Source organism: Anopheles merus, chromosome 3R (genome assembly GCF_017562075.2).
Source record: "Anopheles merus strain MAF chromosome 3R, AmerM5.1, whole genome shotgun sequence".
NCBI classification, from domain to species: Eukaryota; Metazoa; Arthropoda; class Insecta; order Diptera; family Culicidae; genus Anopheles; species Anopheles merus.
Genome location: NC_054084.1, coordinates 33,167,633 through 33,220,132, shown reverse-complemented (window position 1 = coordinate 33,220,132; position 52,500 = coordinate 33,167,633). Strand labels below are relative to the sequence as shown.

Below are 52,500 nucleotides of genomic sequence, written 5' to 3'. Positions count from 1 at the left end.
TCCATGTGGGTGCCTGATTTCTTCATAAGGCGTCATCCATCAACGTAACGCTTGTAGGATGGGGGAGTGAAAGAAAGAATGCACACTCCGTTCGTCACCTTTTCTCTCGTGAAATAAGAGCAAATATTCGTACACTAGTGAGAGCGAGACAAAAGGATAAACAGGATCGATTAGGAGGATCGATGGAACTACCTCCTGGTTTGGATGGTCTCCTGTACGATACATTGAAATTGGTCTACGCTGGTAGCGTTTCGATTGGTCGCAGCATCCCTCTAAGGTAGCGGAAGGAGCGAGAGAGAGAAAGGATACACACTCCGCCCGTCGCCTTTTTCTCTCGTGTGATAAGAGCATGTGATAAGCGCCTAATAAGAGAGAGAGAGAGAGTAATCTGTAAATCCTCTCACACTAGTGAAAGCGTGGATCGATAGAACGTTTCGATTGGTCGCAGCATCCCTCTAAGGTAGCGGAAGGAGCGAGAGAAAGGATACACACTCCGCCCGTCGCCTTTTCTCTCGTGTGATAAGAGCATGTGATAAGCGCCTAATACCAGAGAGAAAGCTACAAATATTCTCACACCAGTGAGAGCGAGACAAACGGATAAACAGGATCGATTAAGAGGATCGATTGAACTACCTCCTGGTTTGGATGATCTCCTGGTACGATGCCTGGTATTTTGGTCTACGCTGGTAGCGTTTCGATTGGTCGCAGCATCCCTCTAAGGTAGCGGAAGGAGTGAGAGAAAGGATGCACACTCCGCCCGTCGCCTTTTCTCTCGTGTGATAAGAGCATGTGATAAGCGCCTAATAAGAGAGAGAGAGAGAGTAATCTGTAAATCCTCTCACACTAGTGAAAGCGTGGATCGATAGAACGTTTCGATTGGTCGCAGCATCCCTCTAAGGTAGCGGAAGGAGCGAGAGAAAGGATACACACTCCGCCCGTCGCCTTTTCTCTCGTGTGATAAGAGCATGTGATAAGCGCCTAATACCAGAGAGAAAGCTACAATATTCTCACACTAGTGAGAGCGAGACAAACGGATAAACAGGATCGATTAGGAGGATCGATAGAACTACCTCCTGGTTTGGATGGTCTCCTGGTACGATACATTGAAATTTGGTCTACGCTGGTAGCGTTTCGATTGGTCGCAGCATCCCTCAAAGGTAGCGGAAGGAGTGAGAGAAAGGATGCACACTCCGCCCGTCGCATTTTCTCTCGTGTGATAAGAGCATGTGATAAGCGCCTAATAAGAGAGAGAGAGAGAGAGTAATCTGTAAATCCTCTCACACTAGTGAAAGCGTGGATCGATAGAACGTTTCGATTGGTCGCAGCATCCCTCAAAGGTAGCGGAAGGAGTGAGAGAAAGGATACTCATTCCGCCCGTCACCTTTTCTCTCATGTAATAAAAGCATGTGATAAGCGCCTAGTAAGAAAGAGAGAGAGTAATCTGTAAATCCTCTCACACTAGTGAAAGCGTGGATCGATAGAACGTTTCGATTGGTCGCAGCATCCCTCAAAGGTAGCGGAAGGAGTGAGAGAAAGGATACTCATTCCGCCCGTCACCTTTTCTCTCATGTAATAAAAGCATGTGATAAGCGCCTAATAAGAGAGAGAGAGAGAGAGTAATCTGTAAATCCTCTCACACTAGTGAAAGCGTGGATCGATAGAACGTTTCGATTGGTCGCAGCATCCCTCAAAGGTAGCGGAAGGAGTGAGAGAAAGGATGCACACTCCGTTCGTCACCTTTTCTCTCGTGTGATAAGAGCATGTCATAAGCGCCTAATACCAGAGAGAAAGCTACAAATATTCTCACACTAGTGAGAGCGAGACAAACGGATAAACAGGATCGATTAGGAGGATCGATAGAACTACCTCCTGGTTTGGATGATCTCCTGGTACGATACATTGAATTTTGGTCTACGCTGGTAGCGTTTCGATTGGTCGCAGCATCCCTCAAAGGTAGCGGAAGGAGTGAGAGAAAGGATGCACACTCCGCCCGTCGCCTTTTCTCTCGTGTGATAAGAGCATGTGATAAGCGCCTAATAAGAGAGAGAGAGAGAGAGTAATCTGTAAATCCTCTCACACTAGTGAAAGCGTGGATCGATAGAACGTTTTGATTGGTCGCAGCATCCCTCTAAGGTAGCGGAAGGAGCGAGAGAAAGGATACACACTCCGCCCGTCACCTTTTCTCTCGTGAAATAAGAGCAAATATTCTCACACTAGTGAGAGCGAGACAAACGGATAAACAGGATCGATTAGGAGGATCGATAGAACTACCTCCTGGTTTGGATGATCTCCTGGTACGATACATTGAATTTTGGTCTACGCTGGTAGCGTTTCGATTGGTCGCAGCATCCCTCAAAGGTAGCGGAAGGAGTGAGAGAAAGGATGCACACTCCGCCCGTCGCCTTTTCTCTCGTGTGATAAGAGCATGTGATAAGCGCCTAATAAGAGAGAGAGAGAGAGTAATCTGTAAATCCTCTCACACTAGTGAAAGCGTGGATCGATAGAACGTTTTGATTGGTCGCAGCATCCCTCAAAGGTAGCGGAAGGAGCGAGAGAAAGGATACACATTCCGCCCGTCACCTTTTCTCTCGTGTGATAAGAGCATGTGATAAGCGCCTAATACCAGAGAGAAAGCTATTAATATTCTCACACTAGTGAGAGCGAGACAAACGGATAAACAGGATCGATTAGGAGGATCGATAGAACTACCTCCTGGTTTGGATGATCTCCTGGTACGATGCCTGGTATTTTGGTCTACGCTGGTAGCGTTTCGATTGGTCGCAGCATCCCTCTAAGGTAGCGGAAGGAGCGAGAGAAAGGATACACACTCCGCCTGTCACTTTTCCTCTAGTGTGATAAGAGCATGTGATAAGCGCCTATTACCAGAGAGAAAGCTACAAATATTCTCACACTAGTGAGAGCGAGACAAACGGATAAACAGGATTGATAAGGAGGATCGATAGAACTACCTCCTGGTTTGGATGGTCTCCTGGTACGATACATTGAAATTTGGTCTACGCTGGTAGCGTTTCGATTGGTCGCAGCATCCCTCTAAGGTAGCGGAAGGAGCGAGAGAAAGGATACACACTCCGCCCGTCACCTTTTCTCTCGTGTGATAAGAGCATGTGATAAGCGCCTAATACCAGAGAGAAAGCTACTAATATTCTCACACTAGTGAGAGCGAGACAAACGGATAAACAGGATCGATTAGGAGGATCGATAGAACTACCTCCTGGTTTGGATGATCTCCTGGTACGATGCCTGGTATTTTGGTCTACGCTGGTAGCGTTTCGATTGGTCGCAGCATCCCTCTAAGGTAGCGGAAGGAGCGAGAGAAAGGATACACACTCCGCCTGTCACTTTTCCTCTAGTGTGATAAGAGCATGTGATAAGCGCCTATTACCAGAGAGAAAGCTACAAATATTCTCACACTAGTGAGAGCGAGACAAACGGATAAACAGGATCGATTAGGAGGATCGATAGAACTACCTCCTGGTTTGGATGGTCTCCTGGTACGATACATTGAAATTTGGTCTACGCTGGTAGCGTTTCGATTGGTCGCAGCATGCCTCAAAGGTAGCGGAAGGAGTGAGAGAAAGGATGCACACTCCGCCCGTCGCATTTTCTCTCGTGTGATAAGAGCATGTGATAAGCGCCTAATAAGAGAGAGAGAGAGAGAGTAATCTGTAAATCCTCTCACACTAGTGAAAGCGTGGATCGATAGAACGTTTTGATTGGTCGCAGCATCCCTCAAAGGTAGCGGAAGGAGTGAGAGAAAGGATACTCATTCCGCCCGTCACCTTTTCTCTCGTGTGATAAGAGCATGTGATAAGCGCCTAATAAAAGAGAGAGAGAGAGTAATCTGTAAATCCTCTCACACTAGTGAAAGCGTGGATCGATAGAACGTTTTGATTGGTCGCAGCATCCCTCTAAGGTAGCGGAAGGAGCGAGAGAAAGGATACACACTCCGCCCGTCACCTTTTCTCTCGTGTGATAAGAGCATGTGATAAGCGCCTAATAACAGAGAGAAAGCTACTAATATTCTCACACTAGTGAGAGCGAGACAAACGGATAAACAGGATCGATTAGGAGGATCGATAGAACTACCTCCTGGTTTGGATGGTCTCCTGGTACGATACATTGAATTTTGGTCTACCCTGGTAGCGTTTTGATTGGTCGCAGCATCCCTCAAAGGTAGCGGAAGGAGCGAGAGAAAGGATACACATTCCGCCCGTCACCTTTTCTCTCGTGTGATAAGAGCATGTGATAAGCGCCTATTACCAGAGAGAAAGCTACAAATATTCTCACACTAGTGAGAGCGAGACAAACGGATAAACAGGATTGATAAGGAGGATCGATAGAACTACCTCCTGGTTTGGATGGTCTCCTGGTACGATACATTGAAATTTGGTCTACGCTGGTAGCGTTTCGATTGGTCGCAGCATCCCTCTAAGGTAGCGGAAGGAGCGAGAGAAAGGATACACACTCCGCCCGTCACCTTTTCTCTCGTGTGATAAGAGCATGTGATAAGCGCCTAATACCAGAGAGAAAGCTACTAATATTCTCACACTAGTGAGAGCGAGACAAACGGATAAACAGGATCGATTAGGAGGATCGATAGAACTACCTCCTGGTTTGGATGGTCTCCTGGTACGATACATTGAATTTTGGTCTACCCTGGTAGCGTTTTGATTGGTCGCAGCATCCCTCAAAGGTAGCGGAAGGAGCGAGAGAAAGGATACACATTCCGCCCGTCACCTTTTCTCTCGTGTGATAAGAGCATGTGATAAGCGCCTAATACCAGAGAGAAAGCTATTAATATTCTCACACTAGTGAGAGCGAGACAAACGGATAAACAGGATCGATTAGGAGGATCGATAGAACTACCTCCTGGTTTGGATGATCTCCTGGTACGATGCCTGGTATTTTGGTCTACGCTGGTAGCGTTTCGATTGGTCGCAGCATCCCTCTAAGGTAGCGGAAGGAGCGAGAGAAAGGATACACACTCCGCCTGTCACTTTTCCTCTAGTGTGATAAGAGCATGTGATAAGCGCCTATTACCAGAGAGAAAGCTACAAATATTCTCACACTAGTGAGAGCGAGACAAACGGATAAACAGGATCGATTAGGAGGATCGATAGAACTACCTCCTGGTTTGGATGATCTCCTGGTACGATACATTGAATTTTGGTCTACCCTGGTAGCGTTTTGATTGGTCGCAGCATCCCTCAAAGGTAGCGGAATGAGTGAGAGAAAGGATACACACTCCACCCGTCGCCTTTTCTCTCGTGTGATAAGAGCATGTGATAAGCGCCTAATAAGAGAGAGAGAGAGTAATCTGTAAATCCTCTCACACTAGTGAAAGCGTGGATCGATAGAACGTTTTGATTGGTCGCAGCATCCCTCAAAGGTAGCGGAAGGAGTGAGAGAAAGGATACTCATTCCGCCCGTCACCTTTTCTCTCGTGTGATAAGAGCATGTGATAAGCGCCTAATAAAAGAGAGAGAGAGAGTAATCTGTAAATCCTCTCACACTAGTGAAAGCGTGGATCGATAGAACGTTTTGATTGGTCGCAGCATCCCTCTAAGGTAGCGGAAGGAGCGAGAGAAAGGATACACACTCCGCCCGTCACCTTTTCTCTCGTGTGATAAGAGCATGTGATAAGCGCCTAATAACAGAGAGAAAGCTACTAATATTCTCACACTAGTGAGAGCGAGACAAACGGATAAACAGGATCGATTAGGAGGATCGATAGAACTACCTCCTGGTTTGGATGATCTCCTGGTACGATACATTGAATTTTGGTCTACCCTGGTAGCGTTTTGATTGGTCGCAGCATCCCTCAAAGGTAGCGGAAGGAGCGAGAGAAAGGATACACATTCCGCCCGTCACCTTTTCTCTCGTGTGATAAGAGCATGTGATAAGCGCCTAATACCAGAGAGAAAGCTATTAATATTCTCACACTAGTGAGAGCGAGACAAACGGATAAACAGGATCGATTAGGAGGATCGATAGAACTACCTCCTGGTTTGGATGATCTCCTGGTACGATACATTGAATTTTGGTCTACCCTGGTAGCGTTTCGATTGGTCGCAGCATCCCTCTAAGGTAGCGGAAGGAGCGAGAGAAAGGATACACACTCCGCCTGTCACTTTTCCTCTAGTGTGATAAGAGCATGTGATAAGCGCCTATTACCAGAGAGAAAGCTACAAATATTCTCACACTAGTGAGAGCGAGACAAACGGATAAACAGGATTGATAAGGAGGATCGATAGAACTACCTCCTGGTTTGGATGGTCTCCTGGTACGATACATTGAAATTTGGTCTACGCTGGTAGCGTTTCGATTGGTCGTAGCATCCCTCTAAGGTAGCGGAAGGAGCGAGAGAAAGGATACACACTCCGCCCGTCGCCTTTTCTCTCGTGTGATAAGAGCATGTGATAAGCGCCTAATAAAAGAGAGAGAGAGAGAGTAATCTGTAAATCCTCTCACACTAGTGAAAGCGTGGATCGATAGAACGTTTCGATTGGTCGCAGCATCCCTCTAAGGTAGCGGAAGGAGCGAGAGAAAGGATACACACTCCGCCTGTCACTTTTCCTCTAGTGTGATAAGAGCATGTGATAAGCGCCTATTACCAGAGAGAAAGCTACAAATATTCTCACACTAGTGAGAGCGAGACAAACGGATAAACAGGATTGATAAGGAGGATCGATAGAACTACCTCCTGGTTTGGATGGTCTCCTGGTACGATACATTGAAATTTGGTCTACGCTGGTAGCGTTTCGATTGGTCGTAGCATCCCTCTAAGGTAGCGGAAGGAGCGAGAGAAAGGATACACACTCCGCCCGTCGCCTTTTCTCTCGTGTGATAAGAGCATGTGATAAGCGCCTAATAAGAGAGAGAGAGTAATCTGTAAATCCTCTCACACTAGTGAAAGCGTGGATCGATAGAACGTTTCGATTGATCGCAGCATCCCTCAAAGGTAGCGGTAGGAGTGAGAGAAAGGATACTCATTCCGCCCGTCACCTTTTCTCTCGTGTGATAAGAGCATGTGATAAGCGCCTAATAAGAAAGAGAGAGAGAGTAATCTGTAAATCCTCTCACACTAGTGAAAGCGTGGATCGATAGAACGTTTCGATTGGTCGCAGCATCCCTCTAAGGTAGCGGAAGGAGCGAGAGAAAGGATACACACTCCGCCTGTCACTTTTCCTCTAGTGTGATAAGAGCATGTGATAAGCGCCTATTACCAGAGAGAAAGCTACAAATATTCTCACACTAGTGAGAGCGAGACAAACGGATAAACAGGATCGATTAGGAGGATCGATAGAACTACCTCCTGGTTTGGATGATCTCCTGGTACGATACATTGAATTTTGGTCTACCCTGGTAGCGTTTTGATTGGTCGCAGCATCCCTCAAAGGTAGCGGAATGAGTGAGAGAAAGGATACACACTCCACCCGTCGCCTTTTCTCTCGTGTGATAAGAGCATGTGATAAGCGCCTAATAAGAGAGAGAGAGAGTAATCTGTAAATCCTCTCACACTAGTGAAAGCGTGGATCGATAGAACGTTTCGATTGGTCGCAGCATCCCTCTAAGGTAGCGGAAGGAGCGAGAGAAAGGATACACATTCCGCCCGTCACCTTTTCTCTCGTGTGATAAGAGCATGTGATAAGCATCTAATAACAGAGAGAAAGCTACAAATATTCTCACACTAGTGAGAGCGAGACAAACGGATAAACAGGATCGATTAGGAGGATCGATAGAACTACCTCCTGGTTTGGATGGTCTCCTGGTACGATACATTGAAATTTGGTCTACGCTGGTAGCGTTTCGATTGGTCGCAGCATCCCTCTAAGGTAGCGGAAGGAGTGAGAGAAAGGATACTCATTCCGCCCGTCGCCTTTTCTCTCGTGTGATAAGAGCATGTGATAAGCGCCTAATAAGAGAGAGAGAGAGAGAGAGAGATAGTAATCTGTAAATCCTCTCACACTAGTGAAAGCGTGGATCGATAGAACGTTTTGATTGGTCGCAGCATCCCTCAAAGGTAGCGGAAGGAGCGAGAGAAAGGATACACACTCCGCCCATCAACTTTTCTCTCGTGTGATAAGAGCATGTGATAAGCGCCTAATACCAGAGAGAAAGCTACAAATATTCTCACACCAGTGAGAGCGAGACAAACGGATAAACAGGATCGATTAAGAGGATCGATTGAACTACCTCCTGGTTTGGATGATCTCCTGGTACGATGCCTGGTATTTTGGTCTACGCTGGTAGCGTTTCGATTGGTCGCAGCATCCCTCTAAGGTAGCGGAAGGAGTGAGAGAAAGGATACACACTCCGCCCATCAACTTTTCTCTCGTGTGATAAGAGCATGTGATAAGCGCCTAATAAGAGAGAGAGAGAGAGTAATCTGTAAATCCTCTCACACTAGTGAAAGCGTGGATCGATAGAACGTTTCGATTGGTCGCAGCATCCCTCAAAGGTAGCGGAAGGAGTGAGAGAAAAGATACACACTCCGTTCGTTATCATTTATGGCGAACCATCATTATGTGATTGATGGATGACGCCTAAGAAGATGACACTGACATACTTTACCTTTGATCTTCACAAAAGCCGAAAATATGCAACGCCCTAGTGAGTGCTAGCAACGGTCACTAAGGCAGTATACAGCGGCAACTCTACTGCTATAAAACGCGAGAGCACCGAACGTAGACGTTTTCTCTCATTAAAAAATGGCGCCTTCCCATCGAATTTGTCCTTTGTAGCACGTGTCACTAACACGTGTTTACAGCCGATCATCAAACACAGGAATTATCTCTTATCCGATTGCTATTTGCTCACCGTACCGCCGTACAGCAGTAATCTCTAATTGCCCTTGTTGCTCCTCCCTCTTTCTATTAGACTGATACATCATGCACGCCAATTATCAGCAGGAAATTGATAGCGTGTGTATGTGTAAGGTAATCTCTTACAATCACACGATAGTAACCTGTCCTTTCCCCATCCCTTTCTCTGTGCTACTCTTTCCTTTCAATGAACGCGCGTTTCGTCACACGCAGGAAAAAGCCGGCGTGCTCGCGCGGCGCATGAATCATCAACGAGCGCGTGCTCACCCTGACCATGGCAATCACAAGACCGGCACCGCACCGACACATATCTTCTCTGACGTCACTGCCGTAAACAACGGCCGCCGCCGCTCCAGTGTTGCGCAATTGACCGCGAGAACGCGCCAACATGCGCCACAGAGAGCAATACGTGCAGCTCTCTGCGAGAGATACCTTTCTCGCGCATTGCCAGCTGATCGAGAATTGCGCGGCGACACGAAGCAGGCGCTTCTTTGAGCGCCAAAACCTCGCCAATCTTGGTAACACAATATTCGTGAGAAAATTTGCATTTGATTTGAAGCGAGCGAGCTGCTATCTTCGATCTTCGATGTGAACGATGAGAGGAACAGCGTCGCTGACTCATCATCGTGATCGCGTTCCCTATGTTGGTGTGTCGGCTGGCTAGGCCGGTTGCCAGTGTCTGTGTGATAAAAAAAACCTGCTTTTTCTGGATCATAGAGGCGCGCCACACGGAGCTTTTCACTTCACCACCGTGACATTTTGAAGCAACGGGACGAATCTTTGTCGATCAAGCGCTGGTGGTGGCGTCTCGGCAGCTTCTTCATCTGCCATCTGCCAGCCGTCGATGAGTCACGTCAGTTTATGCGCTGCTGCCCCCAAAAAATGTACCATATATCAAGGAACCAACAAGCTCTCGTCTGTGCTGGAATAGCGGCTTTGGGACTTTCCATTAAGATCGGGCCGAGTCTACAAAAATGATAAAGCGAAGCGGTTAGTGGGGGGGGGGGGGGTTTGTCGCGTGCTAGCTGCTGCTTGGTTTGGCCTTCCTTATCAATGGTCGGACCGTACGTAGTGTTCAGGGCTCCAGCTGGACATGTTTGCAGATTTATGATTCAATCATGCTATGAAGGCCCGTGCATATCTTGTGTTTATTTGGCGTGGTGACTTACTGAGCGGCTTACTGCAGACTAGGCCATCGTAAAGACCCAGTGGCTTACGATAAAACGTGCGCGCCCCCCAGTTGCTTCTAGAAGTTTGTTATTATATGATTCATAACGATCGAAAGCCTTTGAATGAATGATTTGCACTGATAACACTGTTCCAAATTGTGCTTTAGAAATGTATCTAAAGCCAACAATTAGGGCACTCGGGGGCACGTGCTTTTGGCGGGTCATCAAACCATCCCATATCGCTATCTTCACACATGTGGGGCCACCTTGAATCATCATCTCCCCGCGCGAGATAAGCAGAGGCGCTGACATTCTAACCGATGGCGTCACCACCTTCTCCTTCCTGCTGCTTATAACTCGGGCGACTCGGGCAAAAAAGCACGTGCGTGCTGTTGTCTTTCCGAATGGGACAGGCAATTCCCTTTTTCGGTTTGCTGCCGTGTAAGATAGCTTTGTTGTCCATTTGTCACGCCAGCTTGCAATAGCGTAACACATCAGCTCCCGTGTGTGTGTGCTCTCTGTATTTGCGCTTAGCTTATCACAGTATGAAGGGAGGAGAGCATTAGACGCGTAATGAACGCGCCCGGTGTCCGGATGTTCCTCCCAGTCATAAAACCACATTTTAAAGCGCTTATCATACCTAAAAATAGGGTTGCTCTAAATAACTTTGAGGTGCTCCAATGACTTCTGGATGTTTACGTACTGTGTTACTTTTTCTACAAACTTTGGTAGCTTCATCTCAAAATGTGTTGTAAATGCTGCACTCTGATTTTAATGTTCTTATGTTTCGTTTTTTTCTCAATATTTTGGTCATCAAGTATAACTGATCTGCTAAATCCGCTCGATTCTCTTGGTTGCTTGGCTTTCTTGGTCTTAATATCTGGTAGTCTATCATAGTCTATCCGGATGAGACTTTCTTCATTTTATCTACTCCAGTATCTTTTTCCCATCAACTCCAGTTCACCACTAGAGGTCCCAAGTTTATAGGTCAACCCTACCCTAGCTTTGATTCCTGTTCGTAATTCAACCTTTATGTTCGCCAAATGGTCCTAACCTTTAACAATTCTGGAAAGCATCCCAAGCCCGTAGTCCCAGAGATCCCCAAATCAAGACAATTTTGAATTCAGGATTCAATTAATGCAGAACTTAAATCAAAATAAAATTATCAGAATTCTTCATAACATAGGATATATCTCCTGAAAGTAACTCCAGACCTAATAAGGACTTCAACAAGAATTGGCACACAAAGGTATTAGAAAGACACTTTAAATGACAAACAAACCTTTGATAAGAAGGCTTTCAATTACGCGCTGTAGTATCGTAATTGTCACTCCAGATCGTTGCCAAGTTTGTAAATATTGAATTATTGATGGAATTAAAGTGAAGTCTGTCTAAGGTGTACTTCCAAAAGACCTACCTACCTACCGCAAATCCAAATATTCACCTTCAGAGACTCTAGGCATCCAAATCGCATATTCAACTTGGAGAAATTAGAGAGATGATCATCTTCAAACCATCAACATTTGCATCTTAAAGAAACAATTATTCTTGATAGACTACACCTTAGAGAGACTTCACTGTACTATACACCGTATTATACTCTTCATGTTATATTTTTAAAGACATCTTTCCAATTTTCTACTAAAGCCCTACTCCGAACATTTATGCTCATTAAAACTGGTCCAATAAAACTATCCCGGAACTGGTTGGTAGATAAACACATCTACAATAACTGTGACACTTCAACACGCTGGTTTCCCCCCCAAAAACAAACGAGGACGTGCAGTGGCCCTTGTGGACATTCCGTGCTTCGACCTATTGATCTAGCTACCAAAAGTCCCTGAACGAACGCACATCCGCCCAAAAAAAATAAAAACAAAGCCTTGGGTGGGAGCGTTGTGGAGTTTCCCAGCATTAAGTAAACTAGACGCAGCAGCACAAGCCGTATTATGTCCCAATATGCAAACCGGGGGTGGTAGGGTGAGTGTTGCAATTTAAAAGAGAGTATGAGAGAGCGGGCTGTCCCTTCCCTCAAATAGAAGCCGAAAAGCCGTCTCCCAAACACGACGTCATCAACCGCGATTGCATTGATTGCGGTTTCGATTATCAGTACGAGCGTCCCTTTCCAAACGGTCCCTTGTTGCGCGAGCGGTTGCGCGCACCAGAGACAGAGACAGAGAGAGAGAGAGAGAGTACGCGTACGGGAGTTTGATGCTCTCTGCGCGCGACCGGACCCGTAGGTGTGCGCCAATGGACTAACACAAAACACACCTTTAGGCCGCGGCACAGCAGGGGGCCCACAGCACCGTATAGCTGTGTGTGTGTGTGTCTTGTTCTGCACGTTTGATGATTCATTGAACAAAAACTTGTCCCGCGGCGGGCCGCGCACACAAGACAGCGGTAGCCGCGGCTGGTTGGCTGGCGGTAACGACGTCGTCGTCGTCGTGGTTGTTGTTTGTGAGCGCGAACGCAGTCGAACATGCGCGCACGCTCGCTGCAACATCGTCGCGGGGTAACACACAGTCTTAAGCATCCCGGCGCTGCGATCGGTCGCGTCTGTTTTTTCTCTCTTCCAATTTCTTCGCGCGAGGTAAAGATCATGTTGTTGGCGTTGTGTGTTCGTCGGATGATGATGATGATGTCCACCGTTGTCGCGATCGGTGTTGTTTGCGCCCGCCACCTGAAGAGTGTGTGAGAGTGCGCGCGCGCACGCTTGACGAGCCGGACACAAAGGAGTGTGTTTTGCCGCGGATATACAACACAGTGGGTGGCGCACACGTTGCGCTTTGGTGTTATTGTTCTAACGCACAGTTTGGTTCGAAGCAAAAAAAACACAAAAAGAAAGTTCACGCTCCTGCTGTTGTGCCAGTGCCAGTGAGTGGGTTTGTGCGAAAGGGAACTTACCCGCGTGTTTGGACCTGCGACGACTCTCTGGATCGTGTGTGGTTTGTGTGTGTGTGCGAATGTAAAGTTCTTTGTTTACGGTGTGTTGTGCTTCTTCAAACGGAGGTGGTGCGCGAGCGCGTGCCAACAGACACGTACACATACAACACCTTCGCGATCGTGTGCAGAGTTCAATTCGAGTTCGTCCGCGCTGCTGTCTTCCTGCTGTTCCTGCGTGCTTCCAAAGGTGCTACCCAAAAAAAACTTCCGAAAAGACGAGCAAACGTCACGCCGCCAAGGTGAGTTGTGATATCCTTCTTCACACCATCTGACTCATCGATCTGCAGAGACAGAGATAGGGAGAGAGAGAGAGAGAGAGAGCACACGAAAAATTCCATTAGTCAGCTGTAACTCACGCACTCACGCCAGACGCACGCACGCACGATCTGGGAGTTTCCAAAACAAAAAGCAACGAGATGAGTAAAGCGAAGACCGGCGCCCGGCCGATCACGTCCCCAACCGTCGCAGTCGGAAACGGTAGACATACCAGGCGTTACGGCCAACACTGCCAGCACCAACAGCGGCAGCGCGCTCGGTTGGATTTGCGAAACTCCGATCGATGACGTCGCGCGATCGTGTTCGTGCGCGTTCGCGGAACTGTGAATGAGTAAGCGGCGCGCAATATAGCATCATCTCTCGCGTACGTAACAAAAAGGGCGCTATGTGTGTGTAGTGGTGGTGTTCCCTTCTGCTACTACCGTCGATCGGAGTGCGGTGTGAACGGTGGAGCTAGAATCGTTTGCCCTCCCGTGTTTGGCTGGATCAGCTGTGTTAGAAAGGGCGTTGCGCGAGCTGTTCTCTCTGCCAGGGGTGAGCAACGTGCAAACGGTGGCCTTTGGAAAAGATTTTTGTTCATATAGCGCGTGGCCACGGTTGTGACAAAATGTTGAAAAAAATTTCAACTTTGTATAAATTGCTTGTCAACTGCAAAAAAAAATAGCTTTTCTCGTGACCGCACCAAAAATATACACAGGAACGATAAAAAGCTCCAACATCTGAATATCATCGATATTTTGTTCAAGAAGTACTAAATAGGTACATAAATCAATTAGAATCATGCATTTTAGCATTATTACCATAGCAATGGGTCACAACTGCGCTAAATAGCTGTTTGTTTACGCTTTTTCGCGAACGTCAAATTTTGCAACTTTTGTCAACTTTTTTTCCTGGCTGCTCCAGGTTACAAAATTTTGGCAAAAGCTCAAAAAGTGACAAAAGCTCACGTTTTGAAAAAAAATGTCAGCATTTTGTCACACTCATGGCCTTTCGTCTATATAATCGCAAACAAAAACTTATGAATTGCTATTTCGCTAGCTGTGGGAAACATCTGTATTTACAGGGTTTTCCAAAACTTCTCATAGTTGTGGGACAGTTCCTTGACTCTTTCTTATGGGCCTTGAACTTCATATGATGGAAATTGGACTCTATTGGTACCGTTTCTGGACAGGCAACTTGGAAATTCCTATTGCATTTGTCTAACAAAGATAATTTAAAGCTCAATTCCCATTACATTCAGTTTGTTACACGTAAGAAGGAGTCAATGAAGTGTCCTACAGCTATGACTACTCCTCGAAAATCCTGTAATTTACTGTTCAGACAGTAACTGAAGGTTCTTCATTTATCATTTGAGGAAACTATTTAAATCGGGAAAAAATCGTGTTGTTGAAAGGAGACTTTTTGTAGGTATTTTGATCTTTTTGGCGGTATTGAATCATCCGTTTGTGATTTGTGTTTTACTTCAAATTTTTCCATCTCGAACCTATTTGTAAAAATAATTAATTTTATTAATTGAAAAACCTTCTTACGCTCTGTAGTGTTTATTTGAAAATGACACCTTTACTAAATTTTTGATTGATTATTTGTTTATAAAACGATGCACATTTCTAACAATTAAGACCAATAATACAGCTTATCTGGTGTTATGGGTTACTTACAGCTTTGTAGTCCGTACCGTCATCGTATCCGTTATCCTGGTTTAAATGACAAACACCTTCATGCCATCTTTTCACCTCAGCTTGGGCTTACCACGCCTGCTCTGATCTTGTGGGCAGCAACACATAACAAAGAACTGTCAAACTCAATCCTGCTTGAGTCGTGTTGAAAATCATGCTGTAGAAATTAAAAATTATTTTGATGGAAATGAAATGTCAGGTCGATGTGGAACAACATTTTGCATGCGGTGAATAACAATGTTAACATTCAAAAGTGACTTAGAAAAGCCTGTAAAGGAACTTTTAGGCTGGGTCGTCCCTTGGTACAGCCAACTCGCACAACTTAACAACATGCCCTTCGTGGGTTCAAGCCTCGTATGGACTGTCTCCCAGTAGACTGACTTATCCGGCTGCGTGGTACTGAATAAGTCTCGTAAACCTGTATCGTCCAATTTCCATGCGTATCACATGAACGACCAAAAATGATTCGATTTTGCAGTATTCCTTGAATGCAGCCTGCTGTATAAGTAAAACTTGGGAGAAGTTTCATCCTAAAAAAATCATCTAAAAAAATTAAAAATGAAACAAAATTTAAGAGCTTACCCGCTTGGAAACCTCTGACGCGCTAGACGACGTTGTTCCGTACGCTCTTTGTTGACCTACTCTCCATACTGCACACACACACACACATTTGCGATCACCTCCACACATCCGCGACCGTCAGATCGAGTAGGCGGGTGCGCGACCGTTCTCTCAATACCTTCCCAAATCATCATCATCATCATCATCATCATCAAACCGTCTGTGTAAGTTGCTGCTGATGCCCTTCGCACGTGGTGATCGGGATGATGATGACGACGCTACGGATGATGTTACTCTCTCACTCTCTCTCTCTCTCTCTTTCTCGTATTGAGCGAATTTCACGCTAGCGAACGATGACGTGTTTATCGCATTGTATGTGGCGTCAAATCAATCACCGCACACCAGAGCGTACCCCCCAAACTCGTTCGTTCCCACCACTATCCCTCCGACAATTCCGACAATTCGGAACTGGATGATTCATGCAGTACACCGCACTTGGTGGAGGAGCGGTGGTCGTGTCATCTAAAAAGGAGCAGCAAAAGGAAGTTTGAAATAAAAACAATGATGGCACACACCGATGTCATACCGATCCATTACCACACACTCACTCACACACCGCGGTCGTTCACATTATCAGACAGCCATTAGTTCATCTCCATTACCGATACCTTCCCCGAGTGCGGGGAGGATTGTCATAAACTCACCAACTAGAAGCTACGGTGGTACCCCCCTGCGTGTCATCGTTTGTTTAAAGAAATGAAGATCACACTCTTATCAGACGACGGACGAACCTGTTTTCTGCTTCGATTCGAGCTTCTCTGTCCAGTTTTTTGAAGGGCAATACATTCCTCGCCTATGTTGAATGGGTTCCATTATGCACTGGACTAAACGGCCGTTAGCACACCTTTTCCGTAGCCTGCTTTTTTCCGGGTCCGATGCGCAGCACAATGTGTCTTCTTGTAGCGCTCGTTAAAAAGTCCCACGGCTTACTGTGCTCGAGGAGCACCCACAGCCCAAAGATTGCACATTTGCCAAAGGTGCTAATCGAACAGGCAAACATGTCTTCCCACAGCCTACTACAGTGTGTGCGTGTCTCTCACTGTGTTTGTACGATATTTTCCCTTCATTAAGCTAAATAAACACTCCAATTTAGGGGGACACTCCTCAAAAATTGTTAAAAAGCTTACCTGACTCTGTATCCACTTTTCAGTATGCAATCTCAAGAGGAAACTGCAGAGGGCACGGAGGTCGTTCACAACAATCCAGCCGACGGTGACCACCCGGCTCCAGCAAATCCACCGAATTCGAATGAGTTTTACTTCCATCTGCCGGCTCGCTTTCCTACCTCACACATGATGCCGATTGGGATCGGTGTACAGGGTGCCGTGTGGTAAGCCTCTAAAATTAGAAAAAAAAAACAATAATTTAGCAATATTTAATCAATGTTCTTATCATAACATTACAGTAGTGCCGTGGATATAAAGACGGGCAGAAGGTTAGCAGTGAAGAAACTGTCGCAACCATTCCAGGATGTTACCTTTGCCAAGCGCGCCTACCGTGAGCTGAAGCTGATGCGGCTTGTCGATCATCCTAATGTGAGAGAGGTTTTCTTTTTTCTCCGTTTCGCAAACTACAGCAACTAACATCGTCTCCTAACAACAATCTTTCAGATCATTAAGCTCCTGTACGCTTACACCCCGCAGCAAACGCTCGACACCTTCCGCGATGTGTACATCTTCACCGAGCTGATGGACAGCAGCCTGCAGCACGTGTTCGGTACCAAGCTCGACCACGAGCGCATATCCTTCCTCGTGTACCAAATGCTGTGCGGCATTCGCTACCTCCACTCGGCCGGCATCATTCACCGGGACCTGAAACCCTCCAACATTGTGGTGCGCAAGAACTGTACGCTCAAGATACTGGACTTTGGGTTGGCGCGCAGCATCGACACCAGCTTCACGATGACGCAGTACGTCGTGACGCGCCACTACCGTGCGCCCGAGATCATCCTCAACATGGAGTACGACACCAAGGTGGACCTTTGGTCGATCGGCTGCATCATGGCGGAGCTGACCACGGGGGCGGTCCTGTTCCCCGGCACCGATCATGTCGACCAGTGGATGCGCATCGTCGAAACACTCGGCACGCCGCGGCCAGAGTTTATCGCACGCACAACGCCCGGCACGCAGCGATACATTAGCAATCAGCCGGTTGTGGCGGGACGTCCGTTCGGGGAGCTGTTTCCGGACGAGGTGTTTGAGGGGATGGCATCGCCGAATGTGCCCCAGCTGACGAACGATGCGGCAAGGGACTTTCTGCGCCGCATGCTCGCGTTTGATCCGATGGAAAGGATTTCGGTGGACGAGGCGCTGGCCCATCCGTACGTTAGTGTGTGGTACTACGAGGAGGACGTGATGCGACCGCCGCCGAAGCCGTACGATCATTCGCTCGACGCGCGGAACTTGACGGTGGAGCAGTGGAAGCGGTTGCTGTTCGAGGAGATTCAGGACATCCAGCGGACGATGTCGTTGGATGAGGAAGGGTGAAGGATCATAGGGGAGGGGGGGGGGGTTTACACAGTGGGATGGGAAGCAATCACACACACATACACATACACATCGAAGGCCATTTGCGTTTCCTTTCAAGAGGCTGTTATTTGTTAGTTTAGTTGCGTAGGATAAGTAATGATGCTAGCTTTAAAACCCCTAGATACTTGTGTATTGTAAGCAGAAACAATAGTGGAGATTTTCCTCTCAATCTCTCCCTAGGCATTTATACTTATTTACGTTATGTTGTTAGTGCAAGAGTAGCGATAAGGAAATACGTTAATATTGTTTTTTTTTCTCAGATTCAACGGTAAACGCGTCTCGATTGATTTTTGGTCGCTTTACTAAGAACATTGTTTATTAAATAAATTTTTTGTAGAATATTTGTTCTTTAATAACGGAGCGAAGTGAAATAATTACTTACAATTCCTAGTGCCTAAACAGCCCGCAAAAGCGGTGCAGAGAGTCGAGTAGTGTTTGGGGGGTGGGAGGAATGGCTTTTAGAAAAATGGGACACGACAAACGAGGGCCTTTCTTCGCGAGACGAATATATACATCGACATACGTCCAACAAAATGGACATTAAACGAAGACGACGACGACGACGAGACGGAGAAGATTGGAAAGAGTTTGGAATGAAAAAAGGTGGTGTGTGTTTTGTTTGTGTAAAAAATGTACAGTAATAATTCCTAATAATTCGGCACACGCGGACAAACACACACACGCACAAACACGCGCGCAAATTCAGTAACGTAATTCACGAGCACACCTTTTAAAGAGAGAAAAAAAAGAAGGGAAAGGAATGGCGTAACACCTGACAGCGCAAGAGGGGGAGAAGAAGACGGGGAATTAAAATTACTCCGTCGGGATGTTGCACCGCTCGAACCCATCGAAGTACTTGTGCTCGAGGATCTTCTTCGCAGAGATGCGCAGCATCGGATCGTAGATAAGGCACTTCTGCAGCAGATCGATACCGGCCGAATCCAGATTCGACACCTGACTAGCGAGATTGTTCTGCGTCCAGCACGGGAAGGATGATTTGTAGTCCGGCAGCGAGGTCACCCCCGGCCAGATGTCATCCGTCGGCGTGCGCAGTATGCGGAACATCCGGAACAGCTGATCAATCTCCGAATCACCCTGGAACAGTGGCTTCCGGGTGGCCATCTCGGCAAAGATACACCCAATCGACCAGATGTCCACGGGGCAGGAGTAGCGCAGCGACCCCAGCAGCACTTCCGGCGCCCGGTACCACAGCGTCACGATCTCGTGTGTGTAGTTGCGCACGGGGATGCCGAACGATCGGCCCAACCCAAAATCGGCCACCTTGATCACGCCCTCCTTGTTGATGAGCAGATTCTGGGGCTTCAGATCGCGGTGCAGGACGCGCCGACGGTGACAGAACAGCATTGCGGCCGTGATCTGATACATGTAGCTCTTGACCAGATCCGCATCGATCATCTTCTCCGGCGGCAGGCTGTCCATGTACTTCTTCAGATCCATCGACAGGAACTCAAAGATGAGATAAAGCCGGTTCTCCTCCATCAGCACATCCTTCAGCGATACCACGTTCCGGTGCTTCAGCTCCTTCAGCAGGGAGATCTCTCTGTGTGTGAAGACGGGGAGAGGAAGAAGGGGGGAGTTAGTACGGGCACACACACACACACATTCGCCCCGCATCACGTGCAAAGGGAACACTATCCCCTTACCTGATCGCTGTCGATGGGATGCCCTCGTCCTCCGTTTCCAGCCGGATCTTCTTCATGGCCACGATCTCACCGGTGTGCTTGTTGCGTCCCTTGTACACCACACCGTACGTACCCTCGCCAATCTTTTCAATCTTCTGAAAGTCCTCCATCGCTCTGTGTGTGTGTTTCCTTTCGCTCTCACCGGGTTGCCCGTCTTTCGGGATCGTCTTTTTGGTCGAGTTTTTCACCGTTTTTTACAACACGCAGCAACAGGAAATGTTGCGACGAAAGGTGCCAACTACGATTTGAGGAGCGTTGTAAACAAGTGCGAGCGCGGCATAAATGGCGTTCGTTATGTTTGAAAAGCAGCCCGAAGCGGACGTTAGCTGCTCGACTGTCAGGCGGGGAGCGGTTGACGTTTGCCGAGCGCGCTCGAAACAGTCGAGCAGTTTTTGATCGAAAAGCAATGGGCGGCTATAGGAATGGTTTGTCGCGTGGATGACGAACTGTTTGTGTTTGTATGAAATTTTGTCGTCTCTTTGTATTGGGTAGCAAGCTGAGCCAGAAAAAAAGAAATAACTTAATTTATAATTGTGACACCAACATAGTTCATTCTTTTGTCTGATAGTTAAAAGAAATATTTAAAAAATCCAAATGCTTTTCTTCCTTTTTCCTTTTCTAACCCCCTTTTGACATTTCACCACCGCGGTGCTTATTATTTGTAAACAAACACTTCCCCCAAAAAGGCACCCAAAATCGCGCACGCACGCACGCACGCAGCAATGGAAACTCCTGTGTATAAATTCGAACCACACGATTACGATACGGTTTACGAGCCAGCGGAAGATACTTTCCTCCTGCTAGACGCACTACAAGCCGAGCTCGACACGATTAAAGCACGCCAACCCTCCCTGTGCGTAGAGATCGGTCCCGGCAGTGGTGTGGTTATTGTCGCACTGAGCAAACATCTTCCCGCCGGGCAGACGCACTGCATCGGGTTCGACCTAAATCCGAACGCATGTCGAATGACCCAAAAAACTGCCCATTTAAATGCCGGCTCCCGGGTGGATGTTGTAAATATGGACTTACTTGCTGGACTACGGCCGACGAGTGTCGATTTGCTCGTGTTCAATCCACCGTACGTGCCGACGCAACCGGCCACCGCACATGCAACAGCCTCGCTGGAAGAACACATCGATGAGTTTCGCTCTTCGGTGGACGTTGGTCAAACGTTGGTTCACGCCTGGGCCGGCGGTGCTGATGGGCGAGTCGTAACGGACCGGGTGCTGGCCGACTTGCCGAGGGTTCTCTCCCCCACTGGACTGTTTTACCTGTTGCTGCTGAAGGAGAACAAACCGGAGGAAGTGTTAGAGCAAATTAGGGGAATGAATTTACGGGGTAGCATAATTAAGGAGCGAAGGATACGGGGGGAGCATCTTTATGTGCTGAGGATCGAACGATCGGAGAGGAAATGATATGGAAAGGATGAAAGATGTAAACACTGTGATAAGAGAAAATGAAGATTTCTCCAAGCAAAGCTGCTTTAGTAGAAAGCAAATAAATGAACCCCATCTATCACTCATATGTTTCCTACGCGTATTAGCCTTCATTGATGCTTTTGTTTTGTTTTTATTATCGTATTTCAATCATGTTTTTGCCATCGAACAAATGTTGTATATATGACCGTATAACTTGTTGCCGAGTGTTGTGCCTTAGCGTGTGCATGTGTAAAAAGTGGAAATTAAGACACTTTCCTTTCCACCCTTTACAAACACTCACACACTCACACACCTCGCATCCCATATCTCTCCTGCCTATTAGTTGCCTAATCCTTGCTAATACTCTCTCTCTGTCTCCAAGAGCCACGGATTTTGCAGAATTAATAATGTTCATTTTCAAAACAAAAGCAGAGTGCTGGGGAGAAAGCGTAAGTTGACAACAAAATCGCACTTTCTTTTTAGCTGCTGCTGCATTTTCCTCATTACCGCTTCCACCTTCTAATCGAATATACAGCGTTCACATATACAAATAAAATCTCCATACAAAGTAACATCGAACAACAACTTATATCATTTTTTTTTCGCGGTTTTCAATACATATACATATATGTCCTGCTTATGCATATACATATACAAAATACATATACATACATATACTCATACATATGCTTTGAAAATTGTTTGGGATGGGGCACGATGTAAATCATAGTAATTAATAATCAATAATTGTAATATGTGAAAACAGAAACCCACATAAATACTACGCTACAGAAGATCACCTAAAATCATACGATCTTGGTTTGATTGGTTGATTTTGGGGGGATAGGTGGTTTGGGGATGGTGAGCTGAAGTTCCTGCTTCTTATCAAGTTTCGCGCAAAATAAAATAAAAAGAGATGAAATCCGTTTCCGTCCTATCCCTCAACACGACTGTGTTTCTAACTTGTTTCTAACAAATTAGCCAATTTTGGATAAAACAAATGAAAGAACATTGCATATCCCATATCCGTATCAAAATTTCGTACTTTTTTCCAAAGAGTGACGACGACGACGACAAAAACAGCTTCGCAAAAGCGATTCGTATATATCAAAACAATGGTAGAAAAGCAAAACTGGCTCTCTCTACTAACTAGCGAGGAGAGCACGACGAAAAACTGCTTGTATATCAATCGCAAAAAACCACTTAGAAAGGAGCCACACTTTGCTCTAAAAATTGCGTCTCAAAATGCGTTTGCGTTCGCTTACCAAAAAGACAGCTTCGTCTAAGGACTTTACCTAGTATGTTTCCTCTTATAATCGAGCAAAAAATGATTTTTGTATAAAAAACATTTACGAATATCGAAAAAAAAAATTGCCCAAAAAGAGCCCTAAAGGTGCCAAAAATTGGCCCACAATATTCGCACACATACAAACGCCTAGCTGCTAACCTAGCTAATATGGGTTTGTGGTATTGCGTTGTATTGCCCTTTTTTCCTTGTTTCATTGTTGCGAAAGTCTTTTACTTCTATACTTCCCCTTTTGCTTTACTTCGTTTATGTTGGTTCTTACTTTTTTACGTGTGTGTGTTTCTCCTCCTGATAATCAGCTTTGTTTGTTTGTTATGTTCGTGTTGAGAGTTTCACTTTCCTAATTCCTAGAGTTTGCAGATTTCTAAGATCGCTTACAGTAGAGATTGGTTCATTTGGTTTACACTTGTTTTTCTTTTTTCTACTATGCTCAACTCTCCACCATTTTCTCCAGCCGCTTACTTTCATAGGGGAATGCTGTTTTGTATAATGCTGCTCCGGTAGCTGTGTGTCTGTGTATGCTTGTATTTCTGCTCATCTGGATCCGTTATCCATCTGTGCATGTGTGTGTGTGTGTTTATCTCCATTATCATCATTATCGTTATTATTGTAACAAATTTGTGGTAGCTGATGGACAAACACAAAACCTAAACCTGACCGTAGTACGACTTGACGGTGGCTTGTCGTTCAATATCATCTTTACCCAATTTCCACCCCAATTACCTTTCAAACGTTCATTCACATATTTACGATTCGTTCCCGCACACACTCGCTCCTGTTCCTTTCCCCCCCCCCGAGGGTTTTAGGTGATTAAATGCTTACACGAGTGGCGAGTGGCTTTTGTGCCTTTACTTTGTGTGATGGTAAAGTACCAGAGCACCGCACATGTTTTATAAAATGGGAAAAATGGGGGAAGGATGTGATTTTCAATATTCCGGCTATTTACAACAGGCGTTATAAGACGATAAACTAACCACAATATTCCTTCTTCTTTTCAGGCGAGTTTTCCTCGATATACACACATCGCTACACGTATATGGGACGCGTAAGCGACCTACTATAAACCCTTTACATTCGCACTAGCTACAATCTAATGATTTGTCTTTCTTCAAAATGTGTCCAACACTGCGCGGCGGGAGGAGATAACACATGGGGGTGGTGGGTGACGAGGGGAAAAATGCGCCGGAAGATTGTGCCGTGTATTGCACTTCGCGCTCAGCTGACTTGTGTAATTGGTTGCTAGAAACTCCAGTACGGAAAGCCAGTCAGAAATCGTTCAACGTATATCCGTGCCCGATAGACACGCGCGCTCTTATGGCACACTTCACAAAATAATATGGGGGGTATTTTAGGTGCAAAACAGGAAAGAAGGAGCGTATTTAAAAACACAAGCAAAACGATTCTCTCCTAACTCCAGTGGGACTGGAGTGTACAATTCCAGTCCAACTGCAATGCACGAGAGAGACAGATATGGCAAACAAACGTATGACTACGAGCAGTACAAGTACAAGGGAAAGGTGTGCAAATGAGACTGATTGCAAACTATTTTACATTAAAAAAAAAAAGCTTCCCAAATTCCCGGCACCAATTCACACGAAAATCACACGTCATAAACCTTCCATTGACCCCCCCGATCGTACCCCGCGCGGTATGTGCTCGTCCTTCTCCGCCAGTGAGACTCTTGTTGTATTGTATTTACCTTACACACCGCACACCGCTACTGCTGTGCTCGATCGCTTCCGTACCGTTCGTTCGATCGTTCGATTGTTTCTTGCTCTATATAGCCGCGTAATTAGAGATTTGTGATTATTTATGAACATGGTTTTTGTTTAAAGATTAAAATTAGTTTTTGGTGTAAATTGTGTGTATCCCTTTCTTTTACGTGATTATGTGTCTGTGTATGTGTGCGTGTTGTTTGTGTTGTTGCACTGTGTTTTTTTGCATTCGGTTATGTTTGCACCTTCCCAACGGCTCTTTCGATTCTGTTCGGACGTGTGTGTATGTGTGTAGTAGTGGTTATTCTTCTTCTATCCCCTCTCGATGCTGAATGTTTGCTTTAGCTTAACAACTGTTCTATAGATGTGTATCAGTACAAAGAGGAGATTCTTTAGTAGTGTTGTAAAATTCCAGTCTAGTACAGTATTGCGGTAAGACGATTTATATATATAGAGAGAGAGCGCGCGTTTAGATGAGGAGGCTAGTGAACGTTTCATTTTGGTAATGCACTCGATGCTGCATCCATACCCTTTTTTTTGTTTACTTCTATTTCTATTCTTCAAGAACTTTGTTCATAAGGCGCTAATAAACAATTACAAAGAAGAGTAAACGCTTTCCCGCCCCTTTCCGTGTCGTGTCGAACAGTTCGATTACAATGCTAATTCCGGGGGGAGGAGGGAGGGCAGTGTAGGACTGCTTGGTTTGCCCTGGAATGGAGCAACGACCGCAGAAAAGCGAATAGTTCACGAAATCAAGTTCATTACTGTAATTAAGGTTATAATATTTCAAATCATTCATTCTTCCATTGAGCAGTCGTCACGCACACACGCACACACTCACGGTGCACATTCGAGTGGAAAACTGTACCCAGAACAAAAAGAAAAACCGGCCACACATATCCCTTTGACAGTGGAGATACACGTTTGGTTTGAGAGAGGCGAAATCAAACGAGGGGGGAAAACCCGGATAACCGGGAACGGAATTTTCCCTCCACAACAGAGCCACAAAACGAGCTAAGCAAACAAACCCCTGAATCGAGAGCGTACGCTTACACTATCCGATATATCTACAAGTTCTCCGCGCACATTAGCAAAAGAGCCCCGCTGTCCTCGCCCGAGAAAGGACCAAACAACGTAATAATGTACATTCCGATGCATTTGCGTTTCGTTCCTTATGGCAAACGAAAGTGTGATGAAACGAGAAAAAGGTAGAGAGAAAAAAACGCGGGAAAAAAACAAAAACTAAACCCGAGCAGAAAGCCCCAAAAAAGAGTTTCCAGTTTGTGCTGCTAACCTAATCACTAAACAAAACTACACGACCGATCCGTGCGCTACTACTGCAGCATCAGCGCGGACAGGTTGCGGTGCAGGATCGTGTCCTTCACCGAGCTGAACACGACCTGAATGTTCTGCGTGTCGACCGCATTGGTGAAGTGATGGTAGATGGGGGTTTTGGTGTTTTTCCGCACGTTCATAAACATCTGCAGGATGAAGTTCTGCACGTCCAGGATCGAGTGCGGGTTGCCGGTGAACTGCGGATAGTACCAGCGGATGTCCGTCTCCGGGTTTTTCACCTTCTGCTGCAGCAGGTCCGTCTTGTTGAGGAACAAGATGATCGAAATACCCTCGAACGTGGTATTGTTCACGATCGTGTCGAAGATGTTGCGCGACTCTTCCAGACGGTTCGTTTTTCTGCAAATCGAAAGCGATGCGCGTTAAAGTGCGATTGAGCGAGGGGGCCAAGATGTATAGAACCGAAGGGAAACTGTACTAACCTATCCTCCGCCAACACCTGATCGAACTCGGAGGTCGATACGAGAAACAGGATCGACGTGACGGAGCAGTCGAAACATTTGGTCCATTTTTGGCGCTGTGTCCTCTGTCCTCCGACGTCAACGAACACAAATGGAATGTTCTGCAAAATAGAAAAAAAAACAACAAAGCATTAATAACAGTAAAATGCAATGACTTTATTAGTAAAGGGTGTTCCACTTACCTGTATCCTTATCGTAAACTCAAATACACCTTTAGTTGCTTTGCGACAGTGCAAAATATCACGATGGGTGGGCTTGTAATCTAACCTCGATATTCGGTCTAATTCATCTAGGAAATAACTAACAGAATCACTCTGCAAAAAATAGGGAGAAAGAAATGGAAAAGCAAACGACATTAGATTTCAATTATACACCTCAGAAAAACGTTATGCAAATGATGATTTCTGTCCACGGAAACTTGCAGCTGAAAGCGTTATCACAAGCATAATATCCTGCTGCTGGCTGAGGATTGTTGTAATCGCTCGTAACACTGTAACCTGGTGCTTACATCTTTCCTCCCTCTCTTCCCCCAGTGTTGGAATATCTTAACGTAAATATAATCGCCCAATTAAGGACGGGTCGTGGAGGGCAGCAGCAGCAGCAGCAGCTAGTGGTTGCGCCCCACGCTCGATCGCTTTCCGTTTTCACCAACCAACAACCGTCACCATCAATCGTATAATGAACTCCGTTCACAATACCACCCCCCCCCCCCCTTCCATGGCACACATTCGATCGCCCTACACACACACACACACACACACACGCGCGATCCAAGACCGACGACGAAGGGCTAATCTTATGCAAACAATCTGCACACTACCACCCCGGTGCCAAGAACATTGCCCTACATTCAGCATGGGGCACAACATATCGCGCGCGCATACACACACAGACCTACCTTCCTTGGACCCCTTTTCCACAACCCTCGCCTCACCTTCATCCAACGAGTCTGGAAAGTAAGTGTACTTGTTTCTTGATCCAACCCCCAAACGAACCTTCTTCTCCACGCCACCACCACGACGACGACGGTAGGGCGATTACTACTACCACCCATGCCTACAAACTCGCAAGGGCCACCCCACACACACTCCCCGGCTCCTTCTTATCGATAGAAAGGCATCGGAAATATTATAATTTGAATAACACTCTCGCCTTCGATAGTGTTTGGTGGTCTCGTGTAATTTCGTGCATATGCTCCTCACGACAGTGGCACGGCGAGTGGTGTGCTTTTCGTGCCGGTTTTGCGTGTTCTAGTGTCCACAGAGCACAGGCAGGAGGTGGAATTTTGTATGCATACTTTTTACCCTTTATTAAAACGATAAACGAGATCGCTTTTCGAGACACCTTCTTCTGCACCCCCAACCGCGTACAGTGAAAAAAGGGTAATTTGCATACAAATGGGGCAGAAAGGGGAGAAAGGATGTATTGAAACGGTTTGTTTCTCTTTTGCTTGAGCTGTTTAGCTTCCCTTTTAATTTGAAATGAATTTGGCATTCGTTAATGGAGCTGTTTTGATACCTCGGATACATAAAACAAGGTGACGCGTTAGATCGATTGTTACATTTTCTAAGGATTTATTGATTTTTGATCCTATTTTGTGAACCTTTTATCCACAGTGTGGAAAATCATCTTAACCAGATCATCTGGATCTTAACCAGAACTTGAAGAAGATGGCAGAATATAGACACAACATGTACCATCTTTTCATTGACTTTTAGCCAGGGTAAAACTATACGACGACGCTATGAGCTCTTTTGGAGTCTCGCTCATACTGATTAGGCTAGTTAGAATGACTATGACCAACGTCACTTGCCAGGTGAAGGTGGATGAAATACTCTCAGGGCCTTTTGCTACCACCAAAAGTCTGCGCCCGGTGAGACGGGCTTGCATGTCTCCTAGTTAACTTGGGGCTAGGGAGGGCCATCTGGGACTTGAGGGGTTGAGACTTTGGGAAACCAACGATGGAGACATAAGTCCACCTGACAGATCCTGGCATACGCTGATGATATAGACATCATTGGTCTGCGACTTCAACATCGCCCTGGAAGGTGTCATTCAAAGCGCACGGCTAGACAACGACATCCGTGGCACAACTCTCTACCGGTTTTTTTCCAATTTCTTAGCTTCGCGGATAACGTTGATATCATCGGAAGGACAACAGCAAAGGGTTGTGAAGCGTACATACGACTCAAACGCAAAGCAGGAAGAATCGGTTTGAGAATCAATGCGACGAAGACGAAGTACTTGCTTGCCGGAGACTCAGGCCATCTGGGAAGCAGTGTATTAGTTGACGGCGACAATCTAGAGGTAGTAAAGGAGTTTTGCTATCTTGGGACGGTCGTTACTTCGGACAACGACATCAGCAGCGAAATCCCGAGACGCTTTGTGCAGGGGTATCGTGCATACTATGTACTTTAACGACGGCTGAGATCCAGAAGACTTCGAGCTCGCACGAAATGTGAGATATATCGCACATTGATTCGCCCGGTGGTCCTGTACGGACACGAATCCTGGACCATCCGAGCGGAGGATGCAAACCATCCTGACGGTGGATACGAAGGCTGGCAGCATACGATGGCTGGGGGATGTTATGAGAATGCTAGCGACCCTCAGTTCGGCATAAGGCGCAGGAGAGAGCACAGCGAACTCGATATGATGGCTGGATCAGGTGAAATGAGACCTTTTGGAAATCGGATGTCTACATGGATGGGAAGCGGCAACCAAGGACCAAGCATCCTGGAGAATTATTGTTGACCGGGCTAAGTGACGACGACGATAGAGCACGTCGTCGTTAGCAGGCCAACATCGAGAGCCCAGCAAAGAATCTCGGATTGCAGAAAAACGAGACAAAGACCAAACTAATGGTGGCAACATCAGCGCCCCACCAACAACAAATCCAAACTTGCGTGACGTACATATAGGTGAACGCACTTTTGAAGTCATCCCAGAATTCACCGATCTCGGGTCAAAGGTCAGCAGTGAACGTGGAGTTGCGCGCAAGGATGCATGCTGCCAACCGGTCTTTCTATAGCCTGAAAAATCAGTTCACCTCAAAGAACCTGGTACTCACATACGCGTCTGAAATACAATGCAAAGCATTCGAGGCCACAATGGAGTATCCGCTATACGACCACAAGCTATACGAGATGTACGGCGAGCTCTCATTGTTGTGTAGCGTACCAAGCTTGCCAGGCTCCAGGTGGACACATGAAAACGGACGACCCAGTCTGTAAAGTCTTTTTAGGCCCAAATTGAGGGGACATGATAGCGTGGAGGCGTCCGCCATTAAGACCGGGATAACGGATAACGGATTGGCAGACAAAGATGGGAGACCGCGGGCACTCCTGAGGCAGGCCATTCAATGCTAGGACGACTTAAAAGTCTGCTGCTTTGTGTATGGAGAGTGCTTCAATAAAGACTTTCTCAAGGAAACTTTTAACACTCTCGGAAAACCCTGTGTAAGGTCCTCATCGAAAACCAAGGGGCCATGTATCAGGGATGAAGAAATAATCTGTATGGTCTAGTAATTGGTTGATATCCTACTAGCTTTAATTTTTAAAATATACATTAATCACGGTCTTAAAAGAACGCAGTCAATTACTTGCAACAGATACTCCCCATCCAAATCAACAAAGTTCCAGTTTCAGGCAAAACGATTCCCACACCTGTACCAGTGGCACAGGTCCCCCCCCCCCTCCCGCCGCTTAATGAAACTGGTTCCACTAAACAGTCAATTTATACGCCGTTTAGAGCTCCGCTCATCAGTCAACCGACAGCAGCACCGATCGACGGAAGCGCACACTATTGCTCGGCTATGCGACTAACGGCCATCCAAAGTATTGCGATTAGTAGACTTTGCCGCTGGCGGGTATAATTGCCACCAACCATCAATCTCCCGGATTCTTGTTCTCCCACACACGCATGCACCACACCGACAGTTCGGTCGCAAAGATTAGGTACCGTGTCTCACAGCACCATTGCACCACATGTTGTGACCACCATCACAACCGTACCGAACCGAACCCCCAAAGCTGGCGCACTTTTCCACTAGGCGCAGAAGGGATCGTCGTGGCAGGAAAATGTTGCTAATGTGTTATTTTACCATTCCAATATGGTTCACAACCCTCGCAATGCGGCTGTTGGTTCTCGTCTCGGTTGCACTCTCGGTTGTGCTTTGCCAGCTGTGGAGGCGACAACCCACCACACCGAAAGCCGCTGTTGCGCCGATCCGAGTGCAATACCGCACACCTTTACTCGGTGTGGTGGTTTATTACTTCTCTCCACCCATATGGTTCAAAATTCCCCCCGCCCCGAATGCAACATGCTGTTGTGGGGCTGCTGCTACAGCCGCCAATTTGACGTCCCCATTGGCACCTTCGCGTGAGCACACACCGGGGCAAAGCTTGGTACTAGAAGTTTCGCATGCTCCCATCATACCTCTTCGCTTCTTTGCTGCTGAGATCGACAGCTTACACACAAAATCTTAATCCTCTCACAGCGTAAACGCACCACCACGTCGGCATGGCCTGTTTCGTATTCATTCATACATTCCTCCATTGTCAAAGCATGAAAGTGTGTCCCGCCGTTCGCGTCCTTACTGGGTTTGTTTGTTGTGCAACAGCAGCAGCATTTAAAACGCAACACGGCGCGGCGATGGTGGTTGTCATAAATTTAATTAAAATTGAAATTAAATACACGCATTACATTCGCGAACGTGAATAATCCGCTAATGGTGGTGGCTGCTCTCGTTCTGCGTACCGATCTGATTCCATCGCTAACCAACCGTACCTGCGAACCTATCAATTCCGAAGCCCCTGTTTTGTCCCTTCTCTTACCCGCTGCTACTGACTTTATTAGTGTCCATTTCGAGCAGGCGCACAGCGCCTTTCACGAGCCGGCACAAACCTGGAGCGACGGCCAGATGTCGTCACTCGCGGCACAAGCATTTATTTGCAGGAACCGCGTACCAGCACGGATTTGTCGTTATTTATTTTACTTTGCCCCTGCATACACACACACACACACACACACACACCGTTTCTGCCATATCAAACCATTCCGCGTCGTTTCAGTTTAAGATCGCCGGACGGGTCGCGGCGAGGAGAGGACAAGATTATGTGTTTATCATTTTAAAAGCCTTTAAAACATCATTGAGCACCGTGAGAGAATGAATGTCCCTCCCCCCCTTCGGTGGCCGAGTGTAGTTTATTTTGAATTATGATAAATCACACATACACATCACCACACGATCGCCTACGGTCTCCTCCAGTCCTGGTGAAGTTTAAACGCGCAAACCGATCATTGTCGATTTTGAAATTGAATGCAATGCTTTTTCCCCTGTAGGTTGTAGGCCGATGCGTCGATTACGCAGTGAAAAAAGGTGGCCTCCACACGCTAACGATCCTAGGGAGGGGGGAGGACCAGGTACCGATACGGTTGCACGCGCGCGCACTCCCATCCGATCCATAGTCAATTGACAATGACACAGCATCCCATACCGGGGTGGCGAAAGGAAAGAGAAAGAGAACGTTAGAAGCGCGAACATGTGTGTGCTTGCAAAGAGCAAAGGCGGGCGTTTGTGATACACATTGCACATTTTTGCCACCTCGCTGCGGCATCTCGCGCTTTTGCCGAGTAAAAACCCCGTCTTTGGATTGACGAAGGCGGATCGATCGATCGATCGATCGTTCGCTCGTTGTGAACAGCGATACTAGATTGGATACTCATATCACCTGACCTCCGCGTTGGCCGATCACTACCATACAAACGATCACCACCATACAAATGTGGGTACGTAGCAGCAATGATGGTGGTAGTGATTGTGGTGCACAATTTTCATTTAATTAGTGCGCGCTTCAATCGAGACTATTTATTTATTTTTCATAATTCACCCCCATCGAAGGCACCCCACGGAGGAGCGTGCGAAACTGTGGAACTGCGCAATGTGGCATTAAAACTGCCTTACTTGCCCATTTTCTTGCATTGCAATCTGGAGCATAAACAGGAACGAACAGCATCCCGCGTGGGTGGTAAATATTGTTACAAGCATCAGCACTTGCAATTTGGGATTGTGGAAGCCAACCACGCCGTCAGTCGGCACTGCCCGGTGAAGGATCATTTCCTTCATTTCCACTTTGCACGCAAGGAAAATCTTTCGTCACATAAATCACGCACGTCCGAGACGGGCCCGACGCTGTGTGCGCTTCCACTTTCAAATAATCAACCTCTCGGGCATCTCGAACCCCCTAAAAACCCGTTCGGTCTATTTGGCCTGACTCTGAGGCTGAGCTGAGGTGTATTTCCCGTTCCAGTCTCCCGACCGGGGGAAAAATACCCACTTTCTAGGTCAAGGCCCATTCGTTGAGTGTGTGTGTGTTTCTCTTCTTCATGATCATGATCATCAACATCTCGTCGCTTATCGACAAAAAACAACGTTATTCGCGGAAGCATCCATGTTTCACGAGCCAAGGGAAGGCAGATTGTGCTGGAAGCTCCCTAAAAATAGGCAACACATACATACATACACACATGTGAGTTATGGGAATCGTATGTGCGGAATGCCGTCCCTTCGTTCGGTGCCGTGTGTGTTGTTCGTCTTGCCCGAGTGGCAAAAGAAAGTCGATGCACATTGCGGCGGCCGTGTTGCTCCTAAACACCGGCGCACCGGGTGTATGGACAAAAAAGCAAAACAATATCGCCAACTCCGTCCGTCCAGAGGTTGTTGGCCAGCAGCACCAGCAGCAGCAGCTGGTTCAAGTCAGACAGGCACTGCACAGGGATAAAATCGCGAACTTTTAGCTGCCAACGACTGCAACAGCTGGCAGATGTTTTGTTTGGAGCGTCGTTAGTTTGGAAGCGCGATGGTGTCTAACGTATTCGGGCCAAATATTTGCATACATTCACACACACGCAGACACGCACACACACCGACATGGTCGAGGTCATGGAAGTGATTTAACGCAAATTAATATGATCTTCTCGACTTCGGGCGCGGGAGCCGGTTTGCCGTTTTGCCGTGGGAAAAAAGAAGCTTCCCCCCTACTTTTCTGCATGATGATAAAGACACACGCCGTCGATTGAGAGTCGTTTGATACCGCTTGATGATCGCGCATGCCAAACGCAAAAGCGTAATGTGCTTCAAGGCGATGATGTGGCAAAAGCACTTCGATGCTGTGTTAACCGACCGGTAGGAGCTAATTCCCAAGCCCCAGTCCCAGAGTGAAGTGTTGCTGTTGATTCCGTCTCACTATAATTGCTCTCGTCCTGCTCGAGCCCGGAGAGATGACGACCAACGTTATACGGATGGGTTACAATCTACGAACGACCTTCGTAACGCGTTCCGTTAGAAAAGCAAGAGCAGCAGTAGTATGCAAAAAGCGGGTCGCGCGCGCGTGCTCGTAAAATTTGACACCGCCAATAAAAAGCCATTTTTACAACTGCTTAACCTTTGCTCGTTTTCGCGAATTGACTCTTGAGAGACTAGCTGGCCCTAGGCCGAACATTGGCAAAGCATCTCCGAAGGTTCGCGTTTAATGGAGACATCATCCATTTGCTTCCTATTTTGCAGACCAATGCACCGAAGCTGTCTCTCCAAACAAAGTGTCTTTTGCTCTTTCACTCTCAAGATCAAGATCGCTTTCATACGTGACCAGGAGGGTGCAATTGCTGCGTCTCCACATCTGCCAGCAGTCAACGGGTTGCAAGGTTTGGAACACAATGTGTCGCAAACAGTCGTTTGGTACCTTGGAATTCGAGTGTTTAGTAACAATGAAGGCGCTCACTGCCATGTTGCTGTGGTCACATAGTGCCATACTGAAGATATTAGCATTGCACGCATCAAGCGATGAGTTCAAATCTCATCCTTATGCTGAAACGCAGTCTCATGGTCACATTGTTCCATTATCGTGAAGTGTCGTCAGCGCGCAACAGCTGCCACCGGGCCACCTCAAAACTCCTTTTCCGAGCAGCGTTTTTTCAGCCGAGAAGACGGACTAATTATCCGTTTATAACCGATTGAATACAGCACAAGAAAGAAAACAAACCCTTCCTGTACGTGACATGACTTTCTTTTTCGTGATCGATTCTGTCCAGCGTGTGCGTCGACAGTTTGCACTGGAATTCCCCCTCACAAACGGAAGGGGGCGCATCACGGAGATTCTTTGTTTCCCTTCTCCCGCACAGTTGACTTACAATTTGGAACTCCCTTCGTCGATCGTACGCCTTCCGGATGGCGCCATCCGTCCACAGGATGTTGATGAGCGGAACGTACTGGTGGAACTGTTCGGCGTCCAGCAGGCAGCCGCTGTGAAACATTACCGCTTCGTTCGCGGCCAGCTGCGATGTCGGGTGCTCCCAGGGTATATCTAGCTTATCTCTAGCGTCACACAACACTTGCATGCCTGCGAAAGGGAAGGCGTAATTAATATTTTAATGTTTTTTTATTTTTGTTTTAGCTAAAGACCAGCGGGGTCCGGTTTTTACCTTTGACTATGTTTTGGTAGATCACATGTTGGTATTCTTTAATTAGTTCGGGCTCAAAGTTGATCCCGTGAATGATTCGCATCTGCTTGAGAAACGTCGATTTGCCGGATTCGCCCGCGCCCAGCAACAGTAGTTTAACCTGCGACGGAAAAAGAAGGCAAGTTAGAGAGGGGGTGTGTGTGTGTGTTACTTAAAATGCATGAACATATTAGCCATTAAAATCCCACAACATTCAGGTATGTACATTCAGGTACAAAGGGCGACGGAATGGTGTTGTTAGCTCATAAATTTCTATTGCGATACGCATCGGCACAATAATCATTCCGAAACGGGGGGGTTTTACACTTTGCGACAAACGGGTGAAGGACTATTCATTCCCGCACACACACACATGATTACGTAAAGATAAAGGAGCCGCTGAGAACATGACGATTTATGGGGCGAAGCGTTTTGTTGCACGGATTATAACGCGTCACAGGTAATGCCGGTCCAGAGAACCGGGTGTATAGGTAGGTAAGGTGTAAATCACCCTTTTCTCCCGGTGTGGAAAAGGGTTATTGCGGACAGGTACCCCGCTGACACAGGTGCAATTTCGGATGCCTTTAAATGCAGCAAGCGACGAACGTCAACCCCCGGTTACCGCTTTGGTGTCGTTCAGCAGATTATTAATTTTAATATTTCTTCATAATTTTTCACACATCCACTGTACACGCACACAGGGCAAATGAAATAACGATTCGCTACAGAGGTTTGACCAACTAGCTTACTTGCTTGCTACGGGGTGTTTGAATTGATTCGAAACCGTTGAACGAATTAGCGCCCGACAACACGTGCTCTCTCCTCCTCTCCTTGTAACTTTTGCGCCCCCCGTGTACGACGCGCGCGCATGTGAAAGGGTAATCAGATTTTTCAATTAGCTGCAATTCGATGCAGCAGCAGCAGCCACCGCAGCAGCAGCAGCAGCAACAGACTGTTGTTGCACCATAAATCTGCCCATTTCGCCGACGCCGTTAGAAGGAAGGTGTGGAGGGACCTGCGCTAATGAGACGCGCTGCATGTAGCTGTGCACACTCGCGGCAAAGCGAGAGTGCGGGCTTACATTTAAATCGAAGCTTTTATCACTTTTACACCCCTCTGGGTGGACGGGAGAGATACGACGAGCGGCGTGATCTATCTCTCGACTCGGCGCGATCTTGTTATGGGGTGGAATTTGTTGCAACGCGCTCTTAACCCCCTAAACAATCCTTCCCCTTTTAGCACTGAGCCAAGTGAAAGTGATGATGCGGGTCTCTCTCTCTCTCCTGGGCTACTCCAAGCTTATGAGGTTTTAAAACAAAAACTATGCTACAAGAATGCTTTTATGCTGCCCACCACCGCCAGAGAGACGCATGCTGGACATTTCACATAGAAGGGGGTAATGGACGCGTTGCGTCGTGGTGGCCTCTCCCCCTCCCCCCCCCCCTCCTTCGTTAACCCACTTTCGACGAGTTTGTTGGTGGGGTTCGGTGTTTTTTTTATCACGACGCTTCCACTCCGCGAGCGCCGCCGCTCGACATCGTCGTGAGCCGGTCCATTAGCACCTTTTCTCCTGCCAACGATCCAAAAAGGCGCCTCTTTTTCCGGCTATTTCGTTCCCGTGCTAAAAAAAGGAAAGAAATACCATAAGAAAATCAAATAAGGAACCGCTTTAAAGGCAATGCTATTTATTTTTGCGTGAGAGTTTGAGCAGAAAATTGTTTGCACTTTCTCGTTTTGCAAAAGTTTAATCATAATGTCTTATCAGTTTGGATAAGAGGATCACGATCCGCATACGAGATCCGAGTGTGAAAAAGAGCATTTAAATGAAACTGTTCAAATATTTAAACAACGATCAGCCCGCCTAGACCCCACCGTGACTGTGACCGCCTGCAGCGTTCTGCTTTTGCTGCTGCTCCGATTCTCTTGGCGTGTAAACAAACAGCTGGGATTAATGCAAACAACGCAGCTCGCACTAGGACTTATCTCGTGAGAAGCGTGTACATAAATACAAACGAAAAAATAAAACAGTAGCTTAATCCTCTTGTAATAGACCCAAAAGTAAATCAAGTACAAGAGATCTCGCTCGCTCTCGCTCTACACCCAACACGCGGTCGTGACACAGTAGCGATTGAAAACGATGACAAACAGCGCCAACAGCAGCAGCAGCAGCAGCAGCAGGATTTGATGCAAAAGGTGAAAACAAAACATAAATATTTTCGCTAAACCGCACACGCACCGCGTGCAGCTCACCACCACAAAGCGCGCGGCACGTTCTTCCTTCATCTTGACGGCGTTCATTCCGACCGAGCGGCAAAAGCGCGTTGGCATACTACGCACAGAGGGGGGGAGGGAAGGTCAGCAAGCATCACAGCCGCCCGACGACGACGACGACGACGCATCGCTGCAAAACTTTAAATCGGCACCCGTGGCGCATCGTCGAGAACGCGGGGAATCTGAGCGCAGCGCGATCACGAGATGTCGTCGGTCGGTCGGATTGGTGCCAAAGGGTGTCTCCTTTCTGGGTCACCAGCAGTCACAACAAGTAGCGCTGTTTTTTTTTTTCATCGCGCGTATTTGTGTGTGAATGTGTGCTGCACACAGCAGGCCGTATCGTGGGGGGCTCGAGACAACAATCGGAACTCAAGTGTAGATCGTGACGACGGCTGAGACGATCGCAGCATCGAATGGCACGCGCTCGAGCGCCCCCGGGCGCCTTTGGCAGCTTCCGATCCGGATGAATCAATAGGCAATAAATAAGAAATTGTGTCCTCAGCACAGCCGCGGGACAGATTGCTGCGACCTTCGGTGTCCCTTAATCGCTTTCTCTTCTGCCGGAACGTTCACCTAAAACAAGAACACACAAAAAAACGATTATAATCCAAATATCCATCCCCAATTTTGTAGGGGAAAGGTTGTGTGTTAGCGGGATATTAAGCTCCCTTCTTGCCGTTTTTTGCACTTTACTCAAACCAAACAAAGGGCTCTTCTGCTCTGTCCTTTCTTTGTTCCATTTGGTGACGAATGATTCCAACCGGAACGAGAGTGTTGCGCATTGGCATCGTCGTCGTCGTCGTCTTCGTTCAATACTTTCCCTTTCCCCCCCTTGCATGAGGGGTGAAGCGGGTGAACCGCTCAATCGAATCAACAACAGCTTCGTGCGCATCATCCAGAGTCCTGCCTGCAATTGCGTTATTGCGCGCGAGCGCGCGTGCGCTGACCGTACCAAAGTGTAATTCATTTGTCCAATTAACATTGTTTACAACAAGTTTCCGATAGTGCGCACAACCAGCGCATCTTTTCCAGTGTCTGTGAAGAGACTCTGCTGTGTCTGTGTTTGGGAGCGCTTCTTTCACCATCGGTCTTTGGAGGGTGGTTTTGGGCTTGTCAGCGTACCGTCTCTGGATTCGATCTTCTACAAGGAAGGGAATTGATCACGACCTTCCTGCCTTCTACCCCGGTAAACCCGTGGAAAGACACTAGGCTTTCGTTGCCATGGGTCAATGTCAAAACAGTGCGCACCGTTCTCGTCGTTTTCTGACTCTCTCCCTCCATCGTAGTGAGGCCGTTCCAGTTTCGGGTTGTGGTTTGGTGTTTGATTCGTTCAAATGATTGGGATGTCCCTCATGTTTGCTCACATCGGTTAGGTTTTTTTGATTTGATGGTTCCAAATCTATTCCAAACTCTTCCGCCAACAGTAAAAGGTCAACATTGACCTTTTTTTTTTGGGTGACAGGGATGCTGATAAGGAAGTATACACATAATGAGCTGCCGTGAAACATTCGAGTCGTTGCGCTCATCGTAAAGCGTCTTCGCGGGATTTGAAACCTGTCAAATGTCGAGCTACTTCCGGGAGACGGTAGGCGATAGCGATTGGAAAGTGTGTGTTTGAGACTTGCAAATACCATCGGGTTCAAGCTAGGGGGTTTTCATTATTTCTCACCCAATTTAGGACTATTTTTGATGTACCTTACAACATCCCGAATATCCTGTTATCGAGGTTATTATGCGTTTCAACGCAATCAAGGTATCGTCATTTACTTTCTACGCAGATCTTCTCCATACATTTTATAAGGAAGTAACTGTGCAGGATAAATGTTAGGGTCTAGTGTTGCGATTCATGAATCATTCGTTGAGATTCATACATATAAATCTTCAGTCATGAGTGAATCGAATCTCGAATCGACTCTTCAAAGATCCATTCATCTTCAAAGCTTCATGAATCTCTAATTTCTCTAAAGATTCATAAATCCATCAACATCCTAACAACAGGGCCTGTCGTCGGTTCAAGCCTCGCATGGGCCGTCTCCCCGTAGCCAAGAAGTGGCTAAAGCCTGTATGATCACGATGATCACGTTGGTTGTTACTCCAAGTAAAAAGAATAATGAAAAGCTCAAGCCCTATGAATCCATGAAAATTTATATATTCCTTGAAATTCGTTCATTTTTCGAGATTCATGAATCTTTGAGTTTGATGATTCTTTGAGGTTTATGAATCTTTGAGATTTATTAATCTTTGAAGATTCAGAATCGTTGAATCATTTCAAAGATCAATTCAGATTCATGAATCTGAATCAGATTCACCCAACACTAGTTAGGTCACAATAACCTGCTTAAATGTTGCTGAATTCGTTAACAACAAACAACTCAAACAACTTTTACGTCATTCCAGTGGAAAAGAAACATTCAATCTCTACTAAACTGTGTTCATTGCTTTCTCAGAATAGAATTAAGGCGTGGGAAATATATTACCAAGTAGAAGCAGCACTTTTTCTTCGATTACGCATTGATGGAAACTATATGGCAAACCCACCGGGAAAATGAATAATTTCAACATGACCACCAAAAATAACACGTGTTCTTTTTTTTTGTTTTAGGGAGGGGGGAGTAACGCAAGTGAAAAACCGCCTTAATGTATCGAAAAACACCGTACAGAGCAAGAAAGCAACATAAAAAACAGAAACAATTTCTGTTCCTCAACAACCCCGGATGCAGGATGCTCCAATCCAAACAACGGTTACTTACACTTTACACCATCGTTTTGATTATTTTACCAAATTTTGCTTAGGGACAATGTTTTTCCAACCGAAAGCCGGGTGATGTACGGAGGAGGAAGGGGAAAACGCCACCGACGGCAAGATTAATATGTGTGTATGCGCAAGTTTGACGCACAAGTGGACAGGCATGGTACGGAATGGGACGCCAAGAAGTGGCTCCCTGTGCACCGGCCGCCGCCTGTCACACAAGAGACGTGACTGTTTCCGCCACAAAAACACAAAAAAACGGAAAAGAAAAACAGTTTTCCCTGAAAGCCCTACCGGCAAAGGGGAGAGTGTGAGCTGGAGAGAGGTGGAGGCGGCGAATAGGCCGGGAGAAAGCCACCGGCAGCATCACCACCACCAGGTGGGAATGTGTCGAAGCAACAACAACGAAAAAAAAGAACGATACAAAACAGAGTTGACGACGGTGGGTTCGCGTTGTGGTTTGTGAGCGCGCGGCGAAAGTTGACCGCAACAAAACGGAAATGTGCGCTCGTCGCCGAGCCAACAACAACAACGACAGGGAAGGAGCGGAAAGGAAAGGGGGGCACAAATGTGCTGGCGAGAAAGTGGGAGCGGCAGCAGCAGCAGCCGCAAAAAAAAGAAAGGTGGTGGATGGAATGGGGCAAGGTCGTTTTGAGGATGAAACACGATCACGCACAAACGTGATCGCGAGGAGAAGGGCTAGTGAGAGAGCGAGAGAGAGAGAGAGAGAGAGAACACGGGACAAAGCGGACAGTGTCGGAATGTGTAACGTTCATCCCCCACCACTCTGTAAATCGTCTATCATGTTGTGAATCTCCTCCTGAGAGGTGAGGGTGTTTTAAGACCTCCCTGGCAAGTGATCGACATTCCACAACAAAGGTTTATATAAGCTATCTTGCTTTTTTTAACGTGTTCTAACAAAATTTGCAAAATATATGCCATAAAATGGAAAATACACGTCACCATGACATGGATTAGCTTCATTCTTAAGCTAACCAGCTTTCAAATTGATAATACAGGGTTTTCCAGGGTTTCTAGGGTTCCAGGGGGAAGTGAACTGTTGGAAATTGGACTCTATGGCACCCTTTTGGGCAGGCTCCTTGGAAATTCCTGTTGGATTCCTGTTCAATTTCCATTACATTAAGTTCATTTCATGTTAGAAAAAGTTCATTAAGTGTCCCACGGCTATGAGAACTCGTGGAAAACCCTGTAAACTCTCCCTCTCTCTCTCTCTCGCTCTCTCTCTCTCTCTCTCTCTCTCTCTCTCTCTCTCTCTCTCTCTCTCTCTCTCTCTCTCTCTCTGTATCGTTCTTTGTAGTTTAAAAATAGTACATCCTCCTCCAATCTAACCACCGTGTCGCCATGTGGACAAATATTCCTTCCTCGATGGTGCGGTGGAGGAAATATCGTAGTAAGCCGGGGAGTGATATTTTTGTAGCATTTTATCCTGCTCAATACACTCCCCACCCCACCTCAATCAAGTATGCCAAGGGTGTTTCGGGCGATTTTCAAATCCAATCCAAAGCTTGTTTGTTTATCAACACAGCCGATTCTTGGTATTTCTGGGGTATGTGTGTGCGTTCTCTCGTCCCCCTCCCCACTGTGTCGTCTGTGATCGTGGGTGTCTTCATGACGAGGCGGGACACAGGAGGGAACCGCCGGCATGAGTACATGAAATTATAAAAATAATCAAAATTAGTGCGTGCTCGTGCCTCTTGGTAGTAGTTGCTACAGACACACGGGAAGGTGGGGTGGGGTGGGGTGGGGGGGGGGGTGAATGAAAAACTTTTCCAATCAAATCGATGCCAGGCGATTTCTATACGCTTCTAGATGGGTTTTCCTTCGCCTCGCCCAACAGAGTTTTACATGTGTTGGGGTAGGTGATGCTTCCTCCATTCCTCCTCCTCTTCCTACGCCTGTTCCGCGTACACCAACAGGAAGACAAGGTGTGGTTGAATTTTTATAACAAACAAAAAACGACCCTCGCAAGGCCTGGGGCTGTGTTTTAGCAAGTGCGTCGTTTGCCGTTGGTACGTTTCGGTATAAGGGGAAATACACCCACACTCTCCCTCCCTGCTGCTGCACTACTGCCTCTCTCCTCAACCGGATGACATTAGAGGTGGTGCGAGGGGAGACGGGGAGAAGCCGTTGTTGCGCTTTTTTGCATACGCCTACTGCGCTGCCTGGAGTGTTCGAGTGTTGTATTCGAGCGGGTTTGAAATTAGCAACGGTGTGTGATATGGAGGTTTGAGTTGAATATGCTCGTTTGCAGGGGTTGACGCGTCCTACACACAAAGCCACAGAGGCACACACACACACACACACAAACACGCGCGATTCGTTCCAAACCAACGGTAGAGCTCGTTTTCTACGGAAATATTCACGATTCAACACGATCCAGCAGCGGTTTTGTATCCTTGAAACCGGCACCGGCGGGATGACGCCACATAGCCTACTTGTGCTTGTGTCGAACACGGATATTTATACACACACAGGGGAGGTGAATCATTCGATCAAAACAATCATCACTTAATGGCCACGTAAACGCGAAGAGCACTACCACACAGACACAAGGCACACTGGGAAACACAACAAACGGGGACACTTTTTTGTTGTTGTAATCATCATAATTGCACAATAAAAATACACACAATACAAACATGAACAAATCAGCTGATCGTGAAGAGGGGGGGGGGGCGGACGAGGGTGTCACATCATCGGACATGAACCGGAAATAGCATTCCTTTGGAGCGTTTAAGCTACACAAGCTAAAAATATTCCACCTGAAACGATTAATCAAACCATCGCCCCTCTCTTTCTCTCTCGCTTTCTCTTTCCTTTACGCTTGCCGGGACGACGACGATCGCGGGTTTCGGAATGATTAGAACCGGCGTGCCAAATATTTAACGAGAGCAAACAAACAACACCATTCCGCACTCTTCGCCCCTTCGACCCATCCACACACACACACACACATCCACCCACCAACACACACACATAGAAACACATTTTACCTGTCGCCGGAACGCATGTTTATCTTTCTCGAGAATTTTGTCGATCTCGCGCGATTTATAGCGCTGCTCGAGCTCCTCCGGGCTGACCCGTAGCCGCAGCAGGTAGCCGAAGAAATCGCCACAGCACCGGGCGCATGATAACTTTGATAAAGTGCTTTCTCTCCGCCTGTTATTCGATGCCGCCATCTTTAAATCTCATCACGCGCGCACACACACACACACGTACACGCACACCGCACACACATGCACGCACGCATACACACATGTATGCGCGTTCGACAACACCATCCGAAACAAAAGGCCTCGCTGTTGTTGTTGCCTTGGCTGTTGTTGCTGTTGCTGCTACTAAACTAAACACAGCCACCGAAGGGACCGAAACAACCCGAAACACAGAGGCGCACACACACACACACGGTGTTCTCCACTGGCACTATGTGACGCACGCACTTTTCCGCACACCCTCTGCTTTTCGGACGAGCGAGAGAGAGAGAGAGAGAGGAAGGCTGAGCGTACACTTTTCACATCGTTGCACCGCGGCACTGGCAGCAAACCGTGGACCGCGCGCCGGAAGCAGATTGCATTCGTCACACGGCCCGCGACACACACACGCACACGCCCACGAACACCTCCACACGCACGCAGCCCGACCCGGTGTGTGGGTGGAAAAGGCTGGCTGGAAATACGTATTTTTCGCGAAAAAATGGCAGCACGCGAACAGGACGCACCCTATCGCGATGAGCGAACGAGACAAACTAGTGATGGGCAGCACCCCGGTCGGGCTGCGCTGCCCGAGCGGAACGTACCGTTCCGTTCCGAAACGTCGCGCTGCGTTTGGTGAGCGCAAAACATCGCGTGCGCACACACAAAGAGAGCACTGGCGCGCTGCAGACACACACACACACTGTAGATGGAGCGGGTGCTCTTTTGACGGAATCGGAATGGCGTAAATTGTGTGGTTATGATTTTAAACTTTTTTGTTATTTACAATTCAACTTGAAAAACGATTATTTCATTATGACAATGTTCTTACGTTGTATAAACAAAAATTTGAGCAAATTTTGCCACCTTTGGAAGGTGACAAATTGTTTTTAGTGATTTCAATTTGTCCAAAAATGTGTTGAGTAAGTTATTTTAACTATAATAATTACAAATTCAACTAATTTTTAAACACGATTTTTTTTTAAATGTTTAAGAAATTACACAACCGAGACATCAATGTCGATTGCAGTTACAAATGTCGGTGTGTACACTGCCCATAATGCGTTCAAGCCATCCCTATGCGATGTTTTTGTTGCCCACTGCTGGGGATCACTACAACTCATTTTGTTTATTTTTTTTTTCTTTCTGGTTTGAATTTGTTGTGATAAACCATTCCGCACAATTGTTGCAAATCCCATAAGAATGACACTTTTTACTTGATTTTTAAGAATTATAATTTATTTGATTCATTCATTTCATCGAGTACTTTAAAATCTTGAATTTATCCTTGAATGAAGTGGTAATAATATTTCAAAATAAATTCTAAGGTACTTTCTAAGCATAATTGTTTGCAAAAATGTTCACTTCAAATCATACCTGAACCTCCGGAAGACTGCACAACGGTCCCATGGACAGTGAAGGAAGGTAGGCAGCGCTTGGCGAAAGACGGTGGAAGAAATGTAAGCGCCTTTTATGCTTTTATGTTTATTGTCCTACCCAAACCCCAAGCCAGCAGTACCGGATGCAAAACTAGCCGTAGTAGGCAGAGAGAGAGAGAGAGCGAGGCTGAGACCAGGGGTTTTTCCACCGCACTTGAACACTTTTTACCAGATTTACCATTGAAAATGGCCTCGGCCGTTTGTTTCGAAATTGCAATTTCGGTAGTGTTGTGAACTGTATTTCTTCCCTTTCCTTTTCCCCTTAACGCCTGAGCCCTTAACGCTCGAACCACAAACACACCCAGGTACAGGGGCCCGGTCATAGAGGAGAAAACCCCTTTTTGCACCGATGCAGCGCGGTGCGCAGATTTGCATTCGGGTGTCTCTCTTGTTAAGCCGACTGAAGTATTTGTTATTCTACGGGACAGGTTTTAGGTCAGTCAGGGACCGATTTGCCTTGTTCTTTATCGCTCGGTTTTTTTTTTCTTTCTTCTTCCTATGCTTCTATGCTTACTATGTACACACTCCGCCCAGGCCGACCAAAGAGTGAGGGGATTTATGAGTGGGATTTGGAAGATTTCTCTCTCCGCTTGTGTTCGAACTTGGTCAGTAGGTACGTGGTACGTAGAACGCCCTGCTGCTGCTGCTGCTGCTGCTCCTTCCTCACTGGGCCAGTCTATTTTGTCCCAATTGTCACGTGTTTAAACGATGTGACGAGTGTGTAGTGTTGGACTCTTCAATGAATCAATTTGGCACGGTTGGTTTGCTAGTGGATGGGGGTTCTGTAGTGGTGGAGGCTGCGACTTTGTGCATAATTGTCCAATAAAGCACACATCCGCTAATCAAACGCTATCAAAAGACGTTTGGACGCACTTGGGACGCGACACACTTGCCAGATGCGAGACCTAGCGGCGTACGAGGAGCTCCTTTTTTTCGGAGGATGTGACGACAGTTTTAAATGAAACATTCACAGCCTACTTCGGCTGGTTAATGGCGGTTTGGATTGGACACGGCGCGCCAGCTCTTTATCGGGAAGTTTGTGCGCAGCATGCCGTGCAAGAGATTGTCATCTAATCGTGCAATCAACTAATGACTGCACTTTGAGGAGCAATTAAAGCTTCACAAACATGTACAAAAACATGCAAAAAAGGGTCATAAAACAAGGGCCTGTTTTAGCATAAAAAAAAATTGCACACACAAAAAAATCGAGCATGTGTTTAGCATGTTGTGTTATTGTGAAACACGCTTCGGTTCCAAAATCCAACACACAAACGGTCACACCGTGACGACCTTAGTTTTCTGCAGTTTTTTTTGCTTACCCAAAATCTTGCACTCCATTTGATCCAGCTGCAACAAATACTTCCTCTGCCGTGATGATGGATACCGAAGCGGCTTTACGTATGCGGCCTGCTCGCCCAGGGCTCACCAATTTCCCAACGGCCAAGGCCATCCGTTTTCGCCCCCCATCTGTGTATTTGCATTCGGACACGTGTGTACGCATACATACATATGTGTTGGCGACCAATTTCACGACTTCCCCCTGAGGGGGAAGGGGGGCAAGCAAAGGAAAGCCTCCCCAAATGAAGCTCATCTTTGCAAACCCCGTATGCGTTGGGTCACTCATGGGCGGCGTGTAGCACCATGGTAACCTTGGTGCACGGAAAGTGTAAGTGTATGCAAAAACAAAGTCACCTGTGGGTGCGCGAGTCAACACGCGCGGGCAGGGGGTTGATGGGGCTGCCATGTTTTGCTTTACTTTCGCCCTCGCCGCACCTGGGGCATTTTGTTTGGCCGCTTTTGTGGACAGTGGTGGCTGTAGCTGTTGTTGGTGGAGTTTTGTGAAATTCCGCGAATTGTCAGGCTCTCTCTCACTCTACGCACTGGCAAGTTGGTAAGTGGTTTAAAAGAAATGTTTCATTTCCATTCAGCTCCAAAAGATTCGAGCAAAGGAATTACCATAAGAGTAAGCGGAGTCTTTGGCTAGTGTCAGTCGGAGGGTTACAATGGACACTCTCTCACAGCCTACTGATAAAAAAAACACACTGTACACCACCTGGCCTCAGAAAGCTCAAAAGGGGACTGTTATCGGTCGATGACCACTAAAAGGCATCTGAGATATGAAGGTTGGGGGAAAAGGCCCTACGCAGTTGATGCAGTTGAAGAAAACCATATCGAAAAATCGCTTTGAAATCTTAAAAGAAAAAGCCTTTCCGATTCCTCATTTGGATATTAATTTAAAAGATAGTCATTTAAATGAGCAATTATCCTCGAGCAATTCATGCTCCTGTGTGGTGGAATCAGTTACAGCACGGCCATGTGTACCATTCAAGTGTCAGTTCGAATCTTGATCGGATCTAGAAGGGGTGATCGCGCGCGCGCGCTCATCAAAATTTTGGATTTTATTAAACAACAATCCAAGACACTGAAATCGAACACTCTTCCTCTCTCTTATCCAAGTAGGTCAAAACTAAGGTGATATATTACGCAGTAACTAATACAGTAACTAACACGACGGCGCCCCTAAGCGCCATAGTTGGTGATGGTTGTTGTCGTGATGTCATGGTGACTATGAGCACTATCGTGATCAATGACTGTGTAACCACAATTGCTACCACAAAGGTGAATTACTGCTTTCTCTCCGTGGCTTATGAGTTGTGACCTCCGCGCTCAAGACGGAAAGAGCTAACCCAACCCTCAGAGAGTGAATCATCCCACTAAATTCAGCAACGGAGAGGAAAAACCCTCATTCTGCAATCAACCTGTGCCCGTGCGTCAAACCACTCACGCAACATGTTACTACTTCAATCAGCCCTAAACGCACCAACACACACACGCACACGGGCAGTCCAAGTTAGCTTTATGTAGTGTAATTCCCGGCAGTTATTATGCTAATTGTACGGTGTGTGCGTGTGTGTGTGTCGCGCAAGTGCCGCGCCAAACCAACCGTCATCGGCGTCATCGCGCGCACGTTGACTTATGTCATGCGACGCAATGGCTTTCTTCATGGCACACTCTTCTCGCTGCATGACGGATGCATAATTACTCACACACCAACACCAACCAAGCAACGACGATAGAGCCACGTGTGTGTATTCATTGCGTTTCTGAGCCCATCGGAAGCAGTGGTCAGGATGGCGCCAGCGAAAGGAGTGCGCACAAGATGACAACTTGATTGCCATTTTGCTGGACGATCTGCCAGGCGGGGGGGGGGGAGAGGATTTGCGTTTTTTTCCTACCCCCCCCCCTCACCCCACCCTCATTACGTAAAGGGAGGGATTGGAGGAGGGTTAGCAAAACGTGGAGCATCATTTACACGCGATAAAGTTCCGGGAAGCCGTCGCCATCCAAGTCGTCTTGGTCGTCGCCGTCGTCGTCGTCGGGCCCTTCTAACCATTTCTTACGCGTGTGTCAATCATGTTAGATTGGGCGTGTGTTTTGTTCGTCGGCGAAGAAAGGGGGGCAGGTGGCAGGTGGCCAGGAGATGATGTAATGCGAACATGTCATGATTTAAAATTGATAAGATGATTTAACGATGCGTTGATAGTGCGTTAAAGTGATTTACTACATTGTTGCGTAAGAAGACTTACCTTTTTTCCCCAGTTTTTCGTATTTTCTTCGGATATTCTTCAAAGTGTAATGGGATGTGTTTATGTGTTTATTTTAACATATTAGGGCAAGAAATTTAAACATCAGAGTAAGGATTTGAATTGGGGTTTGGCTGCTTTGCATAAACTTAGAGCTTCAATGCAACCCTTCGGCAGCCTTTAAGCAGCATTGAAGCTGCTTGGACAAGCAAAATACACAATCACAGCAGGAATCGCTCGATTCTCTTGAGTATTCTTGAAAATTGCAATGAATTGTCAAAAATTCAGCATTAATATTTACTATTCATCACAATTTTCATCAAAAAGTACACAAAATCTAATACATCCGTAAAGGATCTGACAAATAGAGAGCATACAAAATAAATTAATTAAAATCTATATATTCGGATGTTTTAACACAACATGAAAAGGAAAGCAAAAACCAACCCCCAAACCCCATAGAGTGTTTGTTGTTTTTTTGTTTCTATTCTCTTTATTTTCCATCTACAAAGTTTCACGCACTTGTTCCTCCTACATTTTTCCACCGATAATACGTGTATAGTTAAAGGGGGGAGGGAGGGAGTTCCTTCTTTGTGTATAGCTTTATTGCGCTTATTGTATGTATTGAATGTTAAAACGGCATCGTAAACTGCAATATAAGCACACTTCGCAGCCGGGCCAGTCTTCTCTACGTATGTTCCGATCGTTTATCGAATTTTGTAAATTGTTCCAAAAAAAAAAAACCCTGCTACCTCAAACAAACACACACGCGAGAGCGCATTCTTCGCAGGCGCAATATCGCATTAACACCTAGTATGTATATGGTTCGATTTATAAGACGCTATATTGTGGTATCGTGACATCGGTTAACGCTACTTTACAGCTGTTTTGTGTTTGCGAGTGATGAGATGAAAATGGGGGAAATTCTGTTTTTTTGTTATTGTGATTATAATGTTATAAACTTGTGTGACACTGACAACGTTAAGGTGGAAGAATGCAAATGGCATTTTCTAGGTGCACAGCAGCTTGTCGGGTTTAGCTGCACATTGAAAAGGGGTTTTAAAGATCCAAGACTGCCCTGCTTGTGGCAGGATGTTCCGAAACGTAGCAAAATGTATGTTGTGCATCGCAGCAAGGGGTGAACAAGATTAATGCTAAAACAGTAGTTGCCCAGCGACCAGCTACGACCAACCAGTTACTAGTTCGCTCGCTCGCCTGCTGCTCCGGATCGATTTATTTATGCAACGGCCAATGTCCTGTTCCTTCTTTCTACGCCCTTCTCAATGTTCCGCTGTAAAACAGACAGAACAAAAATACTGATACTGCTACTGTGTGTGCGCTTTTCCCCTTGTTTTTTTTTTTTTGCATATGTTACTGCTATTTATCACCCTATTGCCGGATTAGTACATCTATCGCGTGAATTGATTAACTACGCTTTTTAGCTTAATTGGAGAGGAAAGTTTAATTGATTCTGCTGCATTCGCTGCTGCCAGTTCGTTCTTGTGTGTTTGTTTGTTTTTGCGCCGATGCTTCGATGCCTGCTTCGATTATGCAAAATCCCATTCTACCCGTTCCATGGGCTGCGGTGTGAGCGGGTGTGAGCATAGTTCAAGGAAAGCTTCCTCCATCTTCGCTTTAGAACCGTTTCCTGTTGGGGTTCTCGCTAGTTTATATCGTATTATTTTCAATTTAATTGGGAGGAAAAAATGCCCTACTGTAGAAGATTTTTTTTATTCATGTGAAATGTTTCTATTGTGGATTATGAACGTTAACGTCTGATTGTGATTGAAATATGTAACGGCTATTCATTTGTAATTATGATTTCGATTGTGAAACTGTGGTTTTTAATGTATTTGTATATCTCTACGTATGACTTCAATGTGTGCAATTCCGGTGGGCGGCTTGTTTATTACGTTTTTTATTCGTATTCGTTTATTAATTTCTAATAATTTTCCGTTTTTTATTTTACTTTGCTTGCTGCTTCGCGACACAAAAAATGTACCGATTTTTTATTTCCGATCGTTCCGTTTTGGCATAAAATTTTGTAAACGTTTCTAAAACGTGTAGAATACACACACAAAAAAAAACCGATACCGATTCCGAATTGTTACTTCCCTTTGCTGCTCCCGCTGCTTTCGACCGTAAATTGCTCTAATTTCGTTTTATTTGCGTTATTGTTTTCCATTGTTTTGTTTTGTTTCGCTGTTATATGTTCAGAAATAGTATAATAGTTAATTACCTTTAATGCGCACGTTCTTTATACTCGTGCTTGTATGCGTATGTGTATATAGTTTAAAAAGGACACGATTATCAAACACGGCGCGTTTAAATACATATTGGTTACTGTGTTGTGTTACATTCGACTTGAAACAATCGTCCCTATCCACGATCACTTGAGGGCTTGGCTTCAGATGGATCAGTCCCAACGAGTAGATGAAAACGAAAGAGAACAGTTTGCCCCCGTTTTTGTTTGTTGATGCTGCAAGCTGAACGCATAACTCATTCGAATCAAAGTTTTATACACTATTACATAAATACACATTGTGTTACAGCAAATGAGTGGTGGAGTGCGTGAAGGGAGTTATAAGATGTGTTAAGTAATTAATACTCTCTTCCGTTCTACAAGTAAAAGACACATGTTACACAGTGGCTGGTATGAGGCTGCCACCCAAACCTTCATTAGAATGAAACGCAAACGTACTTATAAACTTAAGTAAAGCTCAGTAAATAATGCTTCGAAAATCGCCTTTTTTCTCCAATTAATTTGTTGGAAATGAAAACAAAGCAAAGCAACGCTACCGGTGAAGCTACCGGAGTAATAGGGCAGTAGGGCAGTGTTTTGGGTGTTTAACATAACAATAACTAAACTATAAATATATATATATAGATATATATATATATACCCCAATATATATGCATTCTTGTGCGACAGCGTTGTTGTTGGCCTCGCCTGGCAGAGGATCATCCTTCTCCAGTGCCTCCCCCCTTTGGGCCTAGCAACAGCTAAAACTAATGTCATAACATAAAATGTACACAACGGCGTGATCATCGCTCGATCGTAACACGCTTCCCTGCCCTCGCATAACTCAAATTGGCTTCTTCTCCTGTTCTGTTCGGTATCCTTTTTAGCAGGGACACTTTTTTGGGATTTCGATTTTGGCAATCATTCTACGCTACTTATTACAACAAAAGAAAGTCGATCATAACTGTCGATCAAATTCGAGGTTCGAGGCATCATCGTGCTTAGTATACGTCTTCTCTGTAGCTAGGTTTTTTTTTAATTAAAAATTGTTAATGTTAATTGCTTCCCTACACTAAGAATGCGTATTTGCTGTGTGACAGAGGCTTCAAGCGTCCGTTTCAAAAAAAAAGGGGGGAGCCAGCAAGATATATGGAAAGAACTGTCAATTTAAACCCAATCATTGATCTTCGATGATCAGTTTTCATTATTGATGTTCCTATGAACTCCATTCAACGTGTTCGTTCTCCCTCCCAAAGCGGACTCCCCCCCCTTTAAAGAAAGGATTGTTTGTGCCTGAAGCCGCCTGTGGCCTATTTAGCATGGTTAAGCATGAACTTGGTGTAAGTGAGAGAATGAGAGTCGAAACATGACTGTTTTTATTAAATATTAATATTATCCGTATTAGTATATGTGTACTTGCATCCTTTGCTCCCTGGCTTGTTTGTTCACAGGGGCCTTCGTTCAAGTCCTTCAAGTATGTAAGCGATCTATGTATTTATGTATACTTTTTCTACAAACTATTAGCGAGAAGGAAAGCGAACTGCTCGGGGTGGATAATGGAACCCGAAACAAAACAACTTTAAGGTGTTTTGGCTGGTCCAAATCGTGCCCCCCCACATCAAACCAGCTTCAAATTCGGCTTCGTAATTCGCTACGAATACTCTGCACAGTCTTCCCCAAAAGTCTTCCCAGTGATTAAATTAAATATTATTTTCACGCTCTTCCCCACAAATACACACACATCCACGAGAGGATCATATTGCTGAGAGGATGATTTGCTAATCGCGTGCGACCCGCTGCTGATATCTTAAGGATGAGAAGGATGATGATGATGTGATGATGATAAAAACACTATTTCCGACCATTTCGCGTACATTTGGGCACGCATCTGGCCATCGTCGATTACCGGTTGCATTCGACACATCTTGTGGCATCTTCGTCGTTAGAAGTTAAGGTGCGTGTGTGTGTGTATGAGTTTTGGTCCGCTTAGCTGTGTGATCCCCGCATCAATCCGTCTCCGTGTTGTCAACCCTCAGGTTGGCAGATTATGTGCAGTAGTCTACCCTTACCCACAGGCCCCGGGACAGCTCAGCAGACCGTTTCCATCGGCACCCGGTTGGAGGGTGGTGGTGGTCGTGTTGTTCGTGCAGGTGTTGTTCGTGATCGATTCGCCCATCGAGGGCAGCCCGTGCGACGAGCTGGAGTGCTGCGGACCGTGCGTGGTGTTCGTGAACGAGCGGCCCGTTTTCGAGTTCCACAAGCGCTTCATGGCGGCCCAGACCTGCGGGGGGAGAGAGATAGGGGAAAACACGATGGCCGCAGGGCGGGGAAAAAAGACGGAAAAATGGGACAGTATAAATTGTGATTTATTTTCGCATGCCTAAAATTAGGATAATGAATATGAATGTGCATCGCAACTGGGAGAATTTCTCGCGGTGCTCTTGTTTATCCTCACAGGACATTATTTTTGTGACCTGCGCTGCCCTATT

The 52,500-nt window shown here is 46.3% G+C and overlaps 4 protein-coding genes and 1 long non-coding RNA gene across 13 annotated transcripts; 2 read left to right on the top strand and 3 right to left on the bottom strand.

Moving 5' to 3' along the window:
- The first annotated feature begins 12,543 nt into the window (after nt 1-12,543).
- LOC121596777 (stress-activated protein kinase JNK-like) lies at nt 12,544-18,417 on the top strand. 4 transcript variants are annotated; one of them, XM_041921995.1, is made up of 4 exons: nt 12,544-13,197; nt 16,682-16,861; nt 16,937-17,066; nt 17,142-18,417. In XM_041921995.1, the coding sequence occupies exons 2-4, from the start codon at nt 16,683-16,685 to the stop codon at nt 18,015-18,017; spliced, it is 1,185 nt and encodes a 394-aa protein (XP_041777929.1). In that variant the 5' UTR covers nt 12,544-13,197; nt 16,682; the 3' UTR covers nt 18,018-18,417. The 4 variants fall into 4 exon arrangements, with proteins under 4 accessions (XP_041777929.1, XP_041777930.1, XP_041777931.1 ...); XM_041921996.1 differs by lacking the exon at nt 12,544-13,197 and adding an exon at nt 13,512-13,598; XM_041921997.1 differs by lacking the exon at nt 12,544-13,197 and adding an exon at nt 13,695-13,768.
- Nucleotides 12,819-16,521, bottom strand: LOC121596784. 6 transcript variants are annotated; one of them, XR_006005321.1, is made up of 5 exons: nt 16,080-16,256; nt 15,493-15,993; nt 14,893-15,067; nt 13,446-13,791; nt 12,819-13,239 (listed from the first exon to the last, which is right to left on the bottom strand). It is a non-coding gene; the product is annotated as an uncharacterized LOC121596784 (long non-coding RNA). The 6 variants fall into 6 exon arrangements; XR_006005324.1 differs by having other exon boundaries at nt 16,176-16,249; XR_006005323.1 differs by lacking the exons at nt 15,493-15,993; nt 16,080-16,256 and adding an exon at nt 16,263-16,521.
- On the bottom strand, nt 18,195-20,084 carry LOC121596780 (cyclin-dependent kinase 1-like). Its single transcript, XM_041922005.1, has 2 exons — nt 19,724-20,084; nt 18,195-19,620 (listed from the first exon to the last, which is right to left on the bottom strand). The coding sequence occupies exons 1-2, from the start codon at nt 19,870-19,872 to the stop codon at nt 18,873-18,875; spliced, it is 897 nt and encodes a 298-aa protein (XP_041777939.1). The 5' UTR covers nt 19,873-20,084; the 3' UTR covers nt 18,195-18,872.
- Nucleotides 20,085-20,434: 350 nt separating this feature from the next.
- Nucleotides 20,435-21,375, top strand: LOC121596781 (methyltransferase N6AMT1-like). The gene has a single exon (XM_041922006.1). The coding sequence runs from the start codon at nt 20,485-20,487 to the stop codon at nt 21,175-21,177; it is 693 nt and encodes a 230-aa protein (XP_041777940.1). The 5' UTR covers nt 20,435-20,484; the 3' UTR covers nt 21,178-21,375.
- Nucleotides 21,316-43,291, bottom strand: LOC121596778 (guanine nucleotide-binding protein subunit alpha homolog). Its single transcript, XM_041922000.1, has 6 exons — nt 42,549-43,291; nt 34,497-34,635; nt 34,206-34,414; nt 26,198-26,329; nt 25,977-26,116; nt 21,316-25,893 (listed from the first exon to the last, which is right to left on the bottom strand). Exons 1-6 carry the CDS (start codon nt 42,732-42,734, stop codon nt 25,536-25,538), a joined length of 1,164 nt encoding a protein of 387 aa, XP_041777934.1. The 5' UTR covers nt 42,735-43,291; the 3' UTR covers nt 21,316-25,535.
- Between the last annotated feature and the right edge of the window lie 9,209 nt (nt 43,292-52,500).

What these genes read in the sequence shown, in the direction of transcription:
- LOC121596777 (XM_041921995.1), top strand. Translation starts at nt 16,683, where the DNA reads ATGCAATCTCAAGAGGAAACTGCAGAGGGCACGGAGGTCGTTCACAAC. An exon ending in GGTGTACAGGGTGCCGTGTG is followed by an intron (nt 16,862 to 16,936) that starts GTAAGCCTCTAA and finishes ATAACATTACAG; the next exon opens with TAGTGCCGTGGATATAAAGA. An exon ending in GGCTTGTCGATCATCCTAAT is followed by an intron (nt 17,067 to 17,141) that starts GTGAGAGAGGTT and finishes ACAATCTTTCAG; the next exon opens with ATCATTAAGCTCCTGTACGC.
- LOC121596780 (XM_041922005.1), bottom strand. Translation starts at nt 19,872, where the DNA reads ATGGAGGACTTTCAGAAGATTGAAAAGATTGGCGAGGGTACGTACGGT. An exon ending in ATCCCATCGACAGCGATCAG is followed by an intron (nt 19,621 to 19,723) that starts GTAAGGGGATAG and finishes CTTCACACACAG; the next exon opens with AGAGATCTCCCTGCTGAAGG.
- LOC121596781 (XM_041922006.1), top strand. Translation starts at nt 20,485, where the DNA reads ATGGAAACTCCTGTGTATAAATTCGAACCACACGATTACGATACGGTT.
- LOC121596778 (XM_041922000.1), bottom strand. Translation starts at nt 42,734, where the DNA reads ATGGCGGCATCGAATAACAGGCGGAGAGAAAGCACTTTATCAAAGTTA. An exon ending in CTACCAAAACATAGTCAAAG is followed by an intron (nt 34,415 to 34,496) that starts GTAAAAACCGGA and finishes TCCCTTTCGCAG; the next exon opens with GCATGCAAGTGTTGTGTGAC. An exon ending in AGTTTACGATAAGGATACAG is followed by an intron (nt 26,117 to 26,197) that starts GTAAGTGGAACA and finishes TCTATTTTGCAG; the next exon opens with AACATTCCATTTGTGTTCGT.